General features: G+C 40.5%; 4 protein-coding genes across 4 annotated transcripts; 1 reads left to right on the top strand and 3 right to left on the bottom strand.

The window, feature by feature from the left end:
• Positions 1–10,835: 10,835 nt before the first annotated feature.
• Positions 10,836–20,972, bottom strand: LOC124282594 (lambda-crystallin-like). Its single transcript, XM_046718609.1, has 6 exons — positions 20,661–20,972; positions 17,750–17,984; positions 16,652–16,813; positions 15,935–16,129; positions 12,000–12,105; positions 10,836–11,256 (listed from the first exon to the last, which is right to left on the bottom strand). Exons 1-6 carry the CDS (start codon positions 20,714–20,716, stop codon positions 11,039–11,041), a joined length of 972 nt encoding a protein of 323 aa, XP_046574565.1. The 5' UTR covers positions 20,717–20,972; the 3' UTR covers positions 10,836–11,038.
• Positions 20,973–25,090: 4,118 nt separating this feature from the next.
• On the bottom strand, positions 25,091–30,059 carry LOC124283055 (lambda-crystallin-like). Its single transcript, XM_046719080.1, has 5 exons — positions 29,989–30,059; positions 29,368–29,602; positions 27,629–27,823; positions 27,373–27,478; positions 25,091–25,362 (listed from the first exon to the last, which is right to left on the bottom strand). Exons 1-5 carry the CDS (start codon positions 30,057–30,059, stop codon positions 25,091–25,093), a joined length of 879 nt encoding a protein of 292 aa, XP_046575036.1.
• A 773-nt stretch (positions 30,060–30,832) lies between these two features.
• LOC124282586 (lambda-crystallin homolog) lies at positions 30,833–36,749 on the bottom strand. Its single transcript, XM_046718597.1, has 6 exons — positions 36,644–36,749; positions 33,472–33,706; positions 33,197–33,358; positions 32,193–32,387; positions 31,446–31,551; positions 30,833–31,213 (listed from the first exon to the last, which is right to left on the bottom strand). Exons 1-6 carry the CDS (start codon positions 36,706–36,708, stop codon positions 30,975–30,977), a joined length of 1,002 nt encoding a protein of 333 aa, XP_046574553.1. The 5' UTR covers positions 36,709–36,749; the 3' UTR covers positions 30,833–30,974.
• An 834-nt stretch (positions 36,750–37,583) lies between these two features.
• Positions 37,584–49,246, top strand: LOC124282575 (pyruvate dehydrogenase E1 component subunit alpha, mitochondrial-like). Its single transcript, XM_046718585.1, is given in 11 exon segments — positions 37,584–37,716; positions 41,317–41,382; positions 41,730–41,903; positions 42,459–42,585; positions 44,014–44,064; positions 44,067–44,104; positions 44,474–44,722; positions 45,621–45,757; positions 46,662–46,770; positions 48,012–48,083; positions 48,085–49,246. Coding segments are annotated over 11 exon segments (1,182 nt in total). The 5' UTR covers positions 37,584–37,665; the 3' UTR covers positions 48,193–49,246.
• The last annotated feature ends 4,398 nt before the right edge of the window (positions 49,247–53,644 follow it).

Below are 53,644 nucleotides of genomic sequence, written 5' to 3'. Positions count from 1 at the left end.
TAGTTTTGACAATGTGTGTGATTTCAAAAAGGGAATAATAATAAAGAAGAATATATTTATTATTTTTACTCATTTTGCAAATATTATTATATATCATTTCAAAATAACATCCATTTCTATTCTTCCATTTTGCATGGGGTTGATCATGGTGATGCAATAGGCATAACGATCTTAAGTGATCATGGTATTACAACATCTGCGTGATGCCTGTTATCTACTGGATATGTAAAATCACACGATGATAAAACTAAAACTAAATGTACCCCATTACCCATCGCACTCCAACTCCAGATACAGCTACAGTTTTTTTCATGTATTAGGAAAACGGACACATTATGTAATATAGATAGAAGCAATCAGATAAACTGTTGATAGAACAACACCATGATAGTTGTAGGTTGTTAAATAATCATGGTTTAAAAAGGAGATTAAATATCTTCACATTTCCCACATCTTGTGTTAACCACACATATTCAAATCCAAGTCTAAACAGAATATTGTTAAAATATGAGTAGCCCATGTGGTACAGCCAGAGTCATCCATTAGGCAGCATTGGCAGTCTGCGTTCATCCAAATACAGTAGCCTGCACCAATACTTAATAGCCCTTGTGGTGTTGACAAGTTGGAGAGGGGCTGTGCCACATTCTCCCCAAACCATTGTTTTGAGAAACCATTTACACATTTTATACTGAACATCTTCAATAATTCAATAATAATGAGGTGCCATATACTTCTGCACCATAACACACTATAGGAACAATCATAGCATCAAATATCTTTAATAAATCTGGACATGGTATATTTCCAACTTTCTTTTAATATCTGTACAATGTCATAATAGCCTTTTCACTCTGTACACCAAGAGTAGTCAGTGCTTTAGTCCAAATAAGCCTAGGTGTTAACACAATACCCAGATATCTATAAAAAGACACACTTTCAAGATACACACCCTACAATTTTAATTTTTAAAAAAAATATCAATAGTGCACTGGTCAACCAATTCAGAGCACTGTCATTCTCCAAAATTCAAAGCAAAATCACTGATTATGTGTTGAACTATGTTTGTATGCACAGCCCTAAAGTATAATAAAGTAACATCACTGATTATGTGTTGAACTATGTTTGTATGCACAGCCCTAAAGTATAATAAAGTAACATCACTGATTATGTGTTGAACTATGTTTGTATGCACAGCCCTAAAGTATAATAAAGTAACATCACTGATTATGTGTTGAACTATGTTTGTATGCACAGCCCTAAAGTATAATAAAGTAACATCACTGATTATGTGTTGAACTATGTTTGTATGCACAGCCCTAAAGTATAATAAAGTAACATCACTGATTATGTGTTGAACTATGTTTGTATGCACAGCCCTAAAGTATAATAAAGTAACATCACTGATTATGTGTTGAACTATGTTTGTATGCACAGCCCTAAAGTATAATAAAGTAACATCACTGATGATGTGTTGAACTATGTTTGTATGCACAGCCCTAAAGTATAATAAAGTAACATCACTGATTATGTGTTGAACTATGTTTGTATGCACAGCCCTAAAGTATAATAAAGTAACATCACTGATTATGTGTTGAACTATGTTTGTATGCACAGCCCTAAAGTATAATAAAGTAACATCACTGATTATGTGTTGAACTATGTTTGTATGCACAGCCCTAAAGTATAATAAAGTAACATCACTGATTATGTGTTGAACTATGTTTGTATGCACAGCCCTAAAGTATAATAAAGTAACATCACTGATTATGTGTTGAACTATGTTTGTATGCACAGCCCTAAAGTATAATAAAGTAACATCACTGATTATGTGTTGAACTATGTTTGTATGCACAGCCCTAAAGTATAATAAAGTAACATCACTGATTATGTGTTGAACTATGTTTGTATGCACAGCCCTAAAGTATAATAAAGTAACATCACTGATTATGTGTTGAACTATGTTTGTATGCACAGCCCTAAAGTATAATAAAGTAACATCACTGATTATGTGTTGAACTATGTTTGTATGCACAGCCCTAAAGTATAATAAAGTAACATCACTGATTATGTGTTGAACTATGTTTGTATGCACAGCCCTAAAGTATAATAAAGTAACATCACTGATTATGTGTTGAACTATGTTTGTATGCACAGCCCTAAAGTATAATAAAGTAACATCACTGATTATGTGTTGAACTATGTTTGTATGCACAGCCCTAAAGTATAATAAAGTAACATCACTGATTATGTGTTGAACTATGTTTGTATGCACAGCCCTAAAGTATAATAAAGTAACATCACTGATTATGTGTTGAACTATGTTTGTATGCACAGCCCTAAAGTATAATAAAAGTAACATCACTGATGATGTGTTGAACTATGTTTGTATGCACAGCCCTAAAGTATAATAAAGTAACATCACTGATTATGTGTTGAACTATGTTTGTATGCACAGCCCTAAAGTATAATAAAGTAACATCACTGATTATGTGTTGAACTATGTTTGTATGCACAGCCCTAAAGTATAATAAAGTAACATCACTGATGATGTGTTGAACTATGTTTGTATGCACAGCCCTAAAGTATAATAAAGTAACATCACTGATTATGTGTTGAACTATGTTTGTATGCACAGCCCTAAAGTATAATAAAGTAACATCACTGATTATGTGTTGAACTATGTTTGTATGCACAGCCCTAAAGTATAATAAAGTAACATCACTGATTATGTGTTGAACTATGTTTGTATGCACAGCCCTAAAGTATAATAAAGTAACATCACTGATTATGTGTTGAACTATGTTTGTATGCACAGCCCTAAAGTATAATAAAGTAATGCAAAAAGACTCCATTGCAGCATTTAATCCAACTTGTTAACTGCTGAATAATTGCTGATATCAAATTATATGATTATTATCATGTAGCAGATCTATTCTAATATCACCAGGGTTATCATGCTCCAAATGATCAATATACATGTTGACAGAAGGACTCGCCCGAACACCTCCCGTTCATGGACATTCTAAAACGTTCGAGCGAACGCGCATTTGAAATTGACATTTTTTCTGCTGCATCCCGTGCAGATTAGCATGTGGTTGCTACACTTCGGTTCTTGACTTTTATGAGAGCAGTGACACTTTGGTGACTGTCTCCTTTTGTGTCTTTCTGATATAAATGAATGAATTTGAAGTAACCTTTGAATATTGTGTATCTAATTTGTAGACATCATTTGAGAAACTAGAAATTTGATAGTTATTGAAGAATTCATTGAACGCATTAGAGATCACACATTTGGTGTCTCCTTTGTGTAGTGTTGTATTTGGACACGCCTTTGTAGAGTTCCAATTTTTGAACACGCCATTGAACAGTGTCATATCTGGACACTCTCTTATAGTGTCAATATTTGGAGACACATATTGTGTCATAATTGGACACATAATTATTTCTGTAAATATATTTGTACATATTGGGGATTATAAACTCTTGGGAATAAAACTGTAAAAAAACTACAGAAAAGTGCTCTGTTGTCCTTTGACTACGTAATTTACCAGCTTCCACTGCGTTCCAACATGTATAGCAAATGTATACTCTCAAACTGGCTTCAAGCCATAAAACTACAGTACTCAGGACAAGTTTCATTGGTAAAAATCACAAATAGCAGAATGTACATCTGTCTTAAAAGTTCATCTTCAAATATATGTACTTTTAAGGCAATGTATGTATTTTCATGGTAGTGTATTAGCATGCTGATCATACTGTGTTTTTTTATATATACATGTGGCTTGAATTTTAACAATATTTAGTTTTTCACAACCTGTCAGCTTGATATCGGTGAAATGTCCAAAGTGATGAGTGTGTATGGTGCTGGGATTAGAACCTATGATCATAGTTTTCTGGTGTGACTAAGAGACACAACTCTGCACAGCAAATTGCCCCGCCTTGAATGCCAGGGCCACCGTGTACCGTCATTACAATGAATAGTAGTGCTAATAATTTGTCTTGCTGCTAAAACACACTTGATTGGCGAAATACATTTACAATATATAAAATAATAAAGCAACAATGAAAGATTTGCATGAAGTTCAAGAAAATCAGCCCCCATTGCCATTACGAGAACTACTTCATTTTAAAAACCATTGGAGGTAACAAAAGACCAGTGAAGTCTGAAATAGAGTATAACATTTTCGGTGCATGCGTAGACTAATTGACTTTCTACACATGCGCACCGGTAATGGAAAAGGGCGACAACGCGACAATGCGACATATATTTTGCCGCATTGTCACGTGCACGTGTCGCGTTTTAGTCAATACGTTATAATACATACTATACTCAATATTTTAACAATGCGCGACATGCGACAATGCGACAACGCAACATTTCATCAAAATGTCGCGTTGTCGCATTGTCGTGTGTCGCGTTTTAGTCAATATTTAGGCTTTTTTTTACACTTCTTAAATAGGGCGACAATGCGACAACGCGACAATGCGACAAATGGGCGAAATGTCGCATTGTCGCGCTTTGGTTAATTTTGCCTCATTTTGCTTGTATTTGAGAGGGCGACAACTCGACAATGCGACAACGTCCCTTCCAGGATTCCATAGTTTACGCTGTGTTTCGGCAATAATACCAGAATGAGTAGATGCGTTTTACCTTTCATCCGTGGCTTCCAACAAACACCTTGAGCAAAGAGGCGTTACTCTCATCTGCACGCATTCGTGACCAACTCGTGTTATTCCGGGACAAGCCGAATACAGTCTCGTGCCCCTCTAGAAGATGAGGTGAGGTGAAATTGGGTTTAACGTCGTGCTTGAGAATATTTCGCTCATATGACGACGTGCATGCGTGTGTATGTGTATGTGCGGCTGCTTGTACTAGCCCAGACTTCAGCTGGTTTTATAGTGCTAGCCCACTGAGTTACCATGCCGCAGTGAAGCATGAATACCCCACTCAGACATATTATACTGATTCCGAGCCGACCAGTCCTTGTTGTGCCCATTAATGCCGAGCGCCAGGCAGGGATCAACAAGTACCATATTTTAACGTCTTTTCCCTCTAGAAGGAATTCAGAATGAACACAACTACTTCCAACATAAACGACAACTCATTTCTGTTTAATTCCAACAGTAATAAGCATTACTTAAACACTCGAAAACTGCTGCTTTTTAAAGATTTTAAAGTTTGCTTTAAACAATAATACTGATGATGATGTTCTAAGTTCTAACGTAATTCTTATCAGGTGCTCACCTTAATTCCAAATGTATATATCTGAATACGGTTTATGAATCGCAAATGGGATATATTTCATGAATATGCAATTAAAATAACAGTCCTCAAACACGGAACCCGGGTTCTGGGCGTGGCGAGGTAACACCCCAACCACTTGGGCTATCCTACTGCCCCTGACTACATAGAGATGTTAATCAGTCCGAAAATGATGTTCGGCCGCGAAAGTGCAAGGAGGTTTCGACGCCCCCATTGGAATGACCAGTCAGTCTGCACGTGAGTCAGTAAGTAAGTTTAGTTTTACGCCGCACTCAGCAATATTCCAGCTATATGGCGGCGGTCTGTAAATAATCGAGTATGGACCAGACAATCCAGTGATTAACAGCATGACCACAGACTGCTCATGATGTTACAGTTATATGTTTAATACCTTCAACCCGTGAGTAATGATAAAGAACAATTACTACACGTATAAGTGTAGCTTTCATGAAATATATCCACAGTTTTACGAAAGACGATACACTCGTTAATTAATGAGGGAGTTAAAAATCGCCCAGTTCATAAAAATCGTTTGTGAAATACACTGAGTGCTCCTATCACTTCAAGTGCACTAGAACTTCTTTTGTCAGCAACCCTATCGTAATTCCAACCTTATCGCAACGCCCTAAGTGACGTACGTCACAATATATAATCGTCATGGTCGAAGATTGGTGCCGTTCTACAGTTAAGAGTGAGTGAGTGCGTGAGTATGTTTTACGCCGCCTGTAGCAATAATTCAGCAATATCACGTCGGGGGACACCAGAAAAAGGCTTCACACATTGTACCAATGTGGGGAATCGAACCCGGGGCCCATTCGTGACGAGCGAAGGCTTTAATCACTTGTCTCTCCGACTGCCCCGCTAGATGTTGTGGTTTTCTAAGGCAGCGAGCGTGATCATGACCTCTCACGACAGGAAATACAAGAATTCCGATCCTCGTTTCATGAAATCAGTTTGACTCAAATGATGGCAAGATAGTTTCTTTTAAGGTATCGAATTTAAAGAAATTTTACTTTGTAGGTATATCAACAGAAAGAGTGACGTCATCTACTACGCGCATCCATCTACTACTAAGATTACCATATGATAAGGGATTATGTTTTTAATATTTGTGTAGTCTGTTATCTTTTTGTAGCATGTCTACAATGGTGGTGACCCTTGAAGATCCAGGTTAGAATCGGTCTTCAGCAACCCATCCTTGTCCCATGCGACTAACGGGATCGGGGGACTCGATGACTTGGTTGACACATGTATCGTATTCGAATTGCGTAGATCGATTCTCATGCTGTTGATCCAGACTCAGTTATTTACAGACCGCCCCATACAGCTGGAATACTCACTTCGGGACTTGTGTGTTTGCAGACATCGTAGACCAAATGAACATGTCAAATGCTGACTAGTCTAGTGACTGTCGAGACCATGCAAATGACCACTCTCACTGTTGCAGGTAAATCCCCCCTACTTTATCCCGCTGGTGGAGCTTATCCCAGCCCCTTGGACGTCCCCGGATGTGACACTGAGGACCCGGGCTCTCATGGAGGAAGTGGGACAGTCGCCCGTTACCCTCAACAAGGAGGTCCCAGGATTTGCCCTCAACCGCATCCAATATGCCATCATCAACGAATGTTGGGACATGGTCAAAGTAAGGCACCTGATGTGGTCTAATTTGATCTATTATGTCACCAATATAGGACATAGTCAGGAAAAGGCATCGGATGTGGTCTCCAATTTTATCTAGTATGTCACTAGTATATGACATAGTTATAGGGAAAGATATTTGATGGCGTCTCCAATTTGATTAAGTATGTCATCAGTATGAACAAGTATAGACTTGGTCAAGGTCGAAATAAGGGATATTGTGTGTTCTGAGTTTGTATGCCATACATGGTAAAAGCTAAGAATCTGTGTGCCCCAAATATGTGAAATATGGTATCAGTATAGAATGAGCCATGCTCTCAAATTTGACCAAGTGTGTCATCAACATAGGCCAGACAGGGTAAAGGGCCTGATGGCATCGCCAGTTTGATCAAGTGTGTCATCAACATAGGTCAGACAGGGTAAAGGGTCTGATGGCATCGCCAGTTTGATCAAGTGTGTCATCAGCATAGGTCAGACAGGGTAAAGAGCCTGATGTCATCGCCAGTTTGATCAAGTGTGTCATCAACATAGGTCAGACAGGGTAAAGGGTCTGATGCCATCGCCAATTTGATCAAGTATATCATCAACATAGGTCAGACAGGGTAAAGGGTCTGATGTCATCGCCAGTTTGATCAAGTGTGTCATCAACATAGGTCAGACAGGGTAAAGGGTCTGATGGCATCGCCAATTTGATCAAGTATATCATCAACATAGGTCAGACAGGGTAAAGGGTCTGATGCCATCACCAGTTTGATCAAGTGTGTCATCAGCATAGGTCAGACAGGGTAAAGAGCCTGATGTCATCGCCAGTTTGATCAAGTGTGTCATCAACATAGGTCAGACAGGGTAAAGGGTCTGATGCCATCGCCAATTTGATCAAGTATATCATCAACATAGGTCAGACAGGGTAAAGGGCCTGATGTCATCGCCAGTTTGATCAAGTGTGTCATCAACATAGGCCAGACAGGGTAAAGGGTCTGATGGCATCGCCAGTTTGATCAAGTGTGTCATCAACATAGATCAGACAGGGGAAAGGGCCTGATGTCATCGCCAATTTGATCAAGTGTGTCATCAGCATAGGTCAGACAGGGTAAAGGGTCTGATGCCATCGCCAATTTGATCAAGTGTGTCATCAGCATAGGTCAGACAGGGTAAAGGGTCTGATGCCATCGCCAATTTGATCAAGTGTGTCATCAACATAGGTCAGACAGGGTAAAGGGTCTGATGCCATCGCCAATTTGATCAAGTGTGTCAGCATAGGTCAGACAGGGTAAAGGGCCTGATGGCATCGCCAATTTGATCAAGTGTGTCATCAGCATAGGTCAGACAGGGTAAAGGGCCTGATGGCATCGCCAATTTGATCAAGTGTGTCATCAACATAGGTCAGACAGGGTAAAGGGCCTGATTGCATCGCCAATTTGATCAAGTGTGTCAGCATAGGTCAGACAGGGTAAAGGGCCTGGCCTTTGATCTAGTGTGTCATGGTCAGACAGGGTAAAGGGCCATCTCCAATTTGATCAAGTGTGTCATCAGCATAGGTCAGACAGGGTAAAGGGACTGATGGCATCGCCAATTTGATCAAGTGTGTCATCAACATAGGTCAGACAGGGTAAAGGGCCTGATGCCATCGCCAATTTGATCAAGTGTGTCATCAACATAGGTCAGACAGGGTAAAGGGCCTGATGTCATCGCCAATTTGATCAAATCATAGGTGTAAAGGCCATCAACATAGGTCAGACAGGGTAAAGCCTGATGGCATCGCCAATTCGATCAAGTGTGATGGCATCAGCGATAGGTCAGATAGGTCAGACAGGGTAAAGGGCCTGATGTCATCGCCAATTTGATCAAGTGTGTCATCAACATAGGTCAGACAGGGTAAAGGGCCTGATGGCATCGCCAATTTGATCAAGTGTGTCAGCATAGGTCAGACAGGGTAAAGGGCCTGATGGCATCGCCATCAAGTGTGTCATCAACATAGGCCAGACAGGGTAAAGGGCCTGATGTCATCGCCAATTTGATCAAGTGTGTCATCAGCATAGGTCAGACAGGGTAAAGGGACTGATGGCATCGCCAATTTGATCAAGTATGTCATCAGTATAGGTCAGACAGGGTAAAGGGTCCTGATGCCATCGCCAATTTGATCAAGTGTGTCAGCATAGGTCAGACAGGGTAAAGGGCCTGATGCCATCGCCAATTTGATCAAGTGTGTCATCAACATAGGTCAGACAGGGTAAAGGGCCTGATGCCATCGCCAATTTGATCAAGTGTGTCAGCATAGGTCAGACAGGGTAAAGGGCCTGATGTCATCGCCAATTTGATCAAGTGTGTCATCAACATAGGTCAGACAGGGTAAAGGGCCTGATGGCATCGCCAATTCGATCAAGTGTGTCAGCATAGGTCAGACAGGGTAAAGGGCCTGATGGCATTGCCAATTTGATCAAGTGTGTCATCAACATAGGCCAGACAGGGTAAAGGGCCTGATGTCATCGCCAATTTGATCAAGTGTGTCATCAGCATAGGCCAGACAGGGTAAAGGGCCTGATGTCATCGCCAATTTGATCAAGTGTGTCATCAACATAGGTCAGACAGGGTAAAGGGCCTGATGCCATCGCCAATTTGATCAAGTATGTCATCAGCATAGGTCAGACAGGGTAAAGGGTCTGATGCCATTCCAATTTGATCAAATTTGCCATAGGTCATCGTGGGACAGAGATCAAGAAAGAATCTGATGTGGTCCCAAATATTTCATCAGTATGGGACATAGTGAAGGGTCAAAGATATATGAGAACCCTGAATATCACTGCAAAGATTCTGTTTCCTTCCAGTCCTGGGGTCCTGAGTCCAAGTGACATAGACAGAGTCATGTATGATGGCCTGGGGCCCCGCTATGCCTTCATCGGACCCCTGGAGACAATGCACCTCAATGCTGATGGTAAGCACTTTCACCAGAGTTTACTGAAAAAGTCAACCTAGTTTCATGTCTTTTACCTCAGAAGTGAGGGGTTGCTTATAGAACTTTGTTATTATTTTAATGCCAGCATTTTTATTTTAATTCCTGTTAGTGTCACTTGTCGGTTGTCACCGTTAGTCATTGCGCATTGGAGAAGGGGAACTAGTCTACCTGTGACGTGTACCTGTCTGTATTGATAATTGTCTGTGTTGTACGGCTGTCCATTGTGTGTGTGTCTGTCTACGAGACAATATTGCCGTGTGTCTGAGAGCAACGTTGAAAGTTCGGGTCACTGTTCCACTGTTTACGGATATGTACTAAGCTAGTCTATTCTATTGTGTAAAGAGGAACACATGTCGAGGTTTCGGCAGCACTAGCGGGTGCATCTCTTTAACAAAGAAATCCACAAGGTCAGATATATATACAAGAGGGGGAGGGTGTGAATTCAAATACACCTCATGTCAAAAGATTCAAATCCACTTGATGTCCCAAGATGATAATATGTATTACTCACAAATAAATATTTGATCACCTTTCAATGTGTGGCTTGATGTTTACAAGTCGTCTGAAGTGGCACAGCAGTTAACAGGTTGTATATTGGACCAGCTTAGATACAGCTACAAAGTTCGGCCATCACGCCGAACGTCCGAGTTCGACTCTATATACGGTTCAACAAGTGGAATCCTCTATTAGTAACTGGGGCGGTGGGGCAGCCTAGTGGATAAAGCGTTCGCTCGCCACGCCGAAGACTCGGGTTCGATTCCCCACATGGGTACAATGTGTGAAGCCCATTTCTCGTATCCTCCGCCGTGATATTGCTGGAATATTGCTAAAAGCGGCGTAAAACCATACTCACTCACTCTATTAGTAACCCTGTCATTTATTGGCTGGAATAACACATTCTTCAACACTGATATTGCTGTAATCAGGAATAAACACTAAAACCTTTTCTATCATCTATAATAAATATAATATACACCCTGGTTAGTTTCGTATTTATCTAGAACTGATGCACCCCACAAAGCGATCTAATGGACATATCCTCAAGAAACTAGTGTATGTCCCAAAGCGTTGTGGCTGTCACGAACTTCATAACGTGATACGCAGGTACTCATAAATTAAACACATGCATAGTTTCTCAAATCCATACATCTGAAGACAGCATCAGTTCCTAGACCATGTTGCTACTATTTCTCGCTCAAGTCCCTCTTCAGTTTGGCCAAGCCAAGAAGTCTCCTATCCCGCCATTGTCGTCTGCTGTCCAGCTCTGACACTGGACCCGCCACTTGCTCCATTCCTGACTGAACGCGTTCCATCGTGTCACCGTCCATCAGTTCCGGGTCACCGGCTGACCTTTGAACTCGATAGATCATGTCCCGGTAACGGTCACAGTAGCTTACAAAACCTGAAAAGTAAAACGGACATCAGTTGTCTGGAGGCTGGAGATCAGATTGGGAGATTGATGACGATGTTTACATTTAAAGTCACGGTTAAGATGCTGCTTTTAGCAATATTCCAGCAATATCACGGCGAGGGACACGAATCGAACCCGGGTCTTCAGCGTGACGAGCGGACGCTTCAACCATTAGGCTACCCCACCGCCCAGATTGATGACGATGTTTACATTTAAAGTCACGCATTTTTATGAGTGAGTGTGATTTTACGCCGCTTTTAGCAATATTCCAGCAATATCATGGCGGGGGTCACCAGAAATGGGCTTCACACATTGTACCCACGTAAGGAATCGAACCCGTGACGAGCGGACGCTTTAACCAGTAGTACACCCCACCGCTCCCTATTTCATTTTTGGATGAAGGTATTGCCATGGCATAACAACATCCCTATGAAACGCACACACACGCGTACGCACTCACATTCACAACTCACGTCACTCACATTATGTACGTTTTGTTTGTTGTTTAACGCCACACCTTATGGCGGCGGTCTGTAAATAGTCGAGCCTGGACCAGACAATCCTCTAGTCATTAGCAGCATGAGCATTGATCTACGTAACTGGGATACGATGACATGCGTCAACCAAATCAGCAAGCCTGACCACCTGATCCCGTTAGTTGCCTAATACGACAAACATGGGTTGCTGAAGACCAATTCTAACCCGGCTCTTCAGGTGTCCGTATATGTACGTACCATCTGCGTTAAGATACGCTGTTTCGAAGGGTCCAACAAAGGCGTATCTCACACCGAGACCGGACGACATGACGCGGTCCAAGTCAGCCACGCTCACAATACCATCCTGTTGAACACACAAAAACATTAACCATAGCCTTTTTACCAAGCTGTCCGATAGGCCACACAAAACATTGATAGGCCACACCATAACATTGATAGGCCACACAAAGCATTGACCTATAAATATCTCACCATTCCATCCTGTTGAAGGCACAGTACAGTAAACTATCGCAAAGGGAATCTCACCATCAGCTGTAGGGCACGCAAAACATTACCCCACTATGGCGTCTTGTATGATAAACAAAACATTAACCTATAATTGAGTGAGTGAGTGAGTCTGGTTTTACGCCACTTTTAGCAATATCCCAGCAATGTCACGGCGGGGGACACCAGAAAAGGGCTTCACACATTGTACCCATGTTGGGATTAACCTATAAGAGCCTCACGATGCCATCCTGTTGCAGGCTATGGACAAAAAGCTATTGCAAAAGAAATCTGACCCCTCTGTAGGGCACACAAAACATTACCCCATGGCATTATCACTATGGCTTCCGGTATGATAAACAAAACATTTATTAACCCATAACAACCCTCCATTCATCTTGTAAGACAAGACAGTTTTAACCTTCATAATCTCGCCATGCCATCCAGTAGGATAGACACATCGAAAACTTCCTTATAATCTGTTAGTGTTAATTCATACATAAATCAGAAGTCAATGCTTTACCCGACAACTGCAGTTTTGTTAGAAATTTGTAACGTTTTCAAAGACATCGTTTTACTTCTTGGAGAACGTGTTTCACTGGTACATCATCATTTGCCACGAACACGTTACATCATTAAGTCACCGTGTACGTTCAAGATATCCTGGAGTACAATATGGTCCACCTGAATTATGTCTGTATGTTCATTCATGTATATGGAATTGTATGGCATGTTCCGCTAGGAACTCGATTTGACTTGTGCTCTTCTTGACTTCTGCCATTTGTGTTGTCGCATGTATAACACTGACATTTCGTGTCTATGAAAAATGTGAAGCTTTGTCAGTATAATGCTTAACGACCGGCCGTATGATATTTCTTGGGATTGCCTCGGAGTTTTGTAAATAAATAGAAGGGAAACAATTTGAAGGATATACACTAACAATATATAAATAAAACATATAAAACAACTAAACATGTCCAGCATCACCTACGAAGAAAAACAACAACATTGTATGGCTCGTCTCAGTGACTGAAACAGTATCGTGTCCAGAACAAAACAATGGTGCCGAAATATGTTTATCCTGTTGCTAAAATGTCTTTGGGGTGTAATTTTGCCATTGTGACGATATATCTACGCCATCGCCATATGTTGTGTAAGGTAACATGTTTATCCTTTCTCCAAAATGTCCATTCTCACGAATTTACCCTATTGTTAACATCTCCATGTTGATGCCATATGTTTACCCTATTGTTACCATCTTCACGTTTACGCCTTGTGTTTCCCCTATTGTTAACATTTGCATGTTTATGTCATATGTTTACCCTATTGTTACCATCTTCATGTTTACGCCTTGTGTTTCCCCTATTGTTAACATTTCCATGTTTATGTCATATGTTTACCCTATTGTTAACATCTTCATGTTTACGCCATGTGTTTCCCCTATTTTTAACATTTCCATGTTTATGCCATATGTTTACCCTATTGTTAACATCTTCATGTTTACGCCTTGTGTTTCCCCTATTGTTACCATCTTCATGTTTACGCCTTGTGTTTCCCCTATTGTTAACATTTGCATGTTTATGCCATATGTTTACCCTATTGTTACCATCTTCATGTTTACGCCTTGTGTTTCCCCTATTGTTAACATTTCCATGTTTATGTCATATGTTTACCCTATTGTTAACATCTTCATGTTTACGCCATGTGTTTCCCCTATTTTTAACATTTCCATGTTTATGCCATATGTTTACCCTATTGTTAACATCTTCATGTTTACGCCATGTGTTTCCCCTATTGTTAACATTTCCATGTTTATGCCATATGTTTACCCTATTGTTAACATCTTCATGTTTACGCCTTGTGTTTCCCCTATTGTTAACATTTCCATGTTTATGCCATATGTGTTTCCCCTATTGTTAACATCTTCATGTTTACGCCATGTGTTTCCCTATTGTTAACATTTCCATGTTTATGCCATCTGTTTTACCCATGTATTTCCCCTATTGTTAACATCTCCATGTTTACGCCATGTGTTTCCCCTATTGTTAACATCTCCATGTTTATGCCATGTGTTTCCCCTATTGTTAACATCTTCATGTTTACGCCATGTGTTTCCCCTATTGTTAACATCTCCATGTTTACGTCATGTATTTCCCCTATTGTTAACATCTGATGTTTTACGCCATGTGTTTCCCCCTATTGTTAACATCTCCATGTTTATGCCATGTATTTCCCCTGTTGTTAACATCTCCCATGTGTTTCCCCAGTTGTTAACATCTCCATGTTTATGCCATGTGTTTCCCCTATTGTTAACATCTCCATGTTTACGCCATGTGTTTCCCCCATTGTTAACATTGTTAACATCTCCATGTTTATGCCATGTGTTTCCCCTATTGTTAACATCTCCATGTTTACGCCATGTATTTCCCCTGTTGTTAACATCTCCATGTTTATGCCATGTGTTTCCCCTATTGTTAACATCTCCATGTTTACGCCATGTGTTTCCCCTATTGTTAACATCTCCATGTTTACGCCATGTGTTTCCCCTATTGTTAACATCTCCATGTTTACGTCATGTTTTCCCATCTGTTGTTAACATCATGTTTGCGTTGACATGTATTTCCCCTATTGTTAACATCTCCATGTTTATGCCATGTGTTTCCCCTTGTTAACATCTCCATGTTTTACGCCATGTGTTTCCCCCTATTGTTAACATCTCCATGTTTACGTATGTGTTTCCCCTTTGTTAACATCTCCATGTTTACGTCATGTATTTCCCCTGTTGTTAACATCATGATGTTTCGCCATGTATTTCCCCTATTGTTAACATCTCCATGTTTTACGTGCCATGTGTTTCCCCTATTGTTAACATCTCCATGTTTACGCCATGTGTTTCCCCTATTGTTAACATCTCCATGTTTATGCCATGTGTTTCCCCTATTGTTAACATCTCCATGTTTACGCCATGTGTTTCCCCTATTGTTAACATCTCCATGTTTACGCCATATGTTTCCCCTATTGTTAACATCATGATGTTTTACGATGTTTACATGTATTTCCCCTATTGTTAACATCTCCATGTTTATGCCATGTGTTTCCCCCCTATTGTTAACATCTCCATGTTTACGCCATGTGTTTCCCTATTGTTAACATCTCCATGTTTATGCCATGTGTTTCCCCTATTGTTAACATCTCCATGTTGACGCCATGTGTTTCCCCTATTGTTAACATCTCCATGTTGACGCCATGTGTTTCCCCTATTGTTAACATCTCCATGTTTACGCCATGTGTTTCCCCTATTGTTAACATCTCCATGTTGACGCCATGTGTTTCCCCTATTGTTAACATCTCCATGTTTATGCCATGTGTTTCCCCTATTGTTAACATCTCCATGTTTACGCCATGTATTTCCCCAATTGTTAACATCTCCATGTTTATGCCATGTGTTTCCCCTATTGTTATCATCTTCATGTTTACACAATGTGTTTCCCCTATTGTTATCATCTTCATGTTTACACAATGTGTTTCCCCTATTGTTAACATCATCATGTTTACACAATGTGTTTCCCCTATTGTTAACATCTCCATGGCGACGAATGTGCGTAGCTTGGTGCTTACATTTCTATGGTGTAGAATATGTTATCTAGTGCTAAGAATAAGATGATAAGTAAGTTGACGTCGTGACTTACCCTGATAAGACGCCAACCTTCTCCCATGATAGCGTACTGGATACGGTTGAGAACGAAGCCGTCAATCTCCCGGTTAAGAACGATGGGGTCCTGTCCAATGCAGTCCATCAACGTCCTCGTCGTTGGCACGACGTCCTCGGCAGTCCAAGGGGCGGGGATGAGTTCCACCAGTGGGGCGTAGAAAGGTGGGTTGGTCTGCAGGGAACAAAATCTTGTAGAAAAAGATACATCCCAAGTGACTCTTAAAACAATTAATACGTTTAACGATTATTATTTACCTGATCTGATTTGATGAGGCGGGCAGATCCTGCTTTGAAATTTGAGTGTTGCGCTGCACCCAGCAAACTGACTACTATTTGTAAAATAGTCGAATCTGGACCATGCAGACATCATGAACATCGATCTACGCAATTGGGATACGATGACGTGTCAACCAAGTCAGCGGGTCTTACCACCGTTAAAACATGTTTACTTGGTTCAATGTATTGATGTGTTTCTTGGTAAATGTCTTGAACTTGTTAAATAGTAGTAATACGAACAAATCTGTTGACTGGTTTGAATAAAGTGAGAAGCGTTACAATGAACATACTAATAACAAAGTGGCTTGCGTAGAAAATGTTTGCGTATTGGGTGAAATACACAGAACATATATCAGCACGTTGCTTGTATATTTGAGTGGGAAGTATTGTAAATGGGTGGGTCAGGTTTATAACATACCGGGTGGACGACGATGAACCTTGATCTGTTAGATAGTTTCTCGGAGATCAGTGATGGTAGCAAGGCGCTGGAAGAGCTCGCCAGGATTACATCACCCGACACCTGGCTGTCTAACTCTGCCCATACTTGCTGTTTGAGCTCAAGCCGCTCAGGGACACATTCCTGTGACAATGGAGGTACATGACACATATCAGTTGTCCCTACCTTATATCTCTTTGGGTCCCTAAACATTCCATGAGAAGCCATATATCTTTGTCTTTGACCATTTGACCTGAGGGTGTCACATATCAGTTCTCCTATACGCTCCACACACACACACACACGCACGCACGCACGCACGCACGCACGCACACACGCACGCACGCACACATCCGTGAACATTTTCCGTAAGACCACATAGGCGGATCCAGAATTTTTCAACCCCTGAGGAGGGGCACCTTGGCTCCGCCATTGCAAAACATAAACTTCAATGTGGTCTTTAGTCATTTTCAAAGGGGTTCGGTGAACACACACACAACACACACACACACACACACACACACACACACACACACACACACACACACACACCACACACACACGACACACACACACACACACTGGATCACGCCACCTTGTCCTTGGGCAAACATAAACTACCGTGCAAAAGACAATTTTTACATATTTGATGGTAGCTGCACGAACGAAACAATTATTCGAAGGTGACGTATTTGTTGTGGTAGTTATGTTTTCACCTTTAATTTACAGGCTACTAATGTTTTGATAAACGTTCTCTTTTTTGGAAAAGGTTTCGTATTAAATTTCTTTGTCAAATCCAGTTTATAAGTACTTTCTTTTCCCCGGCTGTTTATATAAGATACTCTCAATCAAAGATTACACGAAACGAACGTTTATATCAGTCGCAAGGTAACTTTACTTGAATGGCACATCACAACTGTCCCGGGTCTTGTTTCACAAAGCGATCTTAGCGCTACGACTATCGTAACTCTATGTTAAAGTATATGGGAGAGCCGTAAAAGTATGGGGGCTACGATAGTCGTAGCGCTATGATAGCTTGGAGTAGCCTGAGGCAGACGTTGATGGTATTCTCCCATTTACCTGGATGTAGAAGGCGCCCTGAAGACAGTCTTTGACGGAACCCACGGGGGAGATGCGGTCCAGCTGCTGCTGAGCACTAAGAGTACCCCGGGGCAGCCCCTCCTCCTGAAGCTTCTCCAGCTGGACCCGGATGTCGTCCAGGGCCCGGGACACCTGCTCCGGGTCCACGTCATACAGGCTCACCTTGTAGCCTGCACAGGCGAACAGCATACACCAACTCCGTCCAATCAGGCCACTGTGAACGTGAGTGAGTGAGTTGGTTTTACGCCGCTTTTAGCAATAATCCAGCAATATTACGGCGGGAGACACCAGAAATGGGCTTCACACATTGTACCCACGTGGGCTGTGAACGCGAGGCGAACTGCCTATACCAAACCCGCAAGGCAGTCATCCTTGATTATTGAGTACATTCTACTCCATCCTGTTGTATCTGGTAATGTGATCCCAAGACTTACATATCGCTCAGCAACATCAGATGTGTCCGTTTAAAAACACGACACAGATATGAGCCAAAAGCCTTGGAATGAGTAGTATCACCTGCACTTGACACGGTGCCTGTATGTATGATTGTGGTATTTGGAGACAGATGGCAGTTGTGGTTTACACAGTCACTAAAGTTCCTAATTGTTTTGTTTTGTTAAAATACACCCATTAAAGTGATTGTGCGTAATACATGCAGACTGTTGAGGATTTGGGGCTCTGAACCTTTCAGCCACCCCATGCACAATTAAATATGGAATGCATGAGGCGGTTTAACTGTTCATTAATTCCACTTGAACAGTGCCTGAACCCTTGTACAAAAGGTCCCGGAAGTTCCATGGGCTCATACAATCGTCAAAACTTCAGAAAACCATACAGACGTTCCAAATATTCCGCAATTTCTTAAGCCTCCATAACAGGCATTCTCCAGTACTGGCCTAACAGTACAACCCTGCCCCATGACAACCCTCTGTCAAAATATGCGGGTCACCCTGTAGCATACAGGTTTGGTTGGTTGTTCTTTAACGCCGACCCCAGCAATATTCCAGCTTTATGGCGGCGGTCTGTAAATAACCGAGTATTGATCAGACAATCGTCAGGTGATCAACATCATGAGCATATGTCTGCGCAACTGGGATCCAAAGCGAGACAGCAACCCTGGTTGGTTGGTTGGTTTGGCCGCGTTCAGCAATATTCCAGCTATTTGGCGGCGGTCTATACATAATCGTGTCTGGACCAGACAATCCTGTGATCAACATAATGACCATCGTTCTACGCAATTGGGATACGATGACATGTGTCAACCATGTCAGCGAATCTGACTACGCGATCCCGTTAGTCGCCTCTTATGACAAGCATGGGTTGCTGACGACCAATTCTAACCCGGATCTCCACGGGTTGTAGTATACAGAAGGCTGGTTTACAATACCACTACACGGTATCCACTACTAAACATATACTGAACAATGGACTTAACAAGTTGGCGGTATTGTTGCTTTAAAGAGGGAATGTGTCCCAAGGACCCTTCAAGTTGCTTGTCACGAGAGATGGTATCTCAAGCACATCTACTGACAGCAAAACACTTACAGTCAGTTTGATTTCATTTGAGACCGAAGAATTGCTCACTAACACAAAACCTAATAAAATCAAATTTTGCACAGTCACATGAAATCGACAGACCAACTCTGATGATTTGTCTCATAATTTTGGACACCCGAATAAACATGTTGTTTAACATACGATCATTATTTTGTTGTCACTTTTCGCTATATTTAACGAGTTGGTCTGTCGGTTTCATGTGACTGTGCAAAATTTGGTTTGGTTGTAATTATTAGATTTTGTGTTAGTGAGCAATTCATCGGTCTCAAATGGAGACAAACGGACTATAGTATCAGATAAAACAGATTGTAGCGAGAGAATGTGCCGCATGTAGCCCTGTCTGTCACCAATGAATATAACCCTCCGCAAAGAGTTGCATTGTCATAATTCAAACCCTGAACCATTCATTTGGTCATTCAAATAAGTGTTCATCATTAGACGGAGCGGTGGGGTAGCCTAGTGGTTAAAGCGTTGGCTCGTCATGCCGAAGACCCGGGTTCGAATCCCCACATTGGTACAATGTGTGAAGCCCATTTCTGGTGTCCCCCGCCGTGTTGTTGCTGGAATATTGCTAAAACCGGCGTAAAACCAAACTCGGTCAGTCATCATTAGACTCTTAGTCATTCATTCAGATGTACGTTCATCAATACAACCACCAAACCATTCACTGAGTTAAGTAGTGTTGATATGATTAAAAACTCACGATGCGTGAGCGGTGATAATGCACAATATGCAGCTTAGATACGATCACCTGAAGTCGATCTAGGTTATCTGTGTTGGTGTACTTGGAGGACGGACCAAGTAAACACACAACGTGGAGTAATCTATATAGCCATTCATGCATCCATATTTCAACGATCTACAATGTACTAAAATGTTCCATCAGCAAAACAGCCAGGGGTAGAACTCGCCTACCTCCAACTTCCAAATTGTGTGTTTTATTCACAGCGTTTTAATCGCGTTTGGCTACACATCAAAATAGTATGCATATGAAATGTTCAAGGGGGATTTCAGGAACAGAAATCATCACCCAAACGCAACTTAGGCTGTTTTACTAGCCAGCTCTCAACAGAAGAACTCATTAGCATATAGGACATCTTGGCCGCAGCATCTGTAACAACGTATAATAATTTGTACCTACTAATTTATACATGTATTTGTACCCAGCTGTTGTATTTGTATTTTATTGAATACCGATATCCGAACATGGCCTCTTTCAAATGCGGCACCACACCTTTTTGAACGAATGTACAATTAATAATGTGCAGAGATATAAATACAAACTACATCCACAGGACCAGACAAAATTACCACATACTGCACCTTCACCCACCTGCCAATCACTGCAACTTTCTCCTCGCGAAGGGGCGTGCTGACTGCGTCGGCCATGATGTGTCGTCTGCTGATGGTAAGCTGCGCTTCACCCACTGCGCATCACACTCCCGGTCGTGACAAGAATGAGATAAACGCACGGTCCGGTTACAGTTTCGTGATGAGTAATTCAGGTGAGCAGGAAAACAGCTTAGGTTGCGTTTGGGTGATGATTTCTGTTCCTGAAATCCTGTCTTAACTTTCCCAAATTCGAATGCATACAATTTGGATGTGTAAACATACGCGGTAAACTAGCGCAAAGACGCTGATCGTGGGTCGCTACTTATCAGGGTCACTTTCTGATATGAAGTAACGCGATATGATAATGTATAAATAGCTTGTACATGTGCTTAGAGTACAGTTTACCCTAACACACGAAGCATCTGGGTATGACAGACAACAGGTGACATATTTTCAACATGTTCTCTGATTTCACCCAGAACACAGAAAATATATCTAAATGTAATGACTTTAGCGTCGTGGTTTAAGCATTCGCTCGTCTTGCCTAAGTTCGATTCCTTAATGAGTACATTCTGTGAAGCCCATTATCTGGTGTCCCCCGCCATGATGTTGTTGGCTTATTGCTTGAAGCGGTGTAAAACTAAACTCACTCACATATACGGTGTTGATCACCCTATGCCACATGGTATTATATCACCTGGCAGTTCTCATGTGTTCTCTTTTGATATTCCGTTCTGTAAATTGTAGTAACATAATTTTGTAGACGTGATTAAATACTACAGACATGTAGGTATCTCGTTATGCAACAACTCAATTATAACGTACAGATGGTTACGAACTCCTGAATCTAACTAAAAACGGAAGATTTGACTCATTCAACATTAATTTAATTCATTAAATCGAAGTAAGTAATGCGAAATGACTGGAGTAATGATATTTACAAGGAGGGTTCATGCTGTCTTTTGGCAATATTTTTGATGGGCACCAGAATGAGTACGTGCATGTCAACTTCCGTGGCTTCCAACCAACACCTTGAGCAAATGGGCGTTACTCTCATCTGTACAAGCATTCGAGACCCACTCGTGTTTTTGCGGGGCAAGCCGAATATCTAGTACCCCTCTTGAATCATTCGTGACCAACAAGCCGAATCATTCGTGACCAACTCGTGTTATTCCGGGACAAGCCGAATACATTCGTCACCACTCGAGTGGTGACGAATGCCTCTGGAAGGAATTAATATTCTCTAATGATCACTTCAAACAAGAACGGCAACTCTTTTTCTGTTCAATTCTAACAGTAACAAGCATTACTGAAACACTCGAAAACTGCTGCGTTTAAAAGATTTTAAACTTTGTTTTAAACAACAATAGTGATGATGATGTTCTAAAGTAATTCTTATCAGGTGTTCACCTTAATTCCTAATGTATATTTCTGGATACGGTTTATGAATCGAAAATGGGATATATTTCATAAATAGGCAGTATAAATAGCATTCCCACAAGTCCAGAAAAATGAGTGAGTGAACTTCAATGGGCAAAGTTTACAAAGTTTAGTTTTACGCCGCACTCAGCAATATTCCAGATATATGGCGGCGGTCAGTAAATAAGCGAGTCTGGACCAGACAATCCAGTGATCAACAGCATGGGCATCGATCTGCGCAATTGGGAACCGATGACATGTAAGTCAGCGAGCCTGACCACCCGATCCCATTAGTCGCCTCTTACGACAAGCATGGGTTACTGAAGGTTCATTCTAACCCGGATCTTCACGGGTTTCCACAAAAATGACTCTCAAACTGAAGAATTCGTGGAGAGTTATATCATGATTTAATGTAGGCTACGCGTTGTCTAAGACATGTCGGAGCTTGTTGCCATACCCCTGGTGGAATATTAACATAAACACGCTGAAAAACATGATCCCCAGAAACGCCAGAATGACTTATCACTAGTGAAGTGAACTGAAATGAAATGTAAGCAAAGTGTTAAAGATTAAATATGATTATATATATATTTTTATAAATTATACATCGTAGATATTCATAATTACTTTCGGAAAACGCACGTAAAATTTTCAAAGCAAGTCCGCAAGACCGTCACAGAAAACACTCAATCGAAAACGCGAGAGCCGTTATGTGAACAATACATGTAATTTGTTTAATTTGTTTGTCATGTGAACAAACGCACGCGTATGTAGTTAAACTGGCCCTATCCTTATTGAAAACTTCAAATCAGGCAACACAGTTACTGTTCTGCTAGCCATGTTCTTTGATATGTCAAAATGATGATATATATATTTATCACGTTTATCTAAACAATCACAGAATGCCATAACTGACTTAAGTAGTCGGGATTATTCTTATCAAAGCAATTTGAATTATCGTACCCCATACCACCTATCGATAGGTCTTCTTGGAGGTTACGTAAAGGGGCGGATGGTGACGAATGCTGCACAAGTTGCAAGTTCAAGGTCGTTCAAGCAGACCGGTGATGAATTTTGTGAAAACGGAATATATTGTTGTGATTTTCTGAACCTATGAAATGCTACGATACTTGCATTAATACAATACAAAAGTAACAGTCCTGATACTCTCTCATTTATAAGAATCCGTTATGATCCGGGTTAGAATTGATCTTCAGTAACCCATACTTGTCGTAAGAGTCGACTGACTGGAACAGGTTGTCAGACGCACTGACTTGGCCCAGCGACACATGTCATCGTATCCCAATGTCGTAGACTACCAATCTTTTTTTATAGGGTGGATTGAATTTATCAGTATGAGTTTTCACATGGTGTTATCTTCTTAACCCCTGAATTCCGGGTTAGAATGAACCTTCAGTAGCCCATGCTTGTTGTACGAGGAGACTAACGGGATTGGGTGGTCAGGCTCGCTGACTTGGTTGACACATGCAATCGGTTCCCAATTGCGCAGATCGATGCTCATGCTGTTGATCACTGGATTGTCTGGTTATTTACAGACCGCCGCCATATAGCTGGAATATTGCTGAGTGTGGCGTAAAACTAGACTCACTCACTCATTTATAAGACATTTGTTCGCCAGTCCTGCGAAGGATCAAAGGGTGCTGCACGTAACTGACATAACATAACGATATATTGCATGTTGGTGGGCAACACGCGCATTTCAAGATATATGACATGTTTTGGGTGAGTCGGTGAGTATGGTTTCACGCCCCTTTATTGCAATATTCCAGCAATATCAAGCGGGACTGACATTATAAATGGGCCTCCACGTGGGCAATCGAACCCGGGTTCTAGGCATGGTAAGCGGGCGCCCCAACCACATGGCTATCCTACTGCACCTGACTACAGAGAGATTTTAATCGGTCCGAAAGTGAAGTACGGCCGTGCATGTGCACGGAGCTTTCGTCGCCCCATTTGGAATGGCCTGTCAGTCTGCGCATGAGTGAGTGAGTTTAGTTTTACGTCGCACTCAGCAATATTCCAGCTATATGGCGGCGGTCTGTAGATTATCGAGTATCGACCTGACAATCCAGTGATTAACAGCATGAGCACATTCTGCTCATGACGTTACAGGTACAGTTCCGTTTTACAATTTGTTACCAACAAAAGTGTCGGATAAAGCCGATTGTTGGATTAACGAGACTTGACTGTATATGTTTATGTATATGTTTAATACCTTCAACCCGTGAGTAATAATAAAGAGCAGTTATTACACGGATGAGTGTAACTTTCAAGATATATTTGTATATTTCTACGAAAGACAATACACTCATTAAATCGCGCAGTTCATAAATCGTTTGTGAACAAAACCGAGGGCTAATATCACTCCAAGTGCACCAGAACGTCCTTTGTCAGCAACGATGACGTAATGGTGACGTAACCGTCATGGTCGAAGATTGTTGCCGTTCTACAATTCTGAGTGAGTGAGTTTGTTTTACGCCACCTACAGCAGTAATCCAGCAACATCACGGCGGGGAACACCAGAAATAGGCTTCACACATTGTACCCATGTGGGGAATCGAACCCGGGGCCCATTCGTGACGAGCGAAGGCTTTAATCACTTTGTCTATCCTACTGCCCCGCTAGATGTTGTGGTTTTCTAAGGCAGCGGTTGTGATCATGACCTTCTCTCACGACAGGAAATACAAGAATTCCGTTCCTCGTTTCATGAAATCAGTTTGACACAATGATCGCATGATAGTATCTCTTATTGAATTTAAAGAAATTTTACTTTGTAGGTATGATATCAACAGAAAGAGTCACGTCATCTACTACGAATTCCTATCACAAGAGGACTAATATAGTTGCTGACACAACATCCAACAGATCCTGTTTATTCACCATAAGATAATTACAAATATTTATACAAACTAGTATGGCATAGCTTGGAAGTGTCTCCTCATACACACTTACACAACCATGCCATATAACACAGTGTCATATCTGGCATAGTTAATCGGATATAATAATGACTGTGTTTATATCTTTGATATCCCGTATTTCTATAACTTGACGGCGTCCAAATCTTCTTTGAGTTTTCCAAGCGCTGCCATCTTGGCTTCCCTTCTTCTCCTGGCCTCCCCCCAGCCTGTCCAGGGGTACCTCCTTTGCCATCTCCTCCTGTATGTGCTCCGCCAGAGCCCCACCCATCTGCTGAGGGGCACCGAACGACTGCTGCACCCGGTGAATCATATCTGCGTACCGCTCGCAGTAGCTTCCAAACCCTCATGAGGAAAAAGGTGATGTTAAAATAGTGAGACAGATCCAGATACAGGTAATCAGTACTTCTTGCATTCATGTCTTGGTCATATGGTTTACGCCCTTCTTTAAAGAGAAGACAAACTGATACGGCCTTCTTTACAGAGATGGCAGACTGATACGCCCTTTACAGAGATGACAGACTGATGCGCCCTACTTTACAGAGATGACAGACTGATACGCCCTTCTTTACAGAGATGACAGACTGATACGCCCTTCTTTACAGAGATGGCAGACTGATACGCCCTTCTTTAAAGAGATGACAGACTGATACGCCCTTCTTTACAGACATGACAGACTGATACGCCCTTCTTTACAGAGATGACAGACTGATACGCCCTTCTTTACAGAGATGACAGACTGATACGCCCTTCTTTACAGACATGACTGATACGCCCTTTACTTTGCACAGATGATGACAGACTGATACGCCCTTCTTTACAGAGATGACAGACTGATACGCCCTTCTTTACAGAGATGACAGACTGATACGCCCTTTCTTTACAGAGATGACAGACTGATACGCCCTTCTTTACAGAGACTGACACGACTGATGACTTCTTTACAGAGATGACGATACGCCCTTCTTTACAGAGATGACAGACTGATACGCCCTTCTTTACAGAGATGACAGACTGATACGTACTTCTTTACAGAGATGACAGATACGCCCTTCTTTACAGACTGATACGCCCTTCTTTACAGAGATGACAGACTGATACGTCTTCTTTACAGAGATGACAGACTGATACGCCCTTCTTTACAGAGATGACAGACTGATACGCCCTTCTTTACAGAGATGACAGACTGATACGTCCTTCTTTACAGAGATGACAGACTGATACGCCCTTCTTTACAGAGATGACAGACTGATACGTCCTTCTTTACAGAGATGACAGACTGATACGCCCTTCTTTACAGAGATGACATACTGATACGCCCTTCTTTACAGAGATGACAGACTGATACGTTCCTTCTTTACAGACTGACAGACTGATACGCCCTTCTTTACAGAGATGACAGACTGATACGACAGACATGACAGACTGATACGCCCTTCTTTACAGAGATGACAGACTGATACGCCCTTCTTTACAGACTGATGACAGACTGATACGCCCTTCTTTTACAGAGATGACAGACTGATACGCCCTTCCTTTACAGAGATGACAGACTGATACGTCCTTCTTTACAGAGATGACAGACTGATACGCCCTTCTTTACAGCCCTTCCTTTACAGAGATGACAGACTGATACGTCCCTTCTTTACAGAGATAGACAGACTGATACGCCCTTCTTTACAGAGATGACAGACTGATACGCCCTTCTTTACAGAGATGACAGACTGATACGCCCTTCCATACAGAGATACGATACAGAGAGATGACCTGATACGCCCTTCTTTACAGAGATGACAGACTGATACGTCCGTCCATACAGAGATAGACAGACTGATACGCCCTTCTTTACAGACATGACAGACTGATACGCCCTTCCTTAAGGAGATGACACTGATACTGATACGATAGAAACTGACCCCATTCTTTACAGAGATGACAGACTGATACGCCCTTCCTTACAGAGATGACAGACTGATACGCCCTTCTTTACAGAGATGACAGACTGATACGCCCTTCTTTACAGAGATGACAGACTGATACGTCCTTCTTTACAGAGATGACAGACTGATACGCCCTTCTTTAGAGATGACAGACTGATACGCCCTTCTTTACAGAGATGACAGACTGATACGCCCTTCTTTACAGAGATGACAGATTGATATGCCTTTTTTTACAGAGATGACAGATAAATACGCCCTTTTTTACAGAGATAGCAGACTGATACGCCCTTCTTTACAGAGATGGCAGATTGATACGCCCTTCCTTACAGAGATAGACAGACTGATATTCCTGTCTTCTTGGTGATTGACATATTAATATCTTCATTTTCATAGACAGATTGATATACCCACTGACCTTCAGCATTGAGATGTGCAGTTTGGAAAGGCCCGAGGAAGGCATATCGTCTTCCAAGTCCAGCAGACAAAGTCTTATTGACACCATCAGGGCTGAGAAATCCACCCTGCGTGACATGAAAGCGAAGATTAACAGGATTTACAGAATGGTATATGGAGATGGAGGATAGCTGCACCATTTACAGAGGTCGACGGCCATGTATACAAGGTGCTGTTTGTCTGAAAACAATGCTCAACAACTGACCAGAGAGTCGTACCTTTACGAGTCGGTAACTTTCCGCCATGATTGCATATTGCATTCGGTTGAGGATGAATCCTGGGATTTCTTTCTTGAGCGTGATGGGAGACTGTCCGATCGCCTTTATCAGGTCCTGGGCCCGAGTCACGGTTTCTGGGGCTGTCCAAGGAGCAGGCACGAGCTCAGCGACTCTCGAGCACGAGGGCGGGTTGGCCTGCGTGTGGAATACAATATTAAGTGTGTTTGTTTGTTGTTTATAGCAATATTCTAGCTGTATGGCGGTGGTCTGTAAACAGTCGGGTCTGACAATCCAGTGAACAACGCCATAAGCATCAACCTACGCAAATGGGATACGATGAACCTAACATCCCGACCCTTTGTCGCCCCTTTCGACAAGAAAGGGTTGATGAAGACCAATTCCAACCGAGTCTTCACAGGGGCGCCAGTCCAGTCATGTAGCGGAGGAAAATTCTATGTATATTGCAAATGTTCAAATATGCAAATTGCATTTTACCACATAGTGTTCAATAACTGAGTTATAATTTTCTGGTTTTCTGACCTACAATGAATGAGCGAGTATTCCAATTATATCACACCGTGTCAGCGTAATGTGATAGGAATGCTCAAAGCATGGAAACATATGGGGACGAAAGGGGATTCCAACACATGATCATAGGTTCCTACCGTGCTCAAGGGACGCAACTCAGCACAGCGTGTTCCGAGTCTTACAGCATTTGGCCACCCATGTTTCATGGTGAGGCATCGTACCTATTTACCTCCCCAGTTGACGTTAGTTGAGAACACTTATCTACTGATTTACTCTTATACTGGGAAGATTCCTGAGAGAACACAAACATTGTGAAAACCGCACGTAAGAAGGACTTACTGGATGAACAACCAGGAACTTGTCCTTGTGTTTAAGATCTCGCGACAGGTCAGAGGGCAGGATGCTGCTTGTCGAACTGGCAACAATTGTGTCCAGAGAAGAGTGTTGATCCACCTCAGTTAAGACCTGTTTTTCAACTCCAGGTCCTCCGGGACGCACTCCTGCCAGAAACAGACATAAAAAAACTTCAGTAAGTGAGTGACATGTGATGTCATATTGAAAAGGAAAGGATAGTTTGCCAATATTATTGACCTCTTTGAAAGGGATTCGACCACCGGATCTCTTTAGGACCTCAATACCTTTCTTCGTACTGACTGACTGACTGAGGTTTGGTTTTACGCCGCTTTTAGCAATATTCCAGCAACATCACGGCGGGGACACCAGAAATGGGCTTCACACATTGTACCCATGTGGGGGCGTGAACCTGGGTCTTTGGCGTGACGAGCCAACGCTTTAACCACTAGGCTACCCCACCGCCCCATTTTCTTCGTAGGTGTAGAACGTGGCAAACGGCGTGGCGACCTGCATTTTGCTTTTATTTCCGTTAAACAAATTTTGTAGGAAAATAATTTTTCCATCTTTTGTCCAGCCGAATTCAGGTGCCATGGAGACATGACGTCAAACTCTCGTTTATGATATCATTCAAAAGAGACGCCGGGCATATAAGTCTGTCGACAGCTTATGGTCGCGCTGAGAACATCCTACTTAAAGGTGGTAACATGTTTTACCTTCGGCTTACACCGACAGCAACCATCGTTAATAGACCGGTGTCCACGTTGCCAGTGGAGTCTTGGATAACGCCAGAACTCGACTGACGCTATGATCCAGCGAGATGAAATGTTGTTCTGACATACATATCACTTCTGACTTACCTGTACCCAGACAGCGCCGGTGACACATTCCCCTAGATCCTGTACACCCCGTATCCTCCCCCACTGCTCCTCCACCCCCAGGGTACCCCGGAGAAGGCCATCACGTGACTGGCTGTGTAACTGCTCCAGCAATGACTCAAGAGTGCGCGTCACGCGCTCAGGGATGACGTCGTACAGCGCCACCAGGTAGCCAGCACTTGCAAACCGCAAAGCCCAGCTTCTTCCTATCTGACCACTGCAGAACCCAAAGACAGATACGAACTAACAAGTTGTGTTAACGGTCAAGCAAATTGTAGAGTGAGTGAGTTTTAGATTTACGCCGCTTTTAGCAATATTCCAGCAATGTCGCGGAGGGGGACATCAGGAACGGGCTTCACACATTGTATCCATGTAGGGAATCGAACCCGGGTCTTCTGCGTGACGAGCGATCGTTTTAACCACTGGGCTACCCCACCCGCAAATTGTAGTGAACCAAACAGCGTTGAAATACACTACAGAAACCTGGCACAGGTGCAAAACAGAACATGGCGTTAGAGAGATAAATCTCGACCCACTTCGAACAAAAGCTAAAACACTATTTTTCTTTCTTTATTTATAGTGCAATTACAACATGAACAATACTTGATGCATCGGTGTGACTGTCGCATCTTCAGGTTATCAGCCTCCAACGATGAACGCCTTCGAAACACCATGTTAAAGAACAAATAAACTTTGTTTTTTTTGTACTCTTTTAACCATTACATATGAAAGATTTGTGGTTAGTCTTATGCGGAACACCAAATTCATTCTTAAAAAACTTGTGGTTAATTAACACCGAGGGTTTAAAAGTTGCCAAAAAGTCGCCTGCTTCACTCGCGCCCGCCAACGAAACCACAGACAGGTTACGTAACTCTGTCGCCAGAGCACTGCAGTGACGTCATATGAGGAACGATTTTCAGTTAGTTGTATATAAAGTGTGCAGCAATCTCGTCATTTTGATGATTTCTCGACATCAACGAAGACATGCCGAATCGTTGCGTTGTCGTCAATTGCTCCTAGGGGTAGTTCGTGCTAAATGGGTTATGTTTGTGAGTGCGAAGCGAGCGTTGTGGAAGCCTGGAACGTTATCTTACTTGTGTTCAGATCGCTTCACGGAAGTTAAAGAATCAAAACTACTTACTATTTGTAATAAAATATGTATATGATTGATGACCAAAAAGATTTTCCATGACACAACTTGTAACATAACGATTTCTTTAATGACGGGGTTTCATTTATAACGATGCCAATTAGTGATTTTTGTATTTGTGCACACACACACACACACACACACACACACACACACACACACACACACACACACACACACACACACACACACACACACACGAGTATATGTGATCTTTAACACCTACCAAATCTGATAATAGGCCCTACCGATTGAACACAATCCAACGAGGACATCACGTATTTAAGAACATTAATCCCGTGTTGATATCATCTTTAATCTGATAATCATGTACCAATACCTTCCCACACAAACTACATCAAAATTGACATCACATGGCTGCTTGCAAACATGTTATCACATTCACAATAATCCTATTTGCCGAACTCATGAGATGACACTAGTTGTCTCCGCTAGGTGTCGCCTCTTCTCTGTCCAAGTCCCGGACGAGGCGAGACAAAGCCGCTAAACGTTCATCTCTCCACTGACGTTTTTCCTGGAGTTTGTCCAGAGGACAGAACAGCTCTAGTTGCTCGCGCATCCTCTCCGCCGTCAGTCCTTCCATCTTCTCAGGTGCAGCAAACGTTTGTTGAACGCTATAAACAGTCTCCCCATATTTGCTGCACAGATCCACAAACCCTGGAAGAGACATTGTGGACGTTCTCAACATTTTCAAACACCAAGAGGACAACAGATTTTATCCTGGCGATACTCTTCATCTGCTAGAGGAAAATACATACAATTCTGTCTGTCTGTTCTTCAGTGTTACGACAGGAATAGAAACAGAATACGTGAAATCACGTTTATTAGACGTGATATGAGTTTTTTACTGAGTGTTCAAGTGTCGCTGATGATACACCTGTAGCCTCACCGTCTGCATTCAGATGTTCCACTTCAAACGGTCCAAAGAAGGCGTACCACATCCCCAACCCTTCCGTCATGGCTACCTCAACGGCATCGACGTCACAGACGTCATTCTGGAAAATTGTAAAACATCTGTAAGTCGATGATACGTTTATGTCGCACATGCTTGTCCGTATGGTTGTATGTATGTATGTATGTGCGTGCGTACCTGTCTGTCTGTCTATATGCATATGCATGCACATATGTGTCTATGTCTGTATATGTGTGTATGTATGTGTGTGTGTGTGTATGTATGTATGTGTGGGCGTGCTTGCGAGTGTGCCTGCCTGCCTGTCTGTCTGTATGTGTATGTATGTCTGTATGTGTGTGCATGCATGTATGTGTGTATGTCTGTCTGTATGTATGAATGTGTGTGTGTGTGTGTGTGTGTGTGTGTGTGTGTGTGTGTGTGTGTGTATTCATCATTTATATTGTTCCTATCAAAGATAAGTCGAAACGTGTTTACGATGCCTGTTGCCAACTACACGTTAATGTTACACACGATTACCATCATGAACCAGTGATATCCGGTAATATCCGGATATTCATACAATAATATTATTTACAGTTAAAATGTAGAATGAACGACATTGTAATGATACTTTCATTAATATGTACATGTACTGTTAAGCGCCATGACATCCGTCGTTATTCTAACACATCATCTACATAACTTCTCCTATGTACACTTTATGTGTTGACTGAATTTGGCAACCTTGATTAGTTCGTAGGCCACGTTGAGTATTGCAAACTGGATCCTCCCAACAGCAAATCCGTCCACCTCCTTGTAGAAAACTACCGGAACTTGACCAATAGCATCCATGATCTCAGAAGTCTTAGCTGTCACGTGATCAGCAGTCCAGGGCGCAGGTACTATTTCCACGACAGGGACATAAAATGGAGGGTTTGTCTGAAACATGAGACGAAACCATGACAACTAAAACAATCAGCGCATTGTCAGCAGGAATAAACGTGTAAGGGGAGGCTATTAAAAGCATCGTCATATATGTGCCGCAAATCGAAATAATCGACAAAATATCATCACTCCGATATCATTGCTCCGATATCATTGCTCCGATATGATTTCACCAGATGCATACCATGAAACAGAATGCGAATGCTAGTGTATTTGTTTTCTTGTTACCTTACTACGTGCCGATTGTGACTGAATATTGTTTTATGATGCTTTAGAATCACATACGTTTTCATCACTATCATGATAAATATTGGGCATACAAGAAATGGGCTTCCGGCATTCTTCCCATATGGAGAATCGAAGCCAGATATTCATCGTGACGAGCAAACACCTTAACCTCTAGGCTACCCTACAGCCCCGATTGCTTACAAGATTTATTCAGCGTGTAACATGTCAAAGCACCAAACATAGGTCTTTGTTGGTCGTGTGGCCATGCAAACATTGTTATCTGAGTTAGTTAACAGGGTTTTCCGTCGGTTTTAGCTATATTCGCTGTATATCACCAGGAATGGGCTTCACGAATTGTACATACAGTCAAATCCCGATGAGTCGAATCTCTGGGGACCAAGTAATAAATTCGACTTATCGATGTATTTATGAGTCGAATTCGTGTAACCGGTATTCAAATGATGACAACTATAACAGGGAATGGTCGGGACCGACAGGTACTTCGAGTTATGCATAATATTCGAGACACCGGCATTCGACTCATCGGGATTTGACTGTATTAGAAGACGTCTTACCGGATGTGCCACTATAAATCGGTCTTTGTTGGTTAGGTGGTCAGACAGAAGGGACGGCATCATAGCGCTGGTGGAACTCGCCAAGATGGCTGTTGACGTCATGGCCCCGTCGACCTCAAGCAAGACGGCGCGCTTCAGCTCCCTCCTCTCAGGAACACATTCCTGGCATCGCAAGCATGGTCATCAACATCAAGGTCATTCATATGTAAACAGCATTTGCAACGCATATGTCACTCGTTAAACTCACTCACAAAACAATGTATATAAACATTTACCTGTATGTACACGGCGTTGTTGACCGCCTCCAGCAGAGATGTACTTGCGCTAATTCTCGAGAACTGGACATCAGCGGACAGGCTTCCTCGACCTAAGCCTCTTTCTGATAACATGGTAAGCTGTTGCTGAATGTTCGTCATGGCGTCCTTTACCTGACGCGAATCGGTGTCAAACAGCGATACGGGGTAGCCGCCCGAGGCGAACAGCATCGCCCAACTCCGTCCAATCAACCCACTGAGAATGATACAAAGCCATACGTCATTTGACGAAGGCGGACACGTTAAGTCGTAACGTAAACTTCACTCGCAACACGTCACTGTTTGTGCTCACTGTATCACACATATCTAGTAATGCTTGCTAATTTGGTCACTACATGACATTTTTTTATATTTATCACCTTGTATCACATATTTCTCAGTCGCACTGATTATACAGCCTAGATGTCCAGTGTGACAACCTCTGGGTACTCCTATTCAAAGTTCTCTTCGAAAATAGGATATCAAGAAGGCAGTTAATGCGTAAACACATATATAAAGTGAAGCCAATATATAGATTTCAAGGTTTCAGACATAGCATTGTCACTTCGTATGTCATAAACATTCGTACCGTAACCCCCTTCTGTCTCGTAGACACGTACCATGATCCCCTTCTGTTTCTAAGGTATGACGGACCATAACCCCCTTACATCTCATAGACATGTACCATAATCCCCTTCTGTCCTACAAACATGACGTATAATAATCCCTTCTTGTCTCACATACATGACGTACCATAATCCCTTCTTGTCTCACATACATGACGTACCATAATCCCTTCTTGTCTCACATACATGACGTACCATAATACCTTCTTGTCTCACATACATGACGTACCATAATCCTTCTTGTCTCACATACATGACGTACCATAATCCCTTCTTGTCTCACATACATGACGTACCATAATCCCTTCTTGTCTCACATACATCACGTACCATAATCCCTTCTTGTCTCACATACATGACGTACCATAATCCCTTCTTGTCTCACATACATGACGTACCATAATTCCTTCTTGTCTCACATACATGACGTACCATAATCCCTTCTTGTCTCACATACATGACGTACCATAATCCCTTCTTGTCTCACATACATGGCCTACCATAATCCCTTCTTGTCTCACATACATGACGTACCATAATACCTTCTTGTCTCACATACATGACGTACCATAATCCCTTCTTGTCTCACATACATGACGTACCATAATCCCTTCTTGTCTCACATACATGACGTACCATAATCCTCTTACTTGTCTCACATACATGACGTACCATAATCCCTTCTTGTCTCACATACATGACGTACCATAATTCCCTTCTTGTCTCACATACATGACGTACCATAATACCTTCTTATCTCACATACATGACGTACCATAATCCCTTCTTGTCTCACATACATGACGTACCATAATCCCTTCTTGTCTCACATACATGACGTACCATAATCCCTTCTTGTCTCACATACATGACGTACCATAATCCCTTCTTGTCTCACATACATGACGTACCATAATCCCTTCTTGTCTCACATACATGACGTACCATAATCCCTTCTTGTCTCACATACATGACGTTGTCTCCATAATCCCTTCTTGTCTCACATACATCACGTACCATAATCCCTTCTTGTCTCACATACATGACGTACCATAATCCCTTCTTGTCTCACATACATGGCGTACCATAATCCCTTCTTGTCTCACATACATGACGTACCATAATCCCTTCTTGTCTCACATACATGACGTACCATAATCCTTCTTGTTTCACATACATGACGTACCATAATCCCTTCTTGTCTCACATACATGACGTACCATAATCCCTTCTTGTCTCACATACATGACGTACCATAATCCCTTCTTGTCTCACATTATCATGACGTACCATAATCCCTTCTTGTCTCACATACATGACGTACCATAATCCCTTCTTGTCTCACATACATGACGTACCATAATCCCTTCTTGTCTCACATACATGACGTACCATAATCCCTTCTTGTCTCACATACATGACGTACCATAATTCCCTTCTGCGTCACAGGCATGACGTACCAAAATCCCTTCTTGTCTCACATACATGACGTACCATAATCCCTTCTTGTCTCACATACATGACGTACCATAATCCTTCTTGTCTCACATACATGACGTACCATAATACCTTCTTGTCTCACATACATCACGTACCATAATCCCTTCTTGTCTCACATACATGACGTACCATAATCCTTCTTGTCTCACATACATCACGTACCATAATTCCCTTCTGCGTCACAGGCATAACGTACCAAAATCCCTTCTTGTCTCACATACATGACGTATCATAATTCCCTTCTGGGTCACAGACATGATGTACCATAATCCCTTCTTGTCGCACATACATGACGTACCATAATCCCATAATCCTATAACTTCCTTCTGCGTCACGGACATACCTTCCCATTAGCCCTCTGTCAACTAATGGGGTTTATCGATATAGTAATGAACGAAAGATGATTTAGAATGATAACCACGATAATTGATAGGAGCGTGATGAATTGTTATTTCCTGTTTTCATTATCCTAGAGATAATGACCCGTGAAGGTCCGGGTTCGAATATTGGCCTTCAGTAACCCATGCTTGTCGTAAGAGGCCTTTAACGGGATCGGTGGTCAGGCTCGCTGGCTTGGATGACACATGTCATCGGTTCCCAATTGCTTAGATCGATGCTCATGTTGTTGATCACCGGATTGTCTGGTCCAGACTCGATTATTTACAGACCGCTGCCATATAGCTGGAGTATTGCTGAGTGCGGCGTGAAACTAAACTCACTCGCTCACTCACCCAGAGATAATGATGTGCTAGATAGTGGGTTAAACGATTTCTTCTGTTTTCTTCTTTTTATATTTTTGTTGCTGCATTCATTTGTTTTACCTAAGCATCTTAGACAGCATCATCGTAATCTGTCTCTTGACACTCATTTCTATACCGGACCATTATCAGTTCAGCTTGAAGATAACGACAATGTATACTGCTTTGCAAATGTTTTAGAAATCTTGTCATATGCATGTCAAAACACTGAATTTTATAATCGCGTCAAACTTTGCAAATTTCAACGTGGTTCCATATATTTCCACCCACCTGCCAATAATGGCAATCTTTTCCTCCTTCAGCTCCGTCGGTTTGTCTGATTGTTGTGTCGCCATGTTTATCAAGCCTCACGTGATGCATAATCACGTTTATCAGTCGGTACGCCCTACATATCAGCTGGCGATCTCTACCTGAATATTCATACATGGAAATCGAGGGTTAGTGATATGGACATGCAGGTCATAAGCACAACAAAAACACAATTAGTACTAGGTATTGCCGAGGAACTGCTTCAGGAACCGAAAATACCCTGTTGCTTCTCCTGCAGTGAGGACAAAGCGGTCTACTTATAACATGAGTAGGTGCAATAGATGTCGGTCTGGACAAATAGATTCACTTACGTGCAGTAGATGTTGGTCTGGACAAATAGATTCACTTACGTGCAATAGATGTCGGTCTGGACAATAGATTCAGTTGCCTACAGTAGATGTCGGTTTTTACGAATCCATCTTTACATCCATAAAACTCTCTTCCCTTTGTGTATCACTTCTAAATGACATTCAAAGAACTGATGTATGATTTGGTAATAAAATACTATATACCACTGGTGTGGGACTATACCTAATGTTCGAATAACTTCCAGTATGCCTTAACTCATAGTTAAGTCAGTAAGAAAATGCATTTACTGCCATGAAAATAATCTTCACCAATGTTTGATGTTTGGTGGGTAAAGCTGAAACAAACAGAAGATGGTTATTTGATGGTGATGCATTTGAAACAGATATCGTGGCTGTGTTTTGGCTAAATATTATCACTTCATTCGTGTAAATGTCAACTTGCAAGATCTTCTAATGATAAAAGGCAAAATATTCTCTGAAACATCAATCTTGTAATGTCTGAATCCATCTAAATTAAAAACAATATTTTGCATTTGCCAAGGAACCATTTCCACTAGTGGTATGTCTTGTGGAAAGATATTAGAGTTGTGTACCTTTCGACCTTGAAACTCAAGGACGCTGTTGCCCATCTGCACGGTTATATTTGTCACAAATTACCGGTGATATCTCCAGAAAATGATAGCTTTATCCACCAGACTTGCCAAAGCGGCAGGTGGTTCAAGAAATGTGAGTGTTTAGAGAGAGAGAGGCTTTACGTGTGGATTAAATGCGTGGATATTTAGTTTTGCGCCCCTGTTTTCGCGCACAGCATGACTCGCGAAGACGATCATCGTGATATGACATTGACATTCTCCTGGCTAGTTGTCCCGAAATTTGTAACATATATGTCCTTGACCATGCATAGTGCATCCGTTATGTTTTTTATTCGATTTGCACACGTTCGTTCCATTTGCAAATATGCATAGCAAAATGTCTTGACGGCCTTGTATTGTCTAGTCACAAGTGACAGTTCTGCTTTGCTAAGAAACACTACTCCCTGCCGCCATACAAAATGTGGTCAGTGACGTCTGACATCTATGGCGAACACTAAGTGAAGACATCTGTATCGTTTGCAAACAGTCTAACAAAATAGAAGCCATAAGATATTTTTTTATGTGATTTAATGGTCTCTGGACAAATGAGTGTCGTTTTGAAATTAGGATATTCATTTTAAGATATTCTTAAATTCGTGGATAACCTTGACTCGTGGATCGCGGTATCTATCATGCTGTCATGTAAATTAACTTTCATATGACGTGACGAAGGGGTACTTTTGATGTACACAGTGCCACGCCTCGCTGTCCGTGTCCGTGCATCAGTTGCTGTTGTGAGAAATTTTATTGACAATGGAAATCTGGAAGTTAAGTTATATAAAATGCAAACAAACATCAATAGTATTTACCCGAGATCGTTAATACCACTTCAGATGCAAAATTAGGGGGTTTTTTTGGTTTTTTTTATTCCACTTTTTTTTGTTGTACAGCAAATCATACATGTCTTACATAATATGTCATTTAACATATGCTTCATTGAAAACAGACTGTTTATGGCAGCACGAGCAATGTCATCTATCGAGAAGCAGTTTCATCAAAAGAGTAACTGGATAAAATGGTTCAAACAACCTGCTTATGGCAACTGGACCGATGCTATACATCGAGAAACAAAGTTTCAGCAAAAAGAGTAATTAAATAGAGTGGTTCAAACATACCACTTATGGCGGCTGGACCAATGTCATACATCGATAAACAAAGTTTCGTTGAAAAGGGTAATTGAATAGAGTGGTATAACCAGTGTCATACATCGATACACAAAGATTCATTGAAAAGGGTAATTAAATAGAGTAGTTAAGAAACATACTGCGTATGGCAACTGGACCATACATCGAGAAACCAGGTTTCATCGAAAAGGGTAATTGAATAGAGTGGTTAAGAAACAAACTGCTTTATGGCAACTGGACCATACATCAATAAACAAAGTTTCATTGATAGTAGTAATTTAATAAAGTTGTTCAAAACATACCACTTATAGCAGATGGACTAATGTCATACAACGAAAAACAAAGTTTCATCGAAAAAGGTAATTGAATAGAGTGGTTCAAACAACCAAGTTATGGCAACTGGATCAATGTTGTGCATCGATAGAACGAAGTTTCATCGAAAAGAGTAGTTGAATATATTGGTCAAACAAACAACTTATGGCAACTGGACCAAAATTTAACAAATTTGTTGTAATCACAGTTAGAGTAAGCTATGGCTTTTGTTATGTTATAGTAATTTGTTAACTCCCTCTGGATCGAAGCAAAGGAAAGTTTTTCTCGTTTAACATAAACTTTGAAAATTGTGGGGTTTTTTACGAGACAGATTACGTTTAAAGGGTCATTTCTTTTAGAAGGAAAGCCCAACAAAATTGTTTCTTTAGTAAACTGTATATTGATTTCCGCCTTGCTGTTTACCCAGTTTTGGACTTCAATCCAGATTGAGTTCACAATTTCACAATTCCATAAAACATGACAAATATCTGCTATGAACTTATGACAAGTTGTACAGATAGGAGAGTTTTGGTATCCAATCTTAAACAAATATTTTCCAACTGGAAGGATTCGGTTAATAATTTTATATTGAAACCACCGTAATTGAACACTATCAGTTGATCGAAATGGAATTTCATTAATATTCCTCCATTCCCTATCTGTATATTGTTTTACTATTTCTTTCTCCCATTGTTGATTGGCTGAAGTTTTCTGGAACTTAGATCCTAATAACACATTATAGTAATATTTTGAGCCCTTTTGGTATTCAGGAGCAAAACGAATGTTAAATGGTAGTAATGGTGCTGTTAATGGTGTATTATCGCCATAATCAAGCTCGCTCAAATATTTATTCAAAGACTTTTTACCCCGCGTGAAATGTTAAATAATTGGAGGAAATATTGTACTTATTTTTGAAATCTAGGTATGAAAGAGTTTGACCTTCCCGATCTATCAAATCGTTGATATATTTTACTCCGGCTTCCTCCCGTTGTTTAATAAATATGCATTTTTTATAAATCTTAACATTATCATTATACCATATATACTGTGAGTACGCATCCTTTCGTGTTTTCTTATGCTTATTCAGGAACAGAGCCCAGGATGATAAAACATCTCGCCAGAAGGGGTTTCTTATGTTGTTAATGATATTAACAAAATTAGTTGCCGTTATAACAAAAAATAGCAAACGAAAATTCAGTAAGATCAGTCGTCTGCTAGTGCTAGGCAGTATATAAATAACTTCTTTGAGTGGCATTTTAGAAGTTGGGAAGTACAATATAGAGCAAACTTTATGGATAACAACTTCTTTTTTTCGTGAGTGCGACGTTTCGATACAGATTCTTGTACCGTTGTCAAGCATAATGGAACATGAAGAAGGGGAAGTGTATGTATACTGGATGTAACAATGTAACAAAGAAAACAACATAATTAACATAATTGGCTAGGCAGAAAGCTGATGAAGCCAGAGAGTAGACAAAGGACAGGCGTGGAAGCCAATGATGTACAAATGATAATGAGATGTTTATACAGCAGAGTTTATACAGTAGATTGGGCTTGGTGGATGAGTGCATCATAAGCGGATGGAATGAAGTATCCTTGGTCTCGGTTGATGGTGGGCTTTTGGCATGGATGGCTCACCGAAGCCATCCACATCAAACGCCAAAAGCCCACCATCAACCGAGACCAAGGATACTTCATTCCATCCGCTTATGATGCACTCATCCACCAAGCCCAATCTACTGTATAAACTCTGCTGTATAAACGGTACAAGAATCTGTATCGAAACGTCGCACTCACGAATAAAAAGACGTTGTTATCCATAAAGTTTGTTCTATATAGTATATAAATAGGATGCCATGTGATCACAACTCTCCCTCGCAGTGCGGAGCGAAAAGTATGGCTCCGTCATCATCGAAAACCCATACAAAATCCCTGGATGTGGAGAGCGGCAACAGTTTTGCCGATACGATGTCATCAATGCAAGTTTTGTAGTACACTTGATATTTTTGTGTGAAATAGATGAATATATGCTTTATCACTCAAGGTTAGTAAAGTAAAAACTTTAAATGATATTATCGTCGACACTGGGATATGTATGCTCCAAAAGACTGACTTGCTGTTGAGTTTGAAACATTATTCAATATTAATATGTTTACATAATCACTTATTACTGAAGTACTTGATAGAACCAGTAAAGAGTACTGGAGCCGCTATAGGATATGCTTGAGTGTTTTCATGGCCTGTTGCCTGTGTTTCAGTGGCTGTTTGGTGTACTTCGAGGCTCCAGTTATGGCACCGCATCCGAGGCTAACTTCCAGGTGGAGGTAAGCAGGCAGCAGCAAATATTTCTTGAGATAGATAACAGTAACGCTGATACGTCATCAAAGTCAATATCTTAAATACTAAGCTCAAGCAGATAGATATGGCAAAAAAAGCTTTCATGATGGACAACAGCTCATCTTTTGTCTTTCTGTTATTATTATTCTGTTTCCCGGACAATATCACATTTTCACTGTCTGAAATAAAAAAAACCCAAATGATTCACATGCAAAAGGGAGAGAATGTGTACTTTTGAAAAAATGAAAGTACTGATGGAAATACAAATGGTTATCATGATATCGTACATATCAAATCACAGCCTCACTGTGTCTTTACACCCTACTACCTTCAGTCATACAAGCTGCACAAACTGGAGCAAGGGCCAGCTACATCTGTTACACTTTCCCGGGAGGACGGTCTCAAGATGTACCGACAGATGCAGACAGTTCGCAGAATGGAGACAGTGGCTGGCAACCTGTACAAATCTAAAATCATTCGAGGGTTTTGTCACCTCTACTCAGGCCAGGTGAGTACAGGTCCTTGGACCTTTGCTTGTGTGTTGATCATGTCATAATACGAGGGATATCAATAGTTATAAGTGTTATTTATCAATTACAGGATGATGAATGGGGATATCACATGTTATCAGTGTTACTCATCAATAACAGGGGAATGTGTGAGGATATCAATAGTTATAAGTGTTATTTATCAATAACAGGGATGTCTGAGGATATCACATGTTATCAGTGTTACTTATCAAATACAGGAGAATGTGTGAGGATATCAATAGTTATAAGTGTTATTTATCAATTACAGTATGATGCTTGGGGATATGACTCGTTATCAGTGTTACTTATCAAATACAGGAGAATGTGTTATTGTTATAAGTGTTATTTATCAATTACAGTATGATGCTTGAGGATATCACATGTTACCAGTGTTACTTGTCAATTACAGGATGATGCATGGTGATATAAGGTCTAATAATGTATGGGTTTGTTGCCGGTTAGTTTATTGATTGTGGTGCTGCCAAGGTTACTGATCTCCTGTGTACAGTTACAAAGGCTTTGTTCTGTTACAGGAAGCTGTTTGTGTGGGTATGGAGAGTGCCATTACCCGTGATGACTCGGTGATCACAGCCTACAGGGCTCATGGCTGGACCTTCGTCAGGGGAGTCCCAGTGCAGGGTGTGCTGTCAGAGCTCACAGGTAGGACTTGGTACAGTAGTCACATGACTTCTTCAGTGAGAAAATGTACATAGGTGTTGTAATAATGCTAATCTGCTTCACACGTCCATTTTATGTGAATGATGAAATGGAATGCTTCACAGGTCTGTTATCATTATGAGAATGGTGATAATCTTTCTTCATGTGTCTGTTAGAACTATAAGGATGGTTATCCAGTATACTTCATATTATCAGTGTGTAATCTTTGCTTCACATTTATGTTATTACTATGAGAATTGAATTGTGGTATGCTTTCATGTCTGTTATAGCTATAAGAATGGTGATCCAGTGTGATTCTCATTATCAATGGTGATACTCTTTGCTTCACATGTCTGATACAATGGAATCTGTCAACTCCTGTAAACCTGTTTTCTCCATAATCCAGACTACTCTCTGAGTCCTGGCAAAATTGTTCTTAATTTATCATTAAAGCTTGCTTTATTATCCGGGCTCTCTCCATTATGGATAACAGACTAAAATAACAGTCGCAACAATGAACTTGCTTTGAGAACAATGCTTTGTAATGTGGACATAGCTCACTAAAATAAGAGTCAGCTGAATAATGGATAACAGACTAAAATAACAGTCGCAACAATGAACTTGCTTTGAGAACAATGCTTTGTAATGTGGACATAGCTCACTAAAATAAGAGTCGGCTGAATAATGGATAACAGACTAAAATAACAGTCGCAACAATGAACTTGCTTTGAGAACAATGCTTTGTAAAGCGGACGTAGCTCACTAAAATAAGAGTCGGCTGAATAAACATCTCTGCTACTTTTGTTCTCAATGGTTAATTAATTCCCTCTCCGTGACATGAATAGCCAATCAGAAGGCTTGGATGAATACTGCTGTATTCACTGATTGGCTGGAGCAAGTAAACAGATAGATGAGATGACCACGTCGGAAGATATTAATGCTTTTTTGCCAGCGAACACAACATCTGCCTGGCAACCTAATATTAGATCAAGGGATCATCCGTGCCTTCAAAGCTCGATATAGAAAGCATATGCTTAAGTCATTGCTATCGAGGATCGAGGACAGTGAAAATGACGGTGAACTGTGCAAGACTCTGACTGCATTGGATGTAATCCGTTGGATTAACATTGCCTGGCAGGAGGCGACAGATTCAACAATTCCTAAGTGCTTTCAGAAATGTGGATTTCCTACTGCCCAAGAAACTGAAGACGATGATGAAGAAGACAATCTACGGTAATGGACAAATGTTGACAAATGAGGACTGCTTTATAATCCAGACAAATGAGTCGTTCGACGCCCCAGGCCTGTCCGTAATAGACAGATTCCATTGTATAACTAAAGAAGGGAGATGGGAGATGCTTCACATCTGTTTGCAACAGTAGTGCCGGTTAAAACTATGGTAATAAGTTAAAATGTATATTCATTGTGCAGGTCGGGTCTCAGGCTGTGCCAAGGGCAAGGGTGGTTCTATGCACATGTCGGCCACAACTTCTATGGTGGGAACGGCATTGTAGGAGCTCAGGTTTGTTTCATCAGTATTGTCTTGGAAACAACAGTCAGTATCAGTTTCAAATGTTTATATAGATATCTGACTCTGTCAAAAAGCAACCTGGTCGCTTTAAGGTGTGTGTGTGTGTGTTGGGTGGGTGGTGTACATTTTCATAAATAAGATGTTCTCATATCTTTGTTTAGCCATAGAGATCTTTGTTTAGCTGTAGATATCTTTGTTTAGCAACAAGCACTACAATCTGATTTTTATACGATTGATGTACATTTGTGGCTAAGAACCTATGATAAGGAGAAGTATATAATGAATAAATTATTGATATTATACCTACATGTTTCTACATCTGTACTCCACCATGACCTGCGAACCCTCTGTAACCTACAGGTACCCCTTGGGGCTGGTATAGCGTTTGCTTCCAAGTACCGTGGTGACAACACTGTCTGTGTGGCTCTGTATGGAGACGGTGCTGCCAATCAAGGCCAGCTGTTCGAGACCTTCAATATAGCCAAGTTGTGGAATCTGCCCTGCATCTTTGTGTGTGAGAACAATGGCTATGGTATGGGCACCAGTGTGGACAGGGCTTCGGCCAGCACTGCATACTACACACGCGGAGACTATGTGCCAGGATTATGGGTGAGTTGATTTGTATATCACAAAAACAAGTCATATTTGTTCAATACCACTATGGTTTCATAGTTTTTTAATGTTCTAATGAAAAAGCTTTATGGAACTAGAGCTGTTTAGTGTGTTAAAAAAATGTTTGATTTCTGCAAATAGTTTTAAAACTTGTATTGGAATCATCACATGCTTTCTTTTTATTTTGAAATTTTGACCTCAATTGGATTTTTGCACCATAATCATACTCCTAAATTCTCTCAACATGCATGTCCTCCTTAATGTAAAGATCTTCTTAGAAACCATTTGTCATTCAGCGGAAACTTTACTTGCGTGTAACCACCAATGACAACAACTGAGTTTGTTCATGATTTTCGAACCTAATATTCAGTGTGGTTGTGGGCGCGGGGTAGCCATGGTCTTGGTCGTCCCATTCCGGGTTCGATTCCCACATGGGCACAATGACCATTTTGTACAAAATATAATCCTATTTAGTACCTGTGGTTGTCGCGACCATTCTGGCAGGGTCATCACAAAATATAGTTATTTAGTACCTGTGTAGTGAGGGTCATCACATAGTTATCTCTTTTGAAGATTTAGGATTGTTTGAACATATCCTTGAATTCTTTCAAGGTCTTTGTATGCTTCTTAAACTTTGCAGGGCGGTGGGATAGCCTAGTGGTTAAAGCGTTCACTCGTCACACCGAAGACCTGGGTTCAATTCCCCACATGGGTACAATGTGTGAAGCCCTTTCGGGTGTCTGGCGTCGTGTTACTGCTGGAATATTGCTAGAAGCGGCGTAAAACTGAATTCACTCACTTCTAAACTTTGCAACACTTGTAGGTAATGTGTAGATAGATGTAAGATCTGGGTGTAACACAGGGTAATCTGATGGTTGTATTATTCCTCTTGCAGATTGATGGTATGGATGTCCTGGCTATGAGGGAAGGAACAAGGTTTGCCAAGGATTATGCTTTGAAGAATGGCCCCATCCTGATTGAAGCCGTCACCTATAGATACAGCGGCCATAGTATGAGTGACCCTGGTACCAGGTACAGTCCTCAAGTCCCAAGCTAGGTTCATACACATTCAACAAATGTCTGTCAGAATTGGCAGTTTTCTTTCTGGTGATGTGTTTGGTGGCCGAGGGGTCCCTGCTGAAGTCTGAAATATTGAGCAGTGTTTAATGTTCTCTGCTGGACATTATGTCAAACCTAAATGTTATTTATGGAGGTCTATCATCAGAGTCCTTTCACTCAAGAAATGCACCCATGAAGATCCTGGTAAGAATTGATCTTCAGTAGCCCATGCAACAGGCGAATAACGGGTGACGATCGGGTGACCAGGCTTGGTTGACGCATTTCTTTGTATTTCGTAGATCGATGTTCATGCTGCTGTTGATCACTGGATTGTCTGGTCCAGACTTGATTATGTACAGACCGCTACCATATAGTTGGACTATTGCTGAGTGCAGCGTAAAACCAAACTCACTCTCTCTCTAACTTTAGAAATGCTACTAGTATGTTGCAAGGTTGATCAAGTGCTTGGGCATAAGACAATGGTATCTGTATCATGTTATTTCTGGTGTCCTCCGCCGTGATATTGCTGGAATATTGCTAAAAGCGGCGTAAAACTAAACTCAGTCTGTATTTGAGGGAGCCTGGTCAACTCAGTTGTGTAAGCCCCTGCAATTCTATATGCAGAGGTGCATCCCTTGGGTACACAAGAAACTCTTATGATTGTCGGTTCAAATTGTGTTTCGAGGTTTGTCAGCACCAAGGGTTTGACCAAAATTGTAAACATATAATGCCTGCATCTTTATTTGTTTTAATCCCACATCAAGTTGACATATGGTGATATTATTGGAATACTGATCGAAGTAACATTAAATCCAACACACTCACTCAATCACTGAAATGGTAGACTTAGAAGGAAACCAACTCAATGTCCTTGCAGCTACCGTGACCGATCAGAGATCCAGGAGGTGAGAGAGAAGAGAGATCCCATTACAAACTTCAGGGAGAGACTGTTGTCTTCAGGTCTTGCTACAGAGGAAGAACTCAAGGTAAAGCAGTGAAAAGGGGATGAGTTCAGCTACTGGGCTAACATTGTTCACCTGCATGTTTGTCACGACATATATTACTCAAATAAGTTAAAGAGCACCCAATATTAACAAATTACTGAAGTTAATCTGCTGTTGTTGGCGGGTGTAGGAACACTAAGCAATCCAATTGTGGATGTTCCCTCACTTATTTTGAGTAGCATATATACTTCCCATCAAAAGTTTAGACTCACTTAAAATACTCACTATATGTTATGTATAGAATAGAATAATACTTTAATGCCTTTTCAGGAATTTGTGTTACATCAGCAGAGCTACTGACACATTAGAGAGATACCAAGTGTATAGTGTAACTGCTACAATCTCCCTGAAGAGTAAAGAACGAAACATATTGGAGAAAAAGGCATTCTGTTTTTATTTATCTATGTAATATATATACATGTATATGGTTACATCGAAGATTGATTTCTCCACTAACTTGGGGGACCCAACTGCAAACTTTATACAGATGAATTGCATGTGGATCATGTGTCAAATTGCTGAAAAGCATGTGCAAATATCGTGCATGTGAACAGCTGTGTTTTGGTGTAAAGTTTTCTTAAGAATTCACCTATTTTCACTGATTTTTATCATTTATTAAACTCATGTCAATAATCTTTTAGTTTTCAACATTATGAATTTGTTTACAATACATCAGTTTATGTGTAAACAGTACTTTTAAATGGTATGGAATATATGCAAACTTTAGTTTAGAACAGTTACTCTAGTGAGTCTAAACTTTTGATGGGAAGTATTTATGGTTTGTTGTTTATATTCAGGTTTTGTTGCTGAGTTGTATTACTGAATCTATGTCAGATATGTGTTATTTGAAAGGCAACACTTCTAAATCTAATTCAAGAACAATCACAAAACATACAATATTTCTTTATTTGCCTTTGTCATTGTAAATGATACTATGTTATATATATGAGTATATATATGGCCTGACAACTATAAGTATGTAATGAAGAAACCAATTCCTTGCCTTTTATTAAATAATTGTACAGGTTACTATAAAAATATAACAAACATACTTCACTTTTCTGTATCAAAAAGGAAAAATCATTGAATTGTCATGATACAACAAACATTGTTGGGATGTACAAATGTATATTTTGGCTTTCAAATGGTTATAGGTTTGTGATAAATTTGTTAACTGTTAAATATATTAAGTGAGGCCTAATTCTGCAATCTTGTTGTTGCAGAAAATGGACACTGAGGTGAGGAAGGAAGTAGAGTGCTTCACTTTTCTGCAGAGAAGGCCAAAAACATTGTTGGGATCAGGAACTTCCCTTTGAGGAGCTGTACAATAACATCTACGTGAGCCCCATCGAGGGCGTGAAGGTCCGTGGCTGTGACCCCACAATCATGGCCAACACCCGGTAGTAGGAATGTGGCCCTCATATGTCTATAGTGCTCACATGGTGCAGTGAGTCTCTCTCTGTTTGATATGCTGGAATTGTACATTGGGTGGATACTTGGCCCAACTACCCTGACATCTGACTCAGAGAGTCTCACTCCTAACAAGTTGCCTCACACCGGGGGATATAGGATTGATAGTGTGATCCAGGTAGTGACCTCGTAGTACTTGTTGGAGGTCTTACACCTGGGGATATAGGATCTGTGCTTCATTTTGTGACCTATTCAAAGTCTACAAAAGTGATGCCATGTGAAATAAATACTCACTGGAACAACAAACTGGATATATGTTTGGACTGTTGCCATGGTTATTGTAGTAGATGTGTTTCTGTTGGAGAATCTGAAGATGTAGCTGGTAGTGTTCGGGGATGGAAGTGTGACTTAGAAGGAGGCAAGGATCAGATTGTCCTGTGTGAAGGCCTTGATGAGAGGATAGATTAATTATATCTACTGGCATGGGTGGGTGGATGAGTTGGTCATATGGGGTTATGGATGGGGATATTTGGGGTTAAAGGTGGTTAAGGATGTATCATTGGGATGGTACATGGGTGTAATTCAAAGCAATGACAATGTGACTGGGATAGACTGGAATTTATATCAGGAATATTTTAGGGGATACTAATTGGCACCATATGATGTAATTTACTTTGTAAACAATATGAATTGTTGTGTCATTGTTTTGAAATCTGATGCATTAGTAGTGCTATTTCTGACGTACACAAGAGAACCTAATTCTGTATTACAGGACTAACACCTGCTACCCTTTACTAACACTTGTACCATGGCACAAGTAATATGACCAGTGAAGACAGATCTGCTGTGTATGTCTATATCTGCGGATGGTGACTAACATCGCAAGAAGCCATGTGCTCACCTGTCACTGTGTTGATAGGAGTGGTCTGTTTCTGTCTGGAGACTCATCAGACAACTACTAGCAACACTAAGTATTAGGATTCTGTATAAGATAACTACCACTGTGTATGTGTTGCAGAAGTTTCAAATAAAATATTTATTATGTGTTTTCTGGTTTTACATGTTACTTCCTCAGTTCCATTTACTTTTAGCCACATATATACCACTATGTTACAGACTAAAACACCACATATATACCACCATGTTACAGACTAAAACACCACATATATACCACCATGTTACAGACTAATGTACCACATGTATACCACCATGTTACAGACTAAAATACCACATATATACCACCATGTTACAGACTAATTTACCACATATATACCACCATGTTACAGACTAAAATACCACATATATACCACCATGTTACAGACTAAAATACCACATATATACCACCATGTTACAGACTAATGTACCACATATATACCACCATGTTACAGACTAAAACACCACATATATACCACATATATACCACCATGTGTTACAGACTAATATACCACATATATATATACCACCATGTTACAGACTAAAACACCACATATATACCACCATGTTGCACTACTAAAATACCATATATACCACCATGTTACAGATGTAAGACTAAAACCACATATATACCACCATGTTACAGACTAAAACACCACATATATACCACCATGTTACAGACTATACCCACCATGTTACAGACAAATATACCACATACCACCATGTTACAGACTAAAACACCACATATATACCACCATGTTACAGACTAAAACACCACATATATACCACCATGTTACAGACACCATAATTACACCATGTTACAGACTAATGTACCACATATATACCACCATGTTACAGTTAGACTAAAACACACACATATATACCACCATGTTACAGACTAAAACACCACATATATACCACCATGTTACAGACTAAAACACCACATATATACCACCATGTTACAGACTAAAACACCACATATATACCACCATGTTACAGACTAAAACCACATATATACCATGTTACAGTTACTAATGTACCTACATATATACCACCATGTTACAGTTAGACTAATACACCACATATATACCACCATGTTACAGACTAAAACACCACATATATACCACCATGTTACAGACTAAAACACCACATATATACCACCATGTTACAGACTAAAATACCACATATATACCACCATGTTACAGACTAATGTACCACATATATACCACCATGTTACAGACTAATGTACCACATGTTACATAATGTACCACACCACCATGTTACAGACTAAAACACCACATATGTACCACCATGTTACAGACTAAAATTACCACATATATACCACCATGTTACAGACTAAAACACCACATATATACCACCATGTTACAGACTAAAACCACATATATACCACATATATAAAACACCACACCATGTTACTAAAACACCACATATATACCACCATGTTACAGACTAATACCACATATATACCACCATGTTACAGACTAAAACACCACATATATACCACCATGTTACAGACTAAAACACCACATATATACCACCATGTTACAGACTACCCACATATATTACAGTTACAGACTAATGTACATATATACCACCATGTTACAGACTAAAACACCACATATATACCACCATGTTACAGACTAAAACACCACATATATACCACCATATAAAACACCATGTATACCACCATGTTACAGACTAAAACACCACATATATACCACCATGTTACAGACTAAAATACCACATATATACCACCATGTTACAGACTAAAACACCACATATATACCACCATGTTACAGACTAAAACACCACATATATACCACCATGTTACAGACTAAAACACCACATATATACCACCATGTTACAGACTAATGTACCACCATATTACAGACTAATGTACCACATATATACCACCATGTTACAGTAAGACTAAAACACCACATATATACCACCATGTTACAGACTAAAACACCACATGTATACCACCATGTTACACCATGTTACAGACTAAAACACCACATATATACCACCATGTTACAGACTAACACCTACATATACCACCATGTTACCATGTTAGACTAAAACACCACATATATACCACTATGTTACAGACTAAAACACCACATATATACCACCATATTACATATACCACCATGTTACAGACTAATGTACCACATATATACCACCATGTTACAGACTAAAACACCACATATATACCACCATGTTACAGACTAAAACACCACATATATACCACCATGTTACAGACTAAAACACCACATATATACCACCATGTTACAGACATATATACCACCATGTTACAGACTAATGTACCACATATATACCACCATGTTACAGACTAAAACACCACATGTATACCACCATGTTACAGACTAAAATACCACATATATACCACCATGTTACAGACTAATATACCACATATATACCACCATGTTACAGACTAATGTACCACATATATACCACCATGTTACAGACTAATGTTATACCACCATGTTACAGACTAAAACACCACATATATACCACCATGTTACAGACTAAAACACCACATATATACCACCATGTTACAGACTAAAATACCACATGTTACAGACTAATATACATACCACCATACCACCATGTTACAGACTAATATACCACAAATATACCACCATGTTACAGACTAATGTACCACCATGTTACAGACTAAAACCACATATATACCACCATGTTACAGAATAAAATACAGACAGACTAAAACACCACATATATACCACCATGTTACAGACTAAATACCACATATATACCACCATGTTTACAGACTAAAACACCACATATATACCACCATGTTACAGACTAAAATACCACATATATACCACATATATACCACCATGTTACAGACTAAAACACCACATATATACCACCATGTTACAGACTAAAACACCACATATATACCACCATGTTACAGACTAAAATACCACATATATACCACCATGTTACAGACTAATGTACCACATATATACCACCATGTTACAGACTAAAACTACCACATATATACCACCATGTTACAGACTAATGTACCACATATATACCACCATGTTACAGACTAAAACACCACATGTTACAGGACTATACCACCATGTTACAGACTAAAAACACCACATATATACCACCATGTTACAGACTGTTACAGACTAATATACCACACATATATATACCACCATGTTACAGACTAATGTACCACATATATACCACCATGTTACAGACTAAAAAACACCACATATATACCACCATGTTACAGACTAAAACACCACATATATACCACCATGTTACAGACTAAAACACCACATATATACCACCATGTTACAGTTACAGACTAAAACCACAGACTAAAACACCACATATATACCACTATGTTACAGACTAATATACCACCATGTTACAGACTAAAACACCACATATATACCACCATGTTACAGACTAAAATACCACATATATACCACCATGTTACAGACTAAAATACCACATATATACCACCATGTTACAGACTAAAACCACATGTATAAAATACCACATATATACCACCATGTTACAGACTAAAACCATGTACCACATATATACCACCATGTTACAGACTAAAACACCACATATATACCACCATGTTACAGACTAAAATACCACATATATACCACCATGTTACAGACTAAAATACCACATATATACCACCATGTTACAGACTAATATACCACATATATACCACCATGTTACAGACTAAAACACCACATATATACCACCATGTTACAGACTAAAATACCACATATATACCACCATGTTACAGACTAAAACCACATATATACCACCATGTTACAGACTAAAACACCACATATATACCACCATGTTACAGACTAAAATACCACATGTATACCACCATGTTACAGACTAAAATACCACATATATACCACCATGTTACAGACTAAAATACAACATATATACCACCATGTTACAGACTAAAATACCACATATATACCACCATGTTACAGACTAAAATACCACATATATACCACCATGTTACAGACTAAAATACCACATATATACCACCATGTTACAGACTAAAATAAAAATACCACACATATAAACCACCATGTTACAGACTAAAATACCACATATATACCACCATGTTACAGACTAAAATACCACATATATACCACCATGTTACAGACTAAAATACCACATATATACCACCATGTTACAGACTAAAATACCACATATATACCACCATGTTACAGACTAAAAAACCACATATATACCACCATGTTACAGACTAAAATACCACATATATACCACCATGTTACAGACTAAAATACCACATATATACCACCATGTTACAGACTAAAATACCACATATATACCACCATGTTACAGACTAAAATACCACATATATACCACCATGTTACAGACTAAAACACAACATGTATACCACCATGTTAGAGACTTAAAA

The sequence above is a fragment of the Haliotis rubra genome, unplaced genomic scaffold (genome assembly GCF_003918875.1).
Source record: "Haliotis rubra isolate DU_JTF1 unplaced genomic scaffold, ASM391887v1 Scf109, whole genome shotgun sequence".
NCBI lineage: Eukaryota > Metazoa > Mollusca > Gastropoda > Lepetellida > Haliotidae > Haliotis > Haliotis rubra.
Note: the sequence above shows the minus strand (reverse complement) of the source record. Positions and strands in the feature narration are given on the sequence as shown.

Excerpts from the sequence above, each read along its gene's own strand:
- LOC124282594 (XM_046718609.1), bottom strand. The coding sequence starts at position 20,716 with ATGGCCGACGCAGTCAGCACGCCCCTTCGCGAGGAGAAAGTTGCAGTG. Across the intron at positions 17,985-20,660 it reads AAAGTTGCAGTGATTGGCAG|TGGCCTGATTGGACGGAGTT; the intron begins GTGGGTGAAGGT and ends TCACGTTCACAG. Across the intron at positions 16,130-16,651 it reads GGTTCATCGTCGTCCACCCG|ACCAACCCACCTTTCTACGC; the intron begins GTATGTTATAAA and ends TGTTCCCTGCAG.
- LOC124283055 (XM_046719080.1), bottom strand. The coding sequence starts at position 30,059 with ATGGTGTTTCGAAGGCGTTCATCGTTGGAGGCTGATAACCTGAAGATG. Across the intron at positions 29,603-29,988 it reads CAGTCACACCGATGCATCAA|TGGTCAGATAGGAAGAAGCT; the intron begins GTATTGTTCATG and ends TGGGTTCTGCAG. Across the intron at positions 27,824-29,367 it reads CCGGCGCTGTCTGGGTACAG|GCCAACCCGCCCTCGTGCTC; the intron begins GTAAGTCAGAAG and ends TTCCACACGCAG.
- LOC124282586 (XM_046718597.1), bottom strand. The coding sequence starts at position 36,708 with ATGGCGACACAACAATCAGACAAACCGACGGAGCTGAAGGAGGAAAAG. Across the intron at positions 32,388-33,196 it reads GATTTATAGTGGCACATCCG|ACAAACCCTCCATTTTATGT; the intron begins GTAAGACGTCTT and ends CTCATGTTTCAG. Across the intron at positions 31,552-32,192 it reads TGGCCTACGAACTAATCAAG|AATGACGTCTGTGACGTCGA; the intron begins GTTGCCAAATTC and ends ACAATTTTCCAG.